The 64137-nt window shown below is 47.0% G+C and overlaps 1 protein-coding gene and 1 pseudogene across 1 annotated transcript; one reads left to right on the top strand and one right to left on the bottom strand.

The window, feature by feature from the left end:
* The first annotated feature begins 13447 nt into the window (after positions 1-13447).
* Positions 13448-14351, top strand: LOC112854292 (uncharacterized protein KIAA0825 pseudogene; annotated as a pseudogene).
* An 8445-nt stretch (positions 14352-22796) lies between these two features.
* DUSP5 (dual specificity phosphatase 5) lies at positions 22797-36214 on the bottom strand. The gene is made up of 4 exons (XM_086680840.1): positions 35623-36214; positions 30185-30333; positions 27091-27310; positions 22797-24308 (listed from the first exon to the last, which is right to left on the bottom strand). Exons 1-4 carry the CDS (start codon positions 35999-36001, stop codon positions 23908-23910), a joined length of 1149 nt encoding a protein of 382 aa, XP_086536966.1. The 5' UTR covers positions 36002-36214; the 3' UTR covers positions 22797-23907.
* Between the last annotated feature and the right edge of the window lie 27923 nt (positions 36215-64137).

Here is a 64137-nt window from a genome sequence, read left to right as displayed (position 1 = left end):
TTCTTAGAGAATCTTGGGGTAGAGCAATTCACTTCGCCTTGGGCCTCAGTTTCCTCCCGCACGAAATGAGAGTTGGTCAAGCTACCCGCCGAAGCCCCCTGCATCTTTGAGATTTGAATAGTGCTTTGGAAAGGCAAGAAGGGGAAAGACGAGTATTTCGTTCCCCTTTGCCCTTCTCAGGTAACCTTTCTGCTCCCTTCCCTCACACATGAGGCCTCAGCCTTACCTGGCAGCCCAGGGTAGGGCTCTGGGCAGGCCCAGGATGGATTCAGGAGCACGTGGGTGTCCCGGCCTAAGAGACTGGCCGGTAAAGGTAAGCGCTCCGCCCCTGCCCCTCTGGGCGAAGGGGAGCCCAGCTCCTCTCAGGCGCATCCTCTGCTCGCCCCACCCCGGGAGCCACCCTGGCTGGGTGCCCATTGCGCAACTGCGGCCCCGAGAATGCAGCCTGGCCAGTTCCCATGGGGCTCCCAGCTCAGGGTGGGACCCCCTCCTTGACAGGGCGATCAGAATCACACTGCAAAATATTAATTACTGCTGCTTCCAAAGCCACACCACTGGCGGGTGCCAGGCCCTGCCCAGGAAGTCCAAATAATCAGCATCATTGGCATTTTAGTCACCCCCGGTGGAGAGATGGGCCACATGACCCCCACCTGCTTCTTAGGTGAGAGCCACTTCCTGGAACCCAGCCTGAGACCCACAGTACAAGTGCCCTGGAAGTTGGCAGGAGGGGGGCGGTGAGTATGGGAGAGAGGGAGAATAGGAAACTCTGGAGGATGAAAGGAAGAAGAAAAACTTACTGTCCAAGCAAATTTATACGTGATTCTCCTCATTTTTCAGAAGAAGTTGAGAGATGTAAGCAAATTGCCCCAAGTCCCAAGGTGGCAAGAGGCAGAGCTTGGGCACTTTCCACTACACTAATGGCAGGTAATTTCACAGGCACGATTAACTACCTGGTCTAATCAGTGGTTGAGCATATCGGGAACGTGAGAAAGCAGTGGGCAGGCCAGCAGTGTCAAGGTGACAGTGGGACTGTGGGACTCATACTCTTGGTAGCAGTGAAAATGTCTGGTCAAAACACAATGAGGTGCCATGAACCCCCTGACCTGCATCAGAATGGTGGGGATTTTGAGAGACAGACTCCTAAGTTTCTTGGAGCAAATTGCTTAATTGATGTCAGTCAAGCATCAGTTAGTATTCCAGAGAAGCATCCCAGAATCAGAAGCGGTTTTTGAAAACACACTCATAATTTATAAATGCATGCCACTCCCTTCTTCTCCCCCTTCCCCAAGCAGTGGGAGCCACATTTGGGGAATAATTCTATCCACTCCGCAGGCTATTTTGCCATTCTTACGAACGATGATTACAGAAAGTCTTTAACAACATAAGGAAATACATACATTATGAGGGCGGAGGCACAACCGTGCACACGGGATGATCACAGCTGTTTGAAAGGGCAAAAGGGAAGAAAGAACGAAAGAACCCAAACCAATATATACAAAACAGATTGGGAGGAAACACCAAAATGTTGACAGCGGTTTTCTGTGGGTTGTAGGTGATTTCCTTTTCTTCCACTTTTCAGTAGTTTTCAACTTTTCTATCTACGGCCTATATTACTTTATAGTAGAAACTATCCGTACTTTAAAAGAGAGAAAGTGGATGCTGATGATGTTGAAGATGATAATAATTGCAACAACAACAATAATAGTAAACCAGCATTTCCTGGGTATCAGGCAGTGTCCTAAGCACTTTACTTGCTTTTTAAAAAAAATCCCCATAACAGGGGTGCCTGGGTGGCTCAGTCGGTTAAGTGTCTGACTTCGGCTCAGGTCATGATCTCATGGTTCATGAGTTCGAGCCCCACTCAGGGTCTCTGCTGTCAGCACAGAGCCTGCTTGGGATCCTCTATGGCCCTCTCTCTCTGCCTCTCACCCGCTCGTGCTCTCTCTCTCTGTCTCTCAAAAATAAATAAATGTTAAAAAAAAAAATCCTCATAGCAATCTTGTGAAGTGGACATTATTAATGTATCTATTTTACAAAGGCTCTGAGCTATTAGGGGGTGTCCTGGACATTGAGTTTTTGGCTGTCCTAGATCCAAAGGTCCCTGGCTAGCATACAAGACTTGCCCTTATGTGTTAGCTTGAAAGAAGGGAGCACCCCCCCCCCACCCCCCGCTTTTACCCCTGAGGTCCAGGAGCAAATCCTCCTACCTCAAGCTGGCAGTAGGTTTGGGTGCAGGACCAAGGGGGCAGCAAGTTGGATGCTCCTGCCTGAGGCCTGGGCCCTGGGCCTCTGAGTGCTGAAGGGTCAGAACTCCAATTGCTGTGATACCTGGTTGCAGTGGCCTCAACATCCTGATTAGACATTTCTTGGCCAATGGACCGTTTTGTGCTTCCTGCTCCTCTGTGCCTTGAGGTGGGGGGGGGGGGGCTTCATTTCTTTTCCGTCTTTTCCTAAGACGAGCCCCTCTTGAACTCCAGATGCAATTCTGTTGCATTTGATTCATTACTTCGTTTAAAATAATCAGGGTCTGCTTCTGTGGCTTGTTACCAAGAGCACTGACTGATTTTCAATGATTTTCCAGCAGTTCCAGAGCAAGTGGTGGAAGCAGGGCTCCCATCCGCATCTGTCCACCCAGAGCTCAAGCAGCTGAACCAATCCTTTTGTGCTACCCACTCTTCCCCGGAGTATGACAAACATTTCTTGAACTTCTGGAAAACAAACCAGAAACATCGTTTTGAAAATTTTCTCAGAAATTAGGGACCCACCACCCACTTTACTGCCATGGGAGCCTGGCAGGACATCCTTGAAGGGCCGGAAGCTCAAGGCAAAAGCCAGGTCAGGGAGGAGTCAACCCAGGGCTCCAGTGACCACAGCGCAATGGGATCTGGGGAGGAGAGGAAGCAGAGGCGTTTCGGGCCTCACCGGCACTTCCTGACTGATGCCAGAGAACTGACTCAGCATAGGGTCTCCTCCCCCAGAAACTTTTCAACTTTGGAATCTGGGAGAAGAACCCCAGGTTTGATCCCCAGGGGACCCATGGCAGGTCATGATTGTTTACACGTCCACAGTAAATTTCTAGAGGACAAGCACTGAATCTTTTCCCCCTGAGTCCCTCAAGTCTGGCACATCAGTATTATTGGAATGAATGAGAGAATGAATGAATGAAGGACTCTTCCCATCCCCATGCCATGCAGTGGGAAACCTTAAACCCTGGAACTTTTCCAAGGCATCTTGGCAAAATAGAACCACCACAGGCTTTGGAATTGACAAATCTTGTTTCAAACCGTGGCTCTCTTACTTACAAGCAAATTCTTCCTTAGCCTCTTTGAAACCTCCATTTCCTTATCTGCAGCATGGGGATAGTATCTAAACTCTCACTCCAAGTGACTGGGAAGACAGAAAAAGTGGTTGGCACACAGTAGAAACCTCAATCGATCCTAGCTTGCTTCCTCCTCCCGACAACCTATTCTGACTTACTTCCTTCTTCCTATCCCTCACCTGCATAAATATTCGACAGTAAGGGACAGGTTAAACAAACTGTGGCATCCCAATAAGAAAAAAATGTTAGGCAGTCAATACAAATGTTGTTTAATAAATAATTTTTAATGGAACAGAAGATGCCCAGGCATGCATGTGAAGTGAAGAAAAGGCTAAATTATTTCTACAGTATGACCTCAGCCATGTGAAAATGAGCATGTCTATGCATGCTTGTACATGAAAGAGGCAATTTCTGGAAGGAAGGATATGCAAGAACTCTTAACAGTAGTTTCCTCTTGGGTGGGAATAGAAAGTTGGGTTGGACTTTCACTTTTCACTTTATAACCTTCTGTCCTATCTTATACATATAAAAAAGAGAGAGAGAGAATATATAATCTTATGATATATATTAAGAATTTACCATGAGTATGTATTAGTCTGTAAACCAAAACCCAAAACACAGAAAAAATAAAAAAGGGAATATAACAAGATTTCAACAGTGGCTATTTGGGAAGCTGTGGAATTATGGAATTAATAAGACAATTTTCTCCTTTATATTTTTCTGTATTTTCCAAGTGTTGTACGATGAGCTTATAGCTCTTCTATAATCAGAATTAAGGCAAATGTCACTTTGATAACTCCTCTGGGATAGGAAGGAGGGGGAGGAGGAGCAGGTGACTGTGACCAAAGGGCCAAGGGAGCCCAACGTGGAACTGGGCAGAAGCAGTTGTATTTTTGGAGCCCTGTGGTTCCTGCTGAGTCAACTAACTAGTTGTTTGGCCCCAGCCTGCCAGTGGAAGCAGGAAATGCTCCCACTCCTGCCCTCGTTCACTCTTAGTCACCCTCTGGGAAAGCAGGGTAGAGGTGGGGGCAGGAGGGTGGTTGGGAGTCTCCATCTGCCCCTCTGCAGCCTTCTAGGCAGAGAAGTCATGGGAGGGAGTCTAAGAGCTAGGCACCCTATCCACCTGGCATGGTCACCTTGGGGGTAGACAGCAGCTGGGAGTGAGCAGTAAGGGGTGGCAGAGCGGTGCTGGGAAAATGCCCCTCCGGCCCTTGGCAGACAGCCCTGCATCCCCCTGTGGAGCTGCTGTGAAAATTAATTACCATTTGTCCAGGGCTTTGAGATTGCCCAGATGAAAGACACACAGAGGAGTGTCATGATGAATACGTGTTTACAGCACGGACTTTCATCCCAAACATCCATCCTGACAGTCACGTGTCCCACTCCTAACCTCCCCCTGCACCGACATCCTCAAAGCACCAGAAGTTGAACATCAATATCAAATGCTGCTGAAGGGGAAGAGGGAAGGGCGGGGGACCGCTGGCTCCCCATCATCCTGCTTTTTAGCCCCATCCCCGGTAGGTTAAAAGGAGGAAATTATGACAAAATTGAGGACAGTGAGGTGAGAAGACTTGGAGAGGGGTGGTGGATTACTTTATCCTAGAAACCAGGACTCTGCCGGTCTTATGGATGGAGGGATGGGAGGAATTCGAGATCTCTCTGGCTCAGGGCAGACAGTGCCAAGTAGGTTCATCCCTGGATGGCTTTCGTTCCGACTTCTAATTCCTCTAGCAAACTGAATGACTCCCTGTTGATTGATTCTGAACACTTGACCTCGGTGAATCCTGTCATCTCCTGGCTCTGGGAACTTGGGTGGGAAATTCTTTGGTTTTCTGGATTCTTCTTATTCTGTCTTTCCCTCTGCATGTTTATGCAAGATAATTGATCCGTAGAGCTACTTAATGTGTTTCTGGGCAGGTCTACCAGAGCAAATCCAATGGAGAAAGGATCATGCAAGGGCGAGCCCCTCCCTCAGGGAGACTGCGTTCTTATTGGAGAGTTGGACCCTCCCTTACTTATGAGACATTTATTTTTTTTTTTAATTTTTTTTTTCAACGTTTTTTTTTTTTTTTATTTTTGGGACAGAGAGAGACAGAGCATGAACGGGGGAGGGGCAGAGAGAGAGGGAGACACAGAATCGGAAGCAGGCTCCAGGCTCTGAGCCATCAGCCCAGAGCCCGACGCGGGGCTCGAACTCACGGACCGCGAGATAGTGACCTGGCTGAAGTCGGACGCTTAACCAACTGCGCCACCCAGGCGCCCCTCTTATGAGACATTTAAACAAAGTAGAAGATCAGACAGACAGAGAAAAGGGCTGAGCTCCAAGAAGAGTAGGACCATTATAGACTAGAGAATTTAGGAGAGGAGACTTTCTTAGGACTGAAGTAGGAGGATGTAAAGGCACATAGCCTCAATGGAGACAGTGAAGAGGTCGTTGAGGCCAGAATGGAAGGTTCACATGAGGACGGGGACAAGGGAGGGACAGGCAGATGGGCTGGCTGGGTGAGATTGTGAAGGCCCTTGAATGCCCAGCTAAAGAATGGGGATTCTGTCCAGAGGGCAATGAAAACCACTGAATGTTTCTGAGCCAGAGAATGATATGATGCAGAATTTGAGAAGAGGTTAAAATATTTTCGAGAGGCGAATTTTAACATCTCTGAGTCAGCAATGCTACCATGAAATTCACCATTTTCCTCCTCAGTCCAGCCCCTTACTTCTATTTCAGCTAATGACACGTAAGCCCAAATGTCACCTCCCTTGGTTGCTCTCTGATACACACCCAGTGTTATTTTCTTCATAGCACTTATCACCTTTGGAAATGATCTTGTTTATGTACTTGTTTACTTCCTTTTTCTCTAGTTGTCCATAGAATGTAAGCAGAATGGGGTAGGTGGGGCATTGTCACCTATTTTGTTTGCTGCTCCATCTTCAACACCTAGGACCGTACTGGGCTGGTGGCAGATGCTCAATGTGTATTTGTGGAATAAATGAACAATGTGTATTTGTGTATTTGTAGATTGATAAATGGACAAATGGTGCCACCATTTTCCCAGCCACCCTGGTCCCAAACCTCATGGTGATTCTTTTTTTTTTTTTTTTTTTTTTTTTTTTAATTTTTTTTTTTTTTTTCAACGTTTATTTTATTTTTGGGACAGAGAGAGACAGAGCATGAACGGGGGAGGGGCAGAGAGAGAGGGAGACACAGAATCGGAAACAGGCTCCAGGCTCTGAGCCATCAGCCCAGAGCCCGACGCGGGGCTCGAACTCCCGGACCGCGAGATCGTGACCTGGCTGAAGTTGGACGCTTAACCGACTGCGCCACCCAGGCGCCCCTCATGGTGATTCTTGACTCGTACTTCCTCCTCTGCAGAACCCAGCTGTTCGTTCTCATGTCTATGAATATTATCTCTGCATCTCTCCCTGTCCTCTTCTTCCCCCTTTGTATTTTAGACCTTGATCCTCTTAAACAATTTTAAGCTCCTTAAAGGCAGAGTCTCTTCATTATTATTTCCCCATGGTGCTCAGTACAGGACCGGGGCAATGACAGTTCCCACTGATCCAGACTTTATAGTTTTCCAAGGGCTTTTCACATGATCCTAGTATACCTAGGACTTGAACCCCAGTTCTTATCTCGACACTACACACTTACTCCATTATTATACTAATTATGCATAATTGTTGATGAATGAATGAGTGAATGAATGCTGGAAGTGCCCAAGATTGATCGTAGAAGGAGAAACTGGAAGTAGGAAGGCCTTTTGGGGAAAATGTTAGTCCATATGGACATGAGAGAAAAGGAGAGTGAATGAAGGAGGTGCGGTGGGGGGGGACAGCCAAAAAGCTGGGTCTAGAGAAGGCTGATTCCTTGATTACTCTGTGTATCAAGTACCTCATTCCCCTTGTCTTGTTACTTAAGACAGAAAGATATGTAATCAACACAGGAGAAGACACCAGAGGCAAAGTTAAAGGGACGAGAAGATTCTGAATCCAAAGGAAACATTATTCATTGGTTTGTGAGCTACTGTGTTTATAAGCAATAAGTATTAAAAGTATAAGCAATTCCACTGGACAGAAATTGCAAAGGACAAAAACATACAATGAAAAAATACAATGGAAATCACTGGTTTTTCCGCCATCCAGAAGAAGTCATTCTAACCTTTTGATGTACATCCTTTTGAACTATAAAATTTTAAACCTTAATATAAACATACATACATCTCTTTCTGCCCTTCCTCCCCTCAATAAATAAATATTTAAAAAAAAAAGATTTTGTCCCTCTTCCCTGCTCTCTCTCTCTCTCTCTCTCTCTCCCTCTCTCTCAAATAAAATTAAGGGGTGCCTGGGTGGCTCAGTCGGTTGGGCGGCTGACTTTGGCTCAGGTCATGATCTCGCAGCTCGTGGGTTTGAGCCGGGCTCTGTGCTGACAGCTCAGAGCCTGGAGCCTGCTTCGGATTCTCTGTCTCCCTCTCTCTCTGCACCCCCTTGCTCACACTCTGTCTCTGTCTCTGTCTCTCTCTCAAAAATAAACATTAAAATTTTTTTAATAAAATTAAAAATAAAACTAATTAATTAACGTGCATATGGGACACCTGGGTGGCTCAGTCAGTTAAGAGTCCGACTTCTGCTCAGGTCATGAACTCACAGTTTGTGGGTTTGAGCCCTGCATCGGGCTCTGTGCTGACAGCTCAGAGCCTGGAGCCTGCTTCGGAATCTGTGTCTCCCTTTCTCTCTGCCCCTCCTCTGCTCACGTTCTGTCTCTCTCTCAAAATAATAAACATTAAAATATATATATATATATATGTGTGCATACACTTATATTTATATATTTATGTAATATAAATCTATTGCATTATACATGTTTATGTATTTTATTGTATATATTGAATATACAGTATATGTATTCTATATATGTAAGTAGACACACACATTTGTTTTTGTAATAAAATGGGATACATACAGTTTTGTAACCTGCTTTTTGTTCACTTAATAATACGTAGTGAACACAAAGGAAATTTTATAAGCCCAAAGGGCAGTTTGAAAAGATAACCTCTGGGATAAACAGGAAGCCAGAGAAGAGATATGAGCATAAAGTGAGTGGCTAAGCTCTGTGGTTTTGATAAATATTACCAAAGCAAATAAATCTTAGATGTCTTGTCAAGTTAGGTAATTATTAGCTCTCTATCGGCAAGGTCACTAATTCAAAGACTCACAGGATGTTGGTCTTAAAGAAGCCTTTGAGATGATCTAATTCCATCCCCTTGACTTAGGTATTGAGAAACTACAAACCCAGAGACATTAACTAACATGTTATGACTGGTGAGCCATGGAGCTGGAATGAGAGCAGAGTGTGCTGGCTCCCAGTCCGGTGCTCTCTCCACTAACCCACACCGATCAACATGGTATGTGGTCTTCAGTCACAGGCCCTGATGTACAGAAAGGAACAGGGAGACACGGGGCCCCAAACCCAGAGGTTTTCCAAGTGTACAATATCAGGGGAACTGTGTGTGTTAAGAGGGTGGCAAAATGTCCCTGGGCAGGTCACTGGGGAAGCAGGGAACTCAGCACTTAAGAGTGGTTGGCTCTGATGTCCAACCACCAAGACACCAAACAAGTCTTGGTTCCCTTATAGATCTTGCTGTATGATTTTGGGCAATTTACTTAAACCTTCTTGCCTCCATTTTCTCATTTGTAAAAGGAGAGTCATGGGGCGCCTGGGTGGCTCAGCTGGTTAAGCATCCAACGCTTTACTTCGGCTCTGGTCATGATCTTACAGCTCGTGAGTTCAAGCCCTGTGTTGGGCTCTGTGCTGACAGCTCGGAGCCTGGAGCCTGTTTCAATTCTGTGTCTCCCTCTCACTCTGCCCCTCCCCTATTCATGCTCTGTCTCTCCTTCTCCTTCAAAAATAAGTAAACATTAAAAAAAAATTTTTAAGGGAATAATAGCAGTATCTACCTCATCAAATTGCAGTGAGAATGAAGAGGTAATGCACACAAAGGGTTTAGCAGGGTGTTTGTCATATAGAAAAAGCTCAATAAATGTGAGCCATCATGATTATGAATGCTCTGGCATTGAAGGTCAATGCCCCTGAAAACTTTAAATTTTTTTAAAAGTTTATTTATTTATTTATTTATTTATTTATTTAGAGAGCATGAGCAGGGGAGGGGCAGAGAGAGAGGGAGAGAGAGAATCCCAAGGAGGCTCTGTGCTGTCAGTGCAGAGCCTTAGGCGGGGCTTGATCCCAGGAACCATGCGATCACGACCTGAGCCAAAATCAACAAACACTCAAGTGACTGAGCCACCCAGGTGCCCCCCTGTAAACACAGCGTATCACAGCTGTCCTTGACTATTGACATCTGTAGGGAAAAGGGACTTAGAAGCTCAACTATGGAGCTATGTGAGCCCTGTCCACTATGAGGACAGTAACCAAGAGAGACCATCCACCAAAGGAGGCCATGTGGCCTGGAGTAGAGCTGTAGGCAGCTGGGGACTCTGGGCCTTTCTGGTATTCTCACTGGAAGTCACCCTCAAGATACAGCAGCGAGGCCACCCTCACACTTCCTGGGCTACCCAAGTATACAAATCAAGGATCTAAAATTTTTTTCCTCATTTCCTTATTTAAAAAAGAAGCAACTGTTTAAAGTGGAAAGAATCACAAGTTATTATAAGACTTATAACTTATGTAGAACTAAAATCACTACGTGAGTAGAAAGACTAGGGAGGGGGACATGTAAGTAAATTATTATAAGTTCTTTCACTACATGCAAAGCAATAGTACCTTTTGAAGGTAATGATACATTAAAGGTGTATCTTTTAAGCCTTAGCACAACCATTAACAACAACCAAGTAAGCATAATCCATAAGCCAACAGTAGAGACAATGTGAAGTTATAGAAAATACTCAATTTGTTGAAAAGAAGTCAGGAAAAGAGGAAAACAGGTACAAAGAACAGAGGGGACAAATAAAACGCTAATAGCAAAATGGTAGATTCAAGCTCAACATCTCAATAATTACCTTAAAGGTAATTTAAAAGAGATAGATTGGGTAAAGAAAGCAAGTCCCCACTCTATGCTGTGCACAAGAAAACAAATCTAAATATAAACACACAGGTTAAAGGTAAAATGAAAAGATGCACCATGGTAACACTAATCAAAAGAAAGCTGGAGTAGCGATATTAATATCAGGCAATATAGACTACAGAACAAAGAATATCACCAGGGATAAGGACACACCAGACCTGAGGGTTGCCACACCCTAACGGAGCTTCAGAAAACATTGAACAAAAACTGATGGAACCGAAAGGGGAAGCAGGTAAATTCCAACTGTAGGTGAGGACTTCACACTCTTTTTTCAGAAATTGATAAAAGAGTAGATAGACTGTTAGTAAGGAGCGAGAGGACTTGAACCGCATTATCAATCAACTCGGCCTGACCTTTCATAACACCACCCCCAAACAGCAGAACACACATTTGTTTTCCAAATGCATGTGAAACATTCACTGAGAGCGGACCATATCTGGGGCCCTAAAATCAGTCTTAATAAATTTAAAAGCTCAGGGGTGCCTGGGTGGCTCAGTTGGTAGAACACTCAACTCTTGATCTCAGGGTTGTGAGTTTAAGCCCCACATTGGGCATGGAGCCTACTTAAAAAAAAAAAAAAAATTAAGGAATCAAAATCATGCAAAGTATGTTCCATGACCACCACAGAATTAAACTAGAAATCAACAGGGGCACCTGGGTGGCCCAGTCAGTTGAGCATCCAACTCCTGATTTCAGCTCAGGTCATGATCTGGGGGTCATGGGATTGAGCCCCAAGTCGGGCTCTGAGGTGGGCATGGAGTCTGGCTGGGATTCTCTCTCTGCCCCTCTCCCCAGCTCATGCTCTCTCTCTTAAATAAAAACTAAATAAAATAAAACTAGAAATCAACAACGGAATGATATATAGAAAATCTTCCAAATTTTGGAAATTAACTAAATAGATAAAAAAGTAATTATAAGAGAAATTAGAATATGGTTTGAACTGAATGAGAATGGAACCACAAACTATCAAAATTTGTAGGGTGTTTACAGGAAAATCCATGGATTTAAATGCTTATATTAGTAAAGAAGAAAGTTCAGGGGCACCTGAATGGCTCAGTCAATTGAGCATCCAACTCTTTTAAAAAAATTTTTTTTAAGTTTATTTATTTATTCCGAGAGAGAGAGAGAGAGCACTAAGCAAGGGAGGGACAGAGAGAGGGAGAGAGAGAGAGACTCGCAAGCAGGCTCCACATTGGCAGCACAGAGTCAATGTGAACCTCAAACTCATGAATGGTGAGATCGTGACCTGAGTCAAAACCAAGAGTCGGATGCTTAACTGCCTGAGCCATCCAGGAGCCCCTAGCATCCAACTCTTGATTTCAGCTCAGATCATGATCCCAGAGTCATAAGATTGAGCCCCACATGGGGCTCCACCCTGGGCATGGGGCCTGCTTGGGATTCTCTCTCTCTTCCATCTGCCTGTCTCCTCTCCTAACTCTCTCTCTCTCTGTCTCTCTCTGTCTCTCTCTCAAAAAAATTTTTTTTTTTTAGAAAAGAAGAAAGTATAAAATCAATGAGAGATTATCACCTTAAGAAAGTAGAAAAGGAAAAGCAAATTGAACCCAAAGTAAATGAGAGGAGGGAAAAATAAATATAAGAGAGATAAACAATGAAATAGAAAATGGACAAATCATACATAAAAATCATTAACACCAAAAGCTAGTTATTTGGAAAATATGAATAACATTGATAAATTTCTAACCAGACTTGTCTGGAAAAACAAAAACAAGGAAAGACAAAAGAAAACCTCAGTCTCCAATGACTTCACTGGTAAGTTCCACCAAATATTTAAGGAAGAAATAATGCCAATTCTATACAACCTCTTACAGAAGTTGGAAGAGGAAGGAACTCTTCCTAAATCATTTTACAAGAGCAGAATTATCCTGATACAAAAACTAGACAAATATAAGACTATATACCTCCCTCATAAACATAGGTACAAAAATCTAAAATGAAATATAGCAACTCAAACCCAGCAATATATAAGAAAGATAACATGTCATGGTAAAGTGGGGTGTATCCCAGAAATGCAAGGTTTGATCAGCATTCAAAAATCTATCCATGTAGGGGAGCCTGGCTAGCTCAGTTGGTGGAGCATGTGAGTCCTGATCTTGGGGGTCTTGAGTTCAAGCCTCATGTTAGGTGTAGAGATTATTTAAATAAATAAAATCTTTTTTTTTAATTTAATAAAATCTTTATTCATATTTTAGAGAGAGAGAGAGACAGAGTTCAAGTGGGGGAGGAACAGAGAGAGAGGGAGATACAGAATCCAAAGCAGACTCCAGGCTCTGAGCTGTCAACACAGAGCCTAACACGGGACTCAAACCCACAAATTGCAAGTTCATGACCTGAGCTGAAGTCAGATGCTTAACCAACTGAGCCACCCAGGCGTCCTGTAAATAAAATCTTAAAAAAAATCAATCCACGAAATGAAATTAGGCTAAGAACTCCATTTACAATGGCATAAAAAACACTTATGGATACATTTAATGACAGAAGTGCAAGACTTACACTAAAAACTTACAAAACCGTTGAAATAAAAAAAAAGATCTAAAGAAATGGGAACATGCCCGACGTTTACGGACCAGAAGACTTAACATCGTTATGATGGCAATACTCCCCAAATTGACCTACACATTCAACACACACTCTATCAAAATCCTAGCTGATTTTTTGGTGGAGACTGACAAGCTACTACTAAAATTCATGTAAAAATTCAAAAGATCCAGAATAACTAAAACAATCTTGAAAAAGAAGAACAAAGAGTTGAAAGACTCACTCTTCTCAATTTCAAAATATACTTCAAAATGAAAGTCATCAAGAGAGTGTGGTACTGGTATAAGGATAGATATATAGGTCAGTGGAATATATAAGTAATTTTTAAACCTCAATAATGAAACATATAACTCATTTAAAGAAAATTTTCAATAGATACTTTACTAAAGCAGATCTATGAATGACCAGTAAATACATGAATTCTCAACATCATTAGTAATTATAGAAATACGAACTCTTCCTGGAGACTTGGAGTTTAAGCAGTGACATTTGTGAAATGTCAGTGACATTGTCACTCAGTGACATTGATGAAAAGATAGAACAAAACGCTACAAGCATAGAACATTGCATTAAGGAAATACAATCTGAAGTTAACAAGCAGTGTCCAGAGGTGCAGCTGCAAACGACAACTGACTGTTTTGAGTGGCTAGATAACTATAATTGTAATTCATCCAAGTCACCTTCCCTTCCCCATGGAGATTTGATGAAATTCCTCAAAACACCACAAGATTCGTTGAAGAGTGAACTGAATCAAGAAGAAGTGATCCTGGATTCACTTTGGGATCTCTCCTGCCAGAGCAGCACTTCATTCCCGGCAACTCTAAGTGGAGCATCTTTCCATTTCCTCTCTGGGACTTCTCTTCATTCTGTTGAAGATGATTCCTCCATGGATGCACAGTCCATCTGGGATAACATAAGACTGCATCTTTGACGCTTCTCAGTGAACAAATTACAAAGCCATAATGAAATCATCAATTCACAGCACAAAATTTGGTTGAAAAAGCAGTGCATACAACAACTGTTGTTTCTTTATCCAGAATCGGAAGTTATAATCAAGTACCAAAGCATACAGAATAAACTGTTGGCTGAGCTCCTACAGAACTGTTTTCCTGCTTATAGCAGAGAATCGAATTTAGACATAATGGCTCATGGATACCAAAGTACAATGCTTAAGTTATACTCAATGATAAAAGAGGATTTTAACACACTACATGAAGTTTTAGCTCCCACCTCAACGGTGAAATTCATTAAACAAACTTTCCTGGATACTGTTGCAGAAGAAATGGCAAAGTTTCTTGAAAATTTTTGTGAGCTGCAGTTCAAAGAAAGTGCTGTCCGTGTGATTAAAACAAATCAAGAACTCCAGCAGGCTTAGAGGAGCAGTGCATGCTCTGGGTTAGTGAGTTTTTAAATTTGTTCAGTTTGACTTAAGCCTTTTGATACCTTTAATTTTCTAACATTTTTCTATTTAAACTTATTGCAAACTCGAAACTAAATCAAAAAATAAATATTATGAAGTTTTACAGTGCACATTTCTCTTCTGCATTTCTTTTTCTGTAAGTACAGTTCTAGAAGTGCTTTTTTTTTCCTGTTCTTTAAATTATTAAAGATATTGAAAACGTAGTCAAAAATGTTGCCAATGAGTTTTGGTTTTTTTGATTGCATAAATTACTGGGTGAAACTGTATGTGTGTATATATATATATATATATATATATATATATACACACACACACGTATATATATGAGTCAATATTCATATGTATGTAACAAAAAAGTATAATTCTTAACCCATTGTATCTTCCAAAGCTGAAACGTTATTAGGTAAAAAGAATTGTTAAAAATTTGTTGAAATTTACATAAACTAAAATTGGACATTTAGAACTGTATTCTTTTAGTCAGTCAATTCCAATAAAGAGCTATTATGAAATGGTAACTATAAAACTCTATATTATAATTGGTCACAGAGGCATAGCATTTAGCTATGGCTAACTTAAAAGCTCCTCTAGTATTATTTCTATAAGAATATACATAGAGAAAAGGTAATTTGAAAATTGCTAATTTTATATAAAAGATAAAGGAAAAAAGAAAGAAATTATTGTGATATAATAAACTTCTCTGTCACCATTTTAATTTCCCACTAGTGGAGAAAAATCACGATAAAAATATTATTTTTGAAAATTATTAGTCATGCTTTTATGTGAAGACTCTGAGGTATATTTCTAAATAGGTACATAAACTGTATATTTTAAGTGTTTGAAAATTGTCATTTGGTGAATTGCTGTCTTTGAATTTATGATCACTTTATAAAAATTTCCATAGCTCACTATATTTTTACATACCTTCCTTAATAAAATGCCAGAATACCAAAAAAAAAAAAAAAAAAAGAAAAGAAAAGAAAAGAAAGAAAGAAAGAAAAGAAAAAGAAAGAAATATAAACTAAAAAAATCCAGTGAGGTACCACTACATACGACATACTACCAGAATGGCTAAACTCAACAAAACTGACAATACCAACTATAAGCTAGAATATAGAGCAACTGGAACTCTCATTCATTAATGGTAGGAATGCAACTTACCACATGACCAGAAACATGTCCACAAATGTCCATAGCAGCTTTATCCATAACAGCCCAAAGTAGGAAACAACACAAATGTCCATCAGTAGGTGAATTGATAAACAAATGTTGGCATATCTATACCATATAATACTATTAAAGCATAAAAAGAAATGAATTATTTTTTGATACTTATATATCTTTTTATTTTATTTATTTTTTTTATTTTAAAGAGCAAGAAAGTACACAAGCAGAGGCAGAAGGAGAGAGAGAGATTCCCAAGCAGGCTTCACACTCTGTGTGGAGCCCAATGCGGGGCTGGATCCCATGATCCTGGGATCATGATCTGAGCTGAAATCAAGAGTTGGACACTAAACTGACTGAGCCACCCAGGCACCCCAGGAAATGAATTATTAGTAGTCATGATAACATAGATGAACCTTAAATGCATTATGCTAAGTAACATAATGCAGACTCAAAAACCTGCATCCTATCTGATCCCATTTATATGAAATTCTATAAGAGGCACAGTTATAGTGAAGGAAAATATTAGTGATTGCTAGAGGCTGGGGTAGGGAAAAAGGAGTAAATACAAAGGGGCACAAGGACATTTTGGAGGTGAAGAAAATAGCCTATATCTTGATTGCAATGGTGTTAACATTGCTGTATATATACAGTTGTCAAGAGTCATTTAATTATAACATTTAAATGAGAGAATTTCATACTATGTAAATTATACCTTAATAAAGTTGATTTTTAAAAATAATGAACATCAAGGGTGCTTGGGTGGCTCAGGCGGTTAAGCATCTAACTCCTGATTTTGGCTCAGGTCACGGTTCATGGGTTCGAGTCCCACATTGGAGTCTCCTTGGGATTCTCTCTCTCCCTCTCCCTGCTCCCCCCACCCCCTGCTTGCACACATGCTCTCTTTCTCTCTCAAAATAAAATAAACTTAAAAAGAATGAACATCCTTATTTAATTCCCATTTTGCTAGCACTCCGAAGGGAAGGTATAGATACCAGGGGAACATTTAATACAGAATCCTGAAGTCTGGGTAGATTTCCCTGAAAAAATGAAATCATGCACTGCAGAGATTCATAAATGAGTAGGTGAAGAAGGAAAGGAAGGAAGCAGAGGAAGGAACAGGTGCAAAGGCCCTTCATAAATGAGTAGGTGAAGAAGGAAAGGAAGGAAGCAGAGGAAGGAACAGGTGCAAAGGCCCTGAGCCTTGAATCCTCTCATGGCAACCTTTCCAATAGAAATCCCACTTCTGCTTGCCCAGCCTTCACACCAGTGGGTAGTTCAATGCTGTAATTACTGTAATTAATAACCATGACCACTATTCATTGAGGATTTACTGTGTCTTTGCCTTCATAGTAGACAATTATTCCTCATCGCATTTACTCTTTCAAACTGTACCCACAAGGTAGACTCAATTAGTCCACCCCTTTTATGGATAAGAACTTCAAGACTTAGAGCCATGAGGTAACTTGTCCATGTCCACACATTTAGCAAATGCCAGAGCCGGAATTCACATTCAGGCTTATGACACTCCAGCCCCTGAGTTCCCAGACACCACTCTATACAGCTTCAGTGAGACAATTCATTGGCTCCCCTCTGCAGGTCACGCATCACTACCTTTCCTTACCCTTCTTAATATAACACAGTTTCCAATCCCTTCATTGTCCGTTATCTGTAAACACACCAGTTTGTCCACGTCCTTCCTGAAATCCAACTCCCAAATCTAACAATTCAGTGATGTTGAAAGAGAGGGCTGTCAAGTGAATGAGCTCTTACAATGAGGTCTCTAGAAACCCTGTGCTCAAGAACAAACGGATTTCATGACCACGTTTAAGGTACGTAGACATGGACACACAACTGAGATGCTTTTGAATTTCCTTTTCTGGAACACAGAGCAGTGCAGAGGAAAGAGTATGGCTTTGGGGGCCCATTGCGGGTTGGGTATCCTGGCTCTGACATCCACGGGCTCTAGCTACGTAACCTTAGGCTGGGTTTGTGATCTCTCAGTTTTATCATCTGTACACAGGGCTAACAAAGTCTACTCTGCTGGGGTCTTGTGGCCTTTTGGAGAGAGAAAGTACCCAAAATACCCAGCATGCAGCCTGCCAATTGTAAGTGCTTTTTCAAAAATATTTTTATTTATTTGTTCTGAAAGAGAGAAAGAGTGAGCAGGGGAGGGGCAGAGAGGAGAGAGAGATCGAGAGAGAGAGAGAGAGAGAGAAAATCTTAAGCAGGCTCCGAACTGCCAGTGTGAGGCCTGATGAGAACTCACGAACCCTGAGATGATGATCTGAGCCCAAGTTGGGTGCTTAAGCAACCGAGGCACCCAGGTGCCCTTCAAAGATCTTTTTTAAAGGTTCTGAGTAGTTAGGTTCCCTAGATCTGGCAGCTAGCTTCCTGATTCTAAGTCTACTGTCCTTTTACTCATAGGCTGGAAATACATTTTTTTCATCGTCCTATCATAGAGATATATTCGAGGCTTTGCTATCTTAGAGGTTTTTCCTCCCAAGCAGTACATTTTCTTTTGGCTGCTGGAAAAGCCCAGGATGAAAACTGTACAGATGCTTCAAGGGTCTATTTTGAACTCCCACCTAGTGGCTTGTCAGTTTCTGTTAACTTTATAAGTGAATGGTGGTAGGTATGTAGGTGGGAAGCGATTTGATTTACCATTATAAATAAATACTACCATAGTATAAAATTTAGGTATCATAATTGATCACCTTGGGGTGCTCACTGGCAGTCAGACAAGACCGGTAGGGTTGAGTTTCATTGTGCCCAAGCTATATGGCAGTCTTCTTATCCAATACTCAGTCTACTGGCATTAATTGAGTACTTTACATGGCAAGTTAGCCAAGTGCATGGCAGGATCCCTGCCCCTTCTAGCAGAAACTGCCCTACCTACAGCCCAACTCAGGGAGTCTGGTCTAGACAGGTTTCTGAACGTAGAGGAAACTGATTGGTCCCAGGATGGACACCTGAGCCTAGAGTAACTGAGCGGTGACCACTGGGGTGATGTGGTGACATAAACTCTGACCAATAGGGTAGCAGTCATTGAATCTAGGAAACTTGTTTCCTCTAGGTCTGGGGAGGATTTGGCAAATGGCATGGGGTCAAGGAGCTTATGTGTAGAGGATAGCACAGTCTTTGAGGGAAATGGAGAGCCCAGCTTCGGGTTCTAAGGGCTTTTCCTTCCCGGTTTGCTGTTTATTCACTGCTTCATTCAACCAGTACTTGCTGAATACCCACTATAAATCAGGCCCTTGCTGGGTCCCTCTTGAAATGAAAGATAATCTTTGCTCTCCCGGTGCTTCTAGTCTGGAGAAGAGAGCCATTAATAGAATAATCACAGATAAATGAATAATTTTTAAACTTTGGTGAAATATGAAGAAAAAATATAGATAGGGAGCCAGGAGACATGAACAGAGACATCTGACCTAGTCTGGGAGCCTGAGAGACCCTCCCTGGGAAGGAGAACATTGAGCTGAGACATGAAGACCAGTGGGAGTTATTTAGTTGAAGGGTGAATTTAGGGGAGAAATGTGTTCCAGGAAGGGCAAACAGCATGTGTAAAGGTCCTGAGGCAGGAGGGAATGTGGCATGTTTAGTGACCGTCAGAAAGCCAGTGTGTCAAGAGCAAGTAGATGCTATTTACCTCTATCCACAAACACTTTTCCTTAATGTGGCCCGAGGGGACCCTTCCTTGCAAACAAAAGCCCAATGGATAAAAGCATCTCCTGCATATTCCAGGTGCACAGAGGGGTACAAGAGCAGTGAAGTAACTTCATCTTCGCTCTACCTTTTATTAGCTGTGTGACCTAATACCTGAGGCTCAGTTTGTGCATCTGGAAATGGAGATAACAAAAAACATTTGTCCAGAGCTGCAGTGAGGATTAAATTTGATGATGCCTGTGTGCCCGCCTCGCTTGGTTTGTGGTGCATAGTAGGGGCTTACTACATACCTCTGCTATTAGCCAAATCACTGAGAAAGGACTAGGGCTCAATAGGAACTCTATTCTTCTTCTTCTTTTTTTTTTTTTTCCAAAGTTTATTTATTTATCTTGAGACAGACAGAGAGTGCAAGTGGGGGAGGAGCAGAGAAAGAGGGAGAATCTCAAGCAGGCTCTGTGATGTCAGTGCAGAGCCCACGCGGGGCTCAAACTCACGAAACCCTGAGATCATGACCTGAGCCATCTGAAGAGTCAGACGCTTAACCAACTAAGCCACCCAGGCACCCCCATATTTAAATATTTAAATATATGTTAATTTAAAAACTCTCTTCTTTTTTTTACTCCAGTGAGGGTGGAGGTGGGGCCAAGACGAATGCAGTGTTCAAAACAAGTTAAACAATACAAGAGAAACTATGGGATGCACCGAGGCAGGGCTCCGTTATTAGCACGGGTCAACACAGCCAGGTGTACAGGATGCCATATCCAGGGAGCTTGGGCATGGAGTATGCTGGGACCAGATGGGAGAAGATAAAGCTGGACCCCAGAAGAGGGGAGCTGGGCAAGGGGATCGTGTGGGGCCGGAGACATCGGTCCAACTTCAGAGGCCAGCTCCAGTCTGGGACAAAAAGTCCAGTGAAAGTCGTTAGTACTCGTGAACTCCATGAGGGTGGGGCCGCTCGGCTCTTGTTCCTCCGCTGAATCCCAGGTTCTAGCAGGTGCTCAGTGTTAAGTGGATGGAGCAATGATGGTTATCTAGGCTTGGAGTCACATCCCTCACCTCCGGTGTGAGGAGGTCAGGAGGGGCTGTATTGCGGCTTTGAGCAATCCCTCCATCTGTTCCAGGGTTCTTCCCATAAGAAGTTACCAGCAGCAGCATACAGGGCTAAAGTGGAGGGCAGTGCCAGAGAGGCAGAGACAAGGGATGAGGGGCCTAGCCATCGGGCTTGGGTTCTGGACAGGACTGATTCCAGAAAGAGTACAGAACTGGGCAGGGTTACTGAAAAGGCAAGGGATCCCAGTCCCGTGGATGAATCCTCAGAGGAGATGGTAGCAGAGCCCTGGAGATACACAGGCTTCTCTTCACACGTATCAACTGACCACCTCATTCTGTAAATGCATCGTGGGATGTTTAATCTTTCCTACCCAGCAGTTGTTTTTGTTTGCTTGTTAAGCCACTGTGGAAATGGAAGTAAAAGAAAAAGAAAGTTGGGAAATTTTTATTTCCAGAAAAGAGGGTGGAGGCAATACCCAAAAGGCATGCCATAAAGTTGTTGTAGACAATTGTATAATTGTCAAGAAGTGAGCTAAACATTTTGTTCTGAGCCGCCTAGTGGCCTAAGCAAGGAGGGAAACGGGGCGGTGATGGGCTCATTTACGGTGTTCCGAAGATAAACCACCGCAATTCAGAGAGATAAAGCCTTTGAGGGTATTGAAACCTGGGCAGCATGTTCCCCGGGGTCGCCACACAAAGGAGACCCGTGGGGACACGGGGCTTCTGCCAGCACACTGGTGTGCGACTGCTCACACGTTTTCTGCCCCCATCAGGCCCAGCTCAGGAGCCAGAGTGGACTCAGGAGGCTTACCCACAGACCCAGCTGGGGAACAGAATAGGGGAGAACTAACGTCTCTATCCTCCCAGACACATCTCTACCTGGACCATTGCTAGAGACCAAGAGGGGTGTTTCTTCAAACTCTGGGGATGAAGGAACCGGGCACCAGCAGCGTTAATTCCCCACCTGGCCCTGGAAACCAGTGTGAAGTTGGTTTTGACACAAATGGAGGTGTAATTAATGAGATTATTAAGGGAGTGAGAGTCCAAAGCCATCCCCAGCTGTGGGGCTTCACTTGGCTTACCCTCCGGTGACTCATTAGCTTAGGCACAATCCTCACATGCCTGATTTAGAGGACTTACTCACCCTTCAGAGAAAGACTTTAGTGCAATAAAGCAAATGTCAGCAAGTTCGATGCAGCTTAGCGCACCACCCTAGCCTGCACCCAGCTTCCCGGCCCCCTGCGCTCCCTGCCTGAGGCCCCTCAGCGACTCAGCACCTTGACAGGCTCGCACAATGGGCAGGCTTCTGGGTCACGTTCCAAGGCTGAGCAGAACGTCAGGGATTTGAAGCCTGGGAAGGAACTCAGGCATCAACTAGACCAAGCCCTGGACAAGTTTGGTCCAGCGAGATTGTTGGAGATTAGCTCCACAGCGCTGGAGTTAGGGGCGGGGTGAGAGCCAGGGCCCCCCCCTTCCCTGTCCAATGTTCTTCACTCTGCTTTCTTTGTGTGGAAGCCGTGCTTGGATTATGCAGATGAGGGGCATGGAGTGAAGGAAAGAAATGCAGTCTCTCTAGTCTGGGTGGCATTCCTACCTGAGGACTTTCCAAGGAATCTGTGGAGGGGGGAGTCTGGAAAAGGAAAGGCTTGTGGAGAGCAAGGCCTCAAGCAAAGCCTTTGAATTGAGATGTTTACAAAGAGCTGGGCTACCCCGGGCTAGGCTGCCATCTCGCTATTTGTTGACATGGTGCCTGAGGGGGGAGCTGGTGGCCTCTTTGGGCCCCTGAGGGCCCAAAGAACTCCCACTAGGTACCAGGGGAATTTCTATCTCAGGTGCTGGCTAGGAAACAGGCCCGAAAAGTTAGGCTGGGGCAGAAGCCTTCTCAGGTGTGGAGAGAAGTCACTATTGCTCCTTCCTTCCTCCACCGACAGAGGAAATAACTCAGCAGGCAAGGCAATCCAGCCTTGGCTGTAAACCTACTCATTGAAGGAATTATCTGGAAGATTTAGTTCTAAGAGTAAAAAAGGGGAGTAGGCACTTATGGTGAACAGTCACCTAATTCACTTGGCCATTATTTCAACCTTTTCTGAGTGTCTCCCATGTACCAGACACAAGGAAGCTGACCACAAGCTTGGCCCTCAGCTTGGCCTTGGTTTGCTGCAACCAAGGGCCCTTGAGCTTTAAGGGACCTTCAGGATCATCTAGCTCAGTTCGCTCATTTCATTGATGAAGCATCTGAGGTTCAAGGCGAAGTCTTTGCCTGGACTCAGGGGAGTGAAGAGCCCTGAGTGGATGAATGCTCTGACCTCCTCTCCATGTGGCTTTCACCTAAGGACTTGCAAGTGAGCTCAGGGAAGCTTCTCGGTCGGAAGGCAATATTCTGTATCGTTAAGATCACCAGCTCATGAGCGGACGCACAGCCTCACGCCTCCAGCAGCACATGCATCACCACTGCCCTGGTGCTCCTTTGGAAATCGCATTCGTTTGGATCCAGGGAGACAGGCTGGGTCCCCACCTAAATGTATTCCTACCTTACCCCAACTCACCAACGACGAACAAGTGTTTTTTTTTTTTTCTTTTTACTCTTTTTATTTTGCACTATAAAAAGACAATAACAACAACAACAACAACCAGTAACATACTGCTTTTCTTCACATTCACATGGATTTTAGGAAATTATTGCCTTTTCCCCTGGAGAAAGAACCTACGGACAAAAAAGAAGTACCACATTACAAAATCTGTAAACCCCAGAAGTCCACAGCTTGAAGACAACCCCCAGGGGCAGGGATGAAGACGTGTGTCACCGGAAACGAGACAAGCACACATGAAGGACGGCAAACTGGGGAAAACGACCATTTCAATGCCACTGACCCAGACAGCGGGTGCCCTATTTCCCTTGGCACCCACTGCTACCACCTCGAAGGGGTGATTTTTGGTCTAAGGTCTGAAGAAGAGTTGCTTTGAGGAGAGGTGCAATGAGAAAGGTTCAAGTATGAGTAAGAATCATGCGAAGTCCGAAGTCAGGGAAGAACCCACGGTGGAGAGGACACCCAGATAGGTCAGTGTCTCCCTACTTCAACCGCCTGTCTCTACTGACCCCAAGAGGGAGCCTCAAAAACATCTGAGGGTTTAAAGCAGCACACAGATCGTGTCCCTCCAAACCCTGCAGGGTTACTTTCCCGACTGGGTGGTGATCAGCTTATGCCCTGAAGCAACAGAGACAGATACTGAGACTGCCAAAGTTAAAAAAGTAAGGTGGAAATTGTGCTTCCTTCAAAACGAATTGGCTTCGTAACTGCCTTTTCTCCCGGTCTAGCAACTGCTTTCTCCCATGCTGCTGCAGGGATTTATTGCCTTACGCTTGAAATGAGAAGGCAAACTTGGAGGGGCAGGGACTGGGCGGTCCTGAGAGGACACGGGGTCTGGAAGTACAGTAGTTGGCACGCGCTGTGCTCTCATGATGGCTTGGCCTTCCTTCGGTCCCGAAAACCTATCCCCGATGTCAGTGTGAAGTTCCTTTGCAAGCCTGGTGCTCACTCTCCCAGTGGGGCAGTGGGACAGAGTGAGGTCTTCGGTATTGCACAGGTATGAAATGTCCACGAGTTTAGAAAGCAGAATCACAGTTGTTCTTGGGACTGGGCTGTTTCCCCATCCCGGTTTCAGCAGGATGTGGCCGTGGCCACAGGGCTCCTGCTGAGCTCTGAGACTGTCGAGTGGGTGGGCACTGGCACCAGCACCGAGGTAGGGAATGTGCAGTAGGAACCTTGCACGTCAGGGCTCAATGTCTGCAAATGGGCTATGAATGAAGAGCTGGCTGCCTCCCCTTGGCAGGAGGGAGCCTGTGGCGTGGAAGGCAGGATCTCAGACTCATACTGCAGGAGCTGGCCCATGAAGCCGAAGTTGGGCGAGACCACACTCCTCCGCTGCTTGATGTAATCGAAGGCATCCTTCAGGCGGAACTGCTTGGTTTTCATGAGGTAAGCCATGCAGATGGTGGGCGAACGGGAGATCCCAGCCTCACAGTGGACCAGGACCTTGCCTCCCTTTTCCCTGACACAGTCTGGAAGGAAGAAAAGACAGTGAGGATGAGTTGGGACTGGAACCCAAAAGGCAATGCCAAGATACAAGCATTAAACACAAAAGTGACCTGGTTATCAAAACATCACGTCTGTTCGACAGCTGAGGTTCCTACACAGTCTCTGATGCCCCTTGGCAAGGACGGAGCTTTTGGGGTCCCACCAAGGTCTATCCCCACTTAGGACCTTTCTATCCTTAGAGGTGCCTCCTTGTTCGCCAGGATACTTGCATAGATTCTGCCCCTGAGCAGGCCAGACCTGGAGTCCAGCAGTCTCACATCCCTTCCTGGAGATGCCATCTTAACTCAGGTCCCGTGGATGGGTTTCGAGAGGGCATTGGGAAATCCTTGACATTGCGTGCAAATTTATTGGGTAGGCACATTTCTCTGAGAGGGTCCCAGGTACAAAGACTGACTTGGAAAAGCAATTCCTGTCTCTCAGGATCTGAGTCTTATGGTGATGACCCAGTAGTCCTCTCCTGCTAGAGGCTTGTCAGCCTCGCTGGGCACCCTCTCTGGCTGTGCCAGGGGAGGGATGCTTGGCTCAGCTCCCAGGGTTCCCACCACCAAACATACAATAAGTAGTGCACAGCCACTAATTATAGCCCTGGCTAAGTGACGCTTACTAGACCGGAGGATATAAATGGCTTTCGCAAACTCCATCTTGCACAACAACGGGAGTCACTGCCATCAAGCTACCACCATCAGTCAGCATTCTTTTAGCTCAGTATGACTAGGGGGTGCCCTCCTTTCCTGTTCCACTCCTCTCCCCCAAAGAACTACAATAGTTAAAAATGAGGGGCAAAAGGTTACACACATACACACACCAATTAAAACCCACGAAAAACAGCCGTTCCAATTCCCTCTCTTGCTAATGAGGAAATGATTACATTACGACCCGGGAAGTTCGATGATGTACCTAGCACTATGTGAGGCCACAGTACACAAAAACACTGAAGGTTTCGAAGGGAAAATCAAGTCAGCTCCCTTACCCGCCTCCCTCCTCAAGTTGGAGACGTTTGTAAATGAATCCGCAAGATCTAAAACATCAAGTTCCTGAGGAGGCAGGGAGGAACCCTGGAGTTTCCCCAGCAGAACGGAAATCCCAAAGGACGCGCTCAGTGTAGCTCATTGGAGGTACCCCCAATTTAGTCTGACTCAAAAGAAATAAAGCCCCTGTAAGTTAGTTCAAAGGGGACCCCAACCCCTAGGATTGCAGGGTCATGGCTCCTGATTTTCTTTTGCTCCTTGTAGGCTAGCTTTTAGTTGACCAGTGCTGTATCCAAGAAAACAAAGGGCTTAGAGCGTGTTGCTTCCGCTCTACCCCTCAGGGCTGGTGTTCCATGTGACCTTCCCAGGGCCTTCCCCTGGGAAGGAGGTCAACACAGGGTATGGCCTCAGTCCCTCCTTTTACCAGGAGGGCAAGAAGTCTGGGGAAAAGCATCCTGTGCTTTCAAAATGTTGTCGGTTTGTGCGGTTATGTACACAACACACAGGATGGGGAAGGAGGGTTCTGAGAAATGGACGGGGGCGGGTTTCATGACCTCACCGAGGAGCTATCTAGGTAATTAAATAACTGGCAGAGAAGGGCAAGGCATTCCCAGGGTCAGGGAGACAAAGTCAAGGGTTTCCCACTCGCAACCCATCATTTGGGCTGCCTCTCAGAGAGCCAAAGGAATCATCTCAGGCCAGAGGCTCAGGGGACCAGGACATGGTCTTTTTGCCTCTGGTGAGTTTTCCAGTGGGTTTCCTGTAGAGGAGAAACCATGTGCGATGAGCACTGGGCCCACCAGGTGGCCAAAGCTAGGCGGAGTGGAGGGTGGGGGGGCTTCAATTGCTACCCGCACTAAGTAGTTATTGATGTGGCCAACATCTGCCTTTCCCCCTCCAAAAGCCCTCCAAACAAGATAAGGAAAATCACATCTCAGCTTCAACAGCTATGCATATTCAAGGGAAAGAAGGACTCTGGGAAAGAAGGCAAAACCACAAGGTTGGGGAGTGGTGTTTGCAAGTCTGAGACAGCAAAAAGTCAGCCTTGCAGCCAAGGAAGAGGGATGGGGGAAAGGGAAGATGTCAAATGAGAGAAAAATCAAGGTTATGCTGAAGAGGTGGGGACCCAGGGCCCAAAGCCCTCTCCGGGCAGAGGGGCCAGAGGCTTCCAGGCCTGCACAGGGGAGGAAATGATAACTGCCTAACACAACGTACAAAAGATGACAACTTTTCTGTGCGCAAAGCATGAAGCTTGATCAAATGCTATCTTTAATCCAAAATTAGCTGAAAATGCAAAACAAATTGCCCCTAAAGCAGTCTGCCAAAAACCATGAAAAGCTGCCAGGGCCCTCGGGGCTCAGCGTGTTAAGCAGTGCTCTCTCAATCCTTCTGTTTGCTTTTTAAAAATACCCCAACCTACGTAGGAGCACAGTTGGGATGGTTCTTTCCTTCCCTTGCTTCCCTGGCGTGGGGCATTACGCACGGACACACCGCATCCCACCCAGCTTGAAAAAATAACACGAGTGGCAGTGAGTACTGCCATAAAATGATATTAATTCATTTATCTTGCAAATTAAAGCTCCTATTAATAGCAACTCGAATCCTCCCCTCTGTGTCTTTGGTGGCTGCAAACCTTCCCGGCTCCAACTCCTGGTGGTTGCACAGACAAGACGCTTGTTTTTCTTCTTGGCAAAGGTAGCCTCCATCAGTACAACAGAACCAGAACAGGTGCCCTAGGCAGCTCCCCAAATAACGGAGGGCGAATGACTGAACCTACCAATGAAGTCTATTGCTTCTTGAAAGTGGGAGCTAATGTCAGCTGTGTGGCTGTCTTCCACGGGGATCCATTTGTAGTGTAGGTGGGTCGTGCAGGACTCGGAAATCCGCCGTGAGACATTCAGCAGGGCCGTGATGTGCAGGTTGGCGAGGAGCTCGCACTTGGATGCATGGTAGGCACTTCCAAGGTAGAGGAAAGGGAGGATTTCAACTGGGCCGCCCTGGAAGCAGGGGCAAAGGATAGCCAGGGAATATCGGATTAGCTTGCTCATTTAGGAGAGGAAACAAAACAAGTCTGACCTACTTGTTGGAGGGTGGGAGGTTCCCTTTCTGGTTTCCAGGTAGAGAGTTCAGAGCCAGGGTAGTTCAACCAGGAGTGTGGGTGGAGCCACCACCCTGGCCAACTCTCTACCCTACATTGCTACCTTGTGACTCAGTAACGGCAAAGCCCACACAGCGAAGATTTTCGTTTTCTTACACGTATTGATTGAGGAGGCAGGAAATGCTAGCAGCTTCCCTGTGCTGATGGGGACGAGAAGCTATGTGTAATGGGAAGAATCGAGAGGCTAATGTCCCAAGTTCTAGCTGCCCTGACAGAACCAGGGCAAGCCTTTTAACCTTGGGGCAAGCCCTGTTTTTTCTCTCAGGGAAGCAGATAAAACTCAACAAGATGAGAACCCTGCTTTACAGTCCTGATATTTTATAGTGTATCTTATCAAACCTAGGACACTGATCCTAAGGTGCATGTGGTTTTAGCGATGTTAAAATGTGCCCCCCAAAAGGATGCTTCTTAGAAGTGAAAACAACCACTGTTTACCCAGGATCCTTAAAGAAAAGCTGTTAAGCCATGTGCAGAGGGGCTTCTCCCACACCTGATCTTTGTCAGGTAGCGCCGAGGGTTCGTGAAAGATGCTTACATCAGCCTTTTGGAAGGCCACCCACACACCAGGATTCCCGTTAAGGAGGATCCCAGTTAGAACCAGAGACCATCTCCCCTGAGGCAAAGTTAAAAGGAACAGCTAGACTGTGGCAGTCTTAGCATCTCCAGGGTGGCAAGACAAGCCAGTCAAAACTGGAACAATGGGAGCCCCCCCTCCCCGATTTAGAGGGAAACACTGTGCTTGAGGGGGGACAGTGGCTACGTCTTTGGGAGCCTCTCCCATATCATCCATCTGCTTCCTGTGTTTCCACTTCCTGTCCTGGAATAAAGTCGAATGGAAACTCAGCCAGATCCACAGTAGGGAAAGAGGCATAGGATGAAGGACAGCAGCAGGCAATTCTCAAATTACCCATCATGCAGTGTGTGCTTTTTCTTTCCAGAGAAATCAAGTGTTTGGGCAAAGGTCAGTTTGGCTAATCAGAAGAAAGTTATGGACGATTTTACAAAGGATAGTAAAAGTAACAACTAGTTATTTTATTAGCACCTACAATAGCTGGCCCCGGACTTAATACTTTATACACACCTACATAGATCTCTCTCTCTCCTTTTAGTGCCTTGGAAAACACTGACAAACCGGGCCTGGGATCTCATCCAGTTACTTATATAGCCTAGATCAACACACTCCTGAAACCACGTTTCTTTGCTTTTCTGAATCCTGTTTAGACTCAAGAGGAAGAAACCCCAAAGGTTAACACGACCTTGGCTTGGCTTCTCTCAACGCAGAAGCGCTTCTAAGAAATAGCACGAGGGGGTTCCCCAGATGAACCCTGGAGACACATCAGGGCCTCCCCAGTCCTCTCGGCCAAAGGTCTGTTGTGCTTTCATGATATCCTGCCAATTCTTGTTTCTCTTTCACTTTCTGAGAAGTGAGGGGAAAACACCACCCAAACAAACAAAAATAGGAATCCAGCTAAGCCGCATGCCCATGGCTTGAAAGCTTGAGAGTTCATCATACGCTGTATTTTCAATAAAGAAAAACAAAATAATAACTGTGGCACCTTGCCAAGCTAATGGGCTCCCTGACCCAGGATCCCATTCAAGGGAAGTCACTTGGCTTTACTGGGAAGTTTATTCGCAGGGGCAAAGCTCTGCTCATGCTAGGCAGCTGGCACTTTAAACAACAGTCAGACGTCTTCCTTTTTATGATCTGGATATATTCTTATTTTGTGGGAAAGCCTTGAGAAGCTCCTCCTACCAGGTCAGGTGGCTAGGATGGCCCCTTTCTAAAAGAAGGCATGTAGAAAACAGAACAAGGTCTTGCAAAGAACCAGAGTTGAGAGAAGGGAGGAGGTCTGGGCCTACTGTTGCCAGGATTCTTTGCAGACAGATCATTTCACCAGCTGTGAGACAAGTTTTTTTCCCTCTGTAAAATGGGAAGGTGGGCTTTGATCTATGGTTTCTGCCAGATTTGGGACCTTGCCCACCTTTTGCCCATCCTCCAACATTGTAGGTAACCCCTGACTGAGCCTTCCACATTTTCATCCTTTAGTGAGTTGTCAGAAGGTATAAATTCTTTGAAGGAAACCGCCCCCCCCCCCCACATTTGTATGAGCATGAAATCCTCTATAATATCTCTTGATCTGCTCTGGTTTCTGAATTTATGGAATTGTAAGCACCAGAAACCCTTAGAGACTGCTTAGCCATCCCAAGGGTTGTTTCTCCACGACCCTCCCTCAACCTCCCCCCCAGCCCCATTTCAGTTAAAAATAACAAGACACACTTTGACAGGTACTAGGCTGGTTTGTAGAAACTGCAGAGCATGAACAATTCAGGAAAAGATCAGGAAAGATCAACACAGGAAGCCTGAAAGTCGGCTCTGAAACACCTTCAGGGAAACCTAAACCGATATTTTGAAGCTTCTCTGCACTTCCTAGGCCAGCTAATAATAATGTATCTTTCACTTCCCCTTTTCTCCAGAAGCTGTCAAGCATCCTGTGGCTCGTTTGCTCTTGTCAGCTTGTTTGCTGGAAAGAAGCCCATTTGGATGGGCTCTTGGATGGAAACTCAAGTTGGCAAGTAACAGCTCTCTGAAGCTCCAGGGCTCTGCCCAAAACCCTGATCCACAAAAGAACGAACCGGTGCTGCTGAGCGGGGAGAGGAAGAGCTGGGGTGCCGAGGAAGGAACAGAGTCAGCAGCCAAGACCACACCACGTACCTGGTCATAAGCCGGCCTGTAGCTGATGCTGAGCACTGGTTTCCCACACTGGTTCATGAGGGCTTTCTCGGTTTCAACCTTCTCTTGTGAAATGGGTTGTACATCCACGCAACACTCAGGATATTCTGAGTAGAAGTTGTCATATCCTCCTGCAAGGAAAACAAAAAAGGAAGAGAGATGTTAAGCATTGATTTCTCAGGCTTTCAGAAAATGCCCCCAATTAGTCAATACCCCAAGTGTGGAAGAGTCAAGAATATTATGCTAACACAGATTCCGGTCTTACAGAAAAATTGAACCAAGCCAACTAATAGCTTTGGAATAGAAATGGGCTACACCCCCCTCCTCCCGCCCCCCCCCCCCCGACACACACACACACACACACACACTTTTTTCCCCTCTCTTCTAACAAGCTACAGTTCAGAGAGGCAATGATTAACTTTTTGCGTCTATCAGAAGCAGCTTAAACTGTGAAAGGAAATGTATCCGACATCTGGCAAATATTAACCAAATCCCTCCAGAAAACAAAAGCTATTTTCACTTGTTTGTCTAAAATGCAGGTGTGATTATACAGAATTTCATTCATTTGCAAGAAGAGACTCCTAAATTGGTTTGCTTCATCCCTAGCCCATTAGCTCTGAACTGGATTATAGACGGAACCCTCTCTATTCATAAGGGAATGGGGGCCAATATGAGGTTTAAACTCAGTGCAATAAAACAACCCTGCCCTTTCGCACTCCCAAGGTGCTCAGAACACTGCTGACAATCCTCTCTATAGGTCTGATTTTGAGTAATCAATCTAGTTAATTAACTTCCAAACCAAACTGGAGACCCAAGGCCTTTGGAACTTAATTCTCAGTCCCAGTAAGTAAGAACTGTCTCTCTCCCCTTGAAGATCACCTCACCTCCCTGACCTTTCTCCACGACTACATATCCTCAAATGATAAACTTCTCCAGATGGGTCACTTAAGGTAAAACCTATCTGTGACCAAGTCATAGAAACTTGGGTATACAAAGAAGTCTCAGCTATTAAATACAGAGAACAAACTGAGGGTGGATGGGGGATTGGGGGAGAGGGGAAAATGGGTGATGGGCATTGAGGAGGGCACTTGTTGGGACGGGCCCTGGGTGTTGTATGTAAGCCAATTTGACAACAAACTATATTCATAAAAAAATTTTTTTAATGCAAAAAAAAAAAAAAAAAAGTCTAAGGCCCAGCACTCAGTGGGAAAGAACCAAATAAAAAACTGGCCTCAGAAGCCTCAATGAATAGGCCAGCTTTACTTGGGGACATCCTTGCTCCCAATCCAAGAGGACTTAAGGCCCTTCCAAGAGCCTCCAGAAAACCTGCTTCTAATTTTTTTCTGACCCAGAAAATTCACTTGGGGTCAAATCATCAATTAGATACACATTGTAGAGGCCATGTATTTTCTACAAAGTCCCCTCTTTCTTCTGTCTCTTGGTGTTATTACAGCCCCACAGTGAAGCATGTGGTGGTTCTAACCCCCTGCAGTAGACAAATGGTTAATGGATACCATGGCGGTCTCCAGCTCCCTCCCAGAAGCTGCAGCCAATTCCTAGAATGAGTCATCTTGCCATTACTGCTTCCTCCCAGCTTGCTGGAACTGCCCCCGCCCCCAGTGAGTACACTCAAATCTCCTCTGTGGTCACTTTAACAAAAAGCCCATTGGGCCTCCCCAGATGAGCTTCTGGACCTCTAGGTCAGTCAGGACAAAAGACCACGCCAGAGAGCAATGGAGGTGGAAGGTGGCAGTGTTTGTGGTTTAGTTTCCCCTTCCTCCCAACCGTAGCCCCTAGGCCCTTGCCCTCCTAGGAGGCAGAAAGAATGTCAGACTTACACGGACACACAGACACACAGCTTCGCTGGAAGAGGTGTCCCTAGCTAGTAAATCACTTCCTGTGCCTGGGCCTCCAACATTTTGGGTTCCAGGAGACAAACTGAGTGATACGGAACAGGAATCTGGAGTAAGAGTGGCCCAGGCGTTCCCAAGCTTTCCCAAGAATGAGGCTTGGGAAAGAGAAGCAAGCCTTCAGGCTACCCCATCTCTTGTCTGTAAATAGCGCACTTAAGAGTCGGCTGTTAGGAGGACAGACAGGAGGTGCGGGTGTGGGTTGGGTCCTGCCTGCCCACTGACAAAATAAGGCAAGCAACACAGATTCTCAGCGTAGCTCTGAGGGCCAGATAAACAGCGTCCTGTCTCTTCAAGCTGGGGTCAGGAGTCCTTCAGATTAGAGGGTCTCTGTCTTTCACCCACTCCTTTCAGAGGCATGGAGAGACAGAACATTCTTCTCTGGTGCCTCACTTGAGTTGCAAGAGCCGAGACAATTCTTTTGGCTGCCTCAACCCTCTTCAGAGTGATTCTGCTTTTGATCACCACTGCATTACCAGGGGAGCAGAGAAGGTGCATGCACACTGCTTATAAATACACACTGACAATGCCATTAGGTCATCACCTCATTTTAGCGGGGTTTTTTTTGGGGGGGGGGATGAGAGGAGGATTAAGGGAAGCGTAAAAGGCATTGCTCCCAAGATCTGAAACGCCACTAGATTAAAACCTGAATTCAGGCATGCCTGGGTGGCTCAGTCAGTTAAGTGTCCAGCTCCTGAGTTTGGTTCAGGTCATGATCTCACAGTTTGTGAGCTGGAGCCCCACATCCAACTCTGCACTGACAGCATGGAGCCTGTTTGGGATTCTCTCTCTCCCCCTCTCTCTCTGCCATTCCCCCATTTGTGTGCACTCTCTCTCAAGATAAATAAGCTTAGGGGCGCCTGGGTGGCTCAGTCGGTTAAGCGTCCGACTTCAGCTCAGGTCACGATCTCGCGGTCCGCGAGTTCAAGCCCCGCGTTGGGCTCTGGGCAGATGGCTCAGAGCCTGGAGCCTGCTTCCGATTCTGTGTCTCCCTCTCTCTCTGCCCCTCCCCCATTCATGCTGTGTCTCTCTCTGTCTCAAAAATAAATAAATGTTAAAAAAAAAAAATTTTTTTTAAATTAAAAAAAAAAAAAAAAGATAAATAAGCTTAAAAAAATAAATAAATAAAACCTGAACTCACATCTGGACATGAGTTAGATAAGGAAAAAACATTTTCTTTGGCAACAACTTAAGATTTTAGTAATGTTATAACGGTAAGTATCAAGCAACTTACACTGAAAATTAAAACACACACAATATCAACCCGGCAATTTTACTGAAAGATAGTGCACATGCAAAGCATCTGGACAAAGATCTATTTTACCACACTGCCTCAAATAGTGAGGCTGAAAAGTAATCAGCCAGCTGCCACCAGGGGATTTGTTTAAAAAGTAAAATTGGGGCTCCTGGGTGGCTCAGTTGGTTAAATGTCCAACTTTGGCTCAGGTCATGATCTCATGGTTCGTAGGTTTGGGCCCCAAATCGGACTCTGTGCTGACAGCTCAGAGCCTGAAGCCTGCTTCAGATCCTGTGTCTCCCTCTCTCTCTGCCCCTCCCCCACTTGTGCTCTGTCTCTCAAAATAAAAACATTAAAAAAAATTTTTTAAAAAGTAAAGTGGACATGTATGCTCTGATATGGACAAATATCCCAAGATCGAGTTAAGTGAAAGAGGCATGAATAGAAACTATACAAAACCATTCTATGTTTTAAAGATACTCATGGCAAATTAACTTGTCTAAAGACGAACAAGAGAAATAGTGGGTGGCTGTCTCCGGAGAGTGGAAGTAGGTTCTAGGGGGTGCAGAAAACCCACTTTTCATTGTAGAGCCTTTGTGCTTTAAAAATTTTTACTTGTGTATGTTACCCTCATTAAAAAAAAAAAAAATTTTTTTAAACATGAATTTTCCGGAGATGTGAGCTGCTTACTTCCTGTGGCAGTAACTTCTAAACCGTCAGCATGACCCCCCTCCTCCCACCCAGTGCTGAAGAGGGGTGGGGAGCCGAGGTAGTACCAGGAGGAGTTTCCTGGAACATATCTTTCATGATACTTGGGGAGGCGGTAGCTTTTCCTGTATTCATTGCTAAGAACAGGAGACAAAAACCACATCAGGAAGAGAAAAAAAATCCGGGGCTAAGTGTGAAACTTCTGCAGAGCTTGGAGGGCATCCCTCCATCCCCTGAGGGCTGAGGATGATGGACAAGGAAGAGCATCTTCTGCCTGTCTCCTCCCTAAGAGGAATCAACCAGGGACAGTCTACAAGAGGTGCTAATATGGGGGCGGGGGCGGGGGCGGGGGGGGGGGGGCTGCCCATGTGATCTCCTGGCCTGGACTGTGTGAAATTCCCCAAATTGCATGGTTTTAAAACAAGGCCCTCACTCTCCATTCACTGCCCCCGAGTTCTGAACCACATCACTGTTGTATCTCAAGGCATCTGCAACAGGGTTGGCAGGGCCTTGGGGCACAGCTTGGGCTGAAGCCTCATCTCTGCACTGTGGGCTAGGTCTTTCATACATTCGAGGTTACAAAGGATTCAAATACAAGGCGGGAAAAGTCATAGGAGTTGGCCCAAGAATCATTGCTCTGTAGTTTGTCAGTCACCCACCACACCACCAGGAAGTCCAAGTCCTTTCTCCAGCAGGTGTAATGGGCTGACTGGTGGGGCAGCTTCTGGGGCATCTCAAACCAAAGGCGACGGAATCCCCTCCACCACTAAGGTCCTGAGTCCTGGCTGCACCTCTCAGGAGTCCTGGCACGACGGCCAGCCGCCCCTCACCCCGGGGAGACAGCAGGAGGCCAGCCCTGCGGGGGTTTTCTCCGGGCGGTAGAGCGAAGGGGTGAAAAGGGTGGGAAGGCTGTCAGCTCCAAATTGAGCTAGAGAAAGGTCTGGGAGGGGAGAAAGGAAGGCCGGAGGAAAACAATAAAAAGCAGTAAAATAAAATAAAATGGAAAGGAAGGGGAGGGACTCGCCAGGGTCAAAAAGGCAAGAGGGGTCGGTGAAGACAACCTAACGTACGCTTATTTTCCAGGCGGGAGGAAAGGGGACACCGCGGCGCCACGCTCCGGGGGGTGGCGACCTGCTGATCCCGCCAGATCTGTCTATCAGAAAGACTCAGAGCCCAGGCCCCAGAGAGGGCGGCTAAGCCGGCGCGGGGAAGCGGAGACCCGCGCCAGTCCTGGCCGACGGCCCCTGCCGCCGAGAAGGGGCGCCCCCGGCAGCGTAGCCAACCGCACCCACCCCGGCGGACCTGCCGCCGGGAGCTTTCGAGGAACTCGAGTGGGGAGGGGGAAGCTCTGAGCGCTGACAGTGGCGGTGCCCTCCCCAGCGCACGTCAAGCCCCAGCGTGCAGGCTCCGGCAAGTGGAGACTACCGGGTCCGGGGTCGAAGACGACGCCCCGCACAAGGAGGGGGCGCCCCGCACAAGGAGGGGACCCCCAGAGCCCCGGACTCTCCGGCGCGGTGGCAGATTGGTGGTTGGTGACAGGGAATCGGCGGCCCCGATGCGCTCACCTTTGAGGAAGTAGACCCGCGGGCCGGCGGGCAGGCAAGCGAGCAGCGAGGTGAGCACGACCCGCGCGGCGCTCTCCTCGCGCAGCTTCTGCCAGTGGCGGCTGCCCTGGTCGAGCACGACCACGGCCGCCACGCCGCCGCCGCCCTCCTGCAGCAGCCGCGCGCGCGCCGCCTCGTCGGGCAGCACGTAGCGCGCAGACACGGCGCCGCCGCGGGCCCGCCGCAGCACCACCGAGTTGAGGTTGACGTTGAGCGAGCCGCGCACGCTCGAGGCGGCGAAGGCCAGGTAGGGCCGGCAGTCGAGCACCACGCAGCGCGCCGCCGCCTCCTTGCGGAGCATCTTGCGCAGCTGGCGCCCGTCGAGCGACGTGACCTTCATGCCGCCGCCGCCCAGCGGTCGCGCGCCGCGCGCCCCGCAGGTGCCCACGGCCAGGGTGCCCGCTGGCGAGGCACGCGAGGGCGGCCCGCGAGGCTGCGGCCGGCCGACCGAGCCCGGCGCCGGAGCGGCCGCTCAACTCTTCTTTCCCGCCCCGAACGCTCGGCACCCGGCCGGGCCACTCGCCGCCCCAGAAGCCGGGGATTCCGCCGGCAGCGCGGCGTTTTATGTGAATGAGTGTGCGGCCTGTGACGTGGCTGCCCATATAAGGCCAAATATGGGTATTTCCCCGCCCCCTTCGGGCTGTGGCCACACCCCCGGGGAGCCGGAGGCGCGGGGCGGGCGCCCGGCGTTAGTCAGCCGGAGAAAGAGGAAGTGACAGGCGCCTCCCTCTGCTTTCTGTGGCATTGCGCGGAGACACTCACTCGCGCATCACCGGGGGCTGCCGGTGGGGTGTCAGGAGCGTTACGAGGCCGAGGTGACCCACGCTGTGCGGGAAGAGGAGGAAGCGGAGGAGGCAGGGCCCGGCGCCGCATAATCAGTCCGGCTTCGAGTTTCAGAGACGTAGGTTCAGAACCTGCTGGGGGCTGTGCCAGACACCGAGCCAGGCAGGGCTACGGGAGCCCGCGGCCGGTGCCCCCACCTGAATCGGAAATGAGCATTGGTCTTCACCCAAGCCTTGACGGCGGCACACGAGATGATAGCTGGGATTTGCTTCACAAGGGGTGGACTATACCGATGACTCGGGATTGGGTTTGTGTTGGTAATCGTTAAAATTCAGGGATGGGTGGGTACGGGGGGGGGGGGGGTCCCTTATACTGTGTTCTCCACTCTTCTGTTTGCTTGAAAATTTCCGTAATAAAAGTGCTGAAAAATAAAAATGGAGAGAGGAGAGCCAGCTGTTAATCTCCCCATATGGATTCTGCCCTTAAAGGATTGACAGGCCTTTTCTCTGTCGCACTCCAATAATAATTAGAATAGTTGTTTTCTGAGGAGCCGTTTTCTGGCCCCTGGAAAATCCTGTCACGGAATCAGCTGCGGCATCAACATGCATCCGTTGATGGAGCTCAGTCCCAGGCTGCTGTCCAGGTGGCTTCTGGATTTGGGGGATTATCTGTGGATCAAGTCTAATCCCAGGCTGTCTGCCCCCACCGGTCCCCAGCAGCTTCAGGCTTCCCGTCCCCAATCTTGGTGAACTGGACGCATTCACTCATTCAGCAAGTATTCTGGAGGGCCAGCTTCGCGCCAGGGGCTCTGCAAGCTGCAGGGGCAGGTGTGGGGGAAACACGTCTCTACCCTCCAGCTCATGACCAACCATTTTGTTGTTGCCCTGAGGAGGCAGGTGGGGGCTGCTCCGTGGAGAACAGCCTGCCTCCACTAGAGAGATTCTTGGTTACCACAGACATAGGAGAATGAGGTTTTTAGAAGGAAGCAGAAATCAAATTCTGAAATCAAATGCAATCAAACCAGACGCCAGATAGTTGGTTATCGGGTCACAGCTGCATTCAGTCAGAGGCGCCGTCCTGGCCCTGCCAGGGACAACAAGGAAAATGTGATGTGGGGGTTTTCCCTGGGGTTATTCATGCCAGCCTTCCCGGTAATTTGCTCCTCCTCCAGGGTCACCACCAGACATTTCAGCCCAGAGCCACACGTGCATGGAGCACCCACATGGCCGGGCTCTGTATTGGGGGCTGGACACCAAAGTGACGTGACTTCCTCTCCCTGGTTTTCCCCAGCCCAGAGAGAAGGCTCGGCCAAGCCACAGGCCTCTTTAACGTCCTGTAGTCAGTATGGAAGAGCATCCACGGTGTGGGGAATGGGGACTTGGAGAGGACCTCCCAGGGCAGAGGAGAGTCAAAGGGAGTTTCAAAGGATGAACTGAAGTTAGCCAGGCCACGGAAAGGGAGGGTGGAAGGCATTCCAGGCAGAGGGATCTGCTAGAGGTAAAGAAAAAACAAAACAAAACAAAATGCTGGCATGGTATGTGCTGGAGACTAAGGCACTTCTGGCATTTACTAGAAAATCAAACAGGGTCAGGTGACAGAGGGTCTTGTGTGCCATTTAAGGCATTTGGATCTTATCCTTTGGCTGGAGCAGCCCTGGATGAAGGGTCTTACTCCGTGACCTGGTCAGGTGACCTTTGGGAACTTCACGCGGCAGCACGGTGGAGGATGGATGTTTTATTTGAGAGTGGGGGTAGGGGTCCAGACTGGAGTCAGGGAGATAAATAGGAGGCTTTTGTGGGTAATCCAGGCCTGAGCTGATAAGGGCCTGCCGGAACTTGGCAGTGATAGCGGCGATTGAAGAGGCCACACAGATGGGAGAAACATTTAGGAAGTAAATGGCCGGAAGGGATGGGATGGGGAGACAGTAGAGGGTGATGCCAAGGTTTTTAACTGGGGTGGTTGGGTGAATGGTGACGCCTTTAGATAGGGAACCTACAGGAACAGGTCTGGGTGAGCAGCAGCAGAAGAAGGAGGGGATGAAGTTCAGAGGGATTAATAGGTTAGAGGTGATCATGGACTGCTCAAGGGGGTACCCAGTAAGCAGTGGGGTGGCCTGGCAATCAGTGCAGGAAAGTCTCCCACCCTCACTTTCCAGGTCCAACAGATGACCAAGTCCCAGGACTCTCTCCGCCTTCCAGATTTCTCTTCTGACCTTTCTGGTCCTGGGGCCAGGCTGGCTTCATGGGTGTCTCCCTTGTACAGCTACACAGGGCCCCATGCTTGGTTTAATGCTCTGCTGTCACTCTCTTGAAATTCTGAATAATTTTCGGACAGGGAATTCTGCATTTTATTTTTGCACCGGGTCCCATACATTATGCAGCTGGTCCTGCCCATCGCTGTAGTTAAAGGGCCCTGTTATCCCCCATAGTGGGCCTTTTAACAGTATCCTGTTTCCCAATCTCCAAGCCCTCTCCTTACTCTCTCATCCTCTGCAATGTGATCTCTTTAAGCCTAGATCTGAGCACAGAGCCCACCTGCTCTGCTCAAAAACCCTCGGTGACACCTACACACTGATAAAGTCCAAATTCCTTAGTGGAACACCGAGATCCTCCTCGTTTCTGGCCAATTGGCCATAACCCACCTCTAACCTTGTTTCTCTCCTTCCTTTCCACTCCCTCCCCCCACCCAGGCTCTAGTTGCTGCCTGTTTCCTAAACTTGCCCAGCATTTTACTGCCTCCACCCTTTCTACAGGACTGCGATGCCTCCGTTCCTTTGTATAGGAATCTTTCACCTTCATGCACGGCTCCAGAGCTATGGTTGCACCTCTAAGAAACTGCCCCTTAATCCCTAGCCTGTTAATCAGTTGCCCTCCTGGGGGTTCTCACCTTTGTGTGGTTTCTCCCTCCCCTAACCTGATATGTGAGTGTTTTTTGTCCCGCCATTAACCTGCAGCCTCCCAGGCCACACTCAGGATTTATCCCACCATCTATGACTCCATCATAACATCTAGCACATGGAGGAGCTCGATCAATGTGGCAGAATGGAATTTAGTGCTTGCTGAAACTTGCAGGTAGCTTTTTAGGAGGCACCTGGGAAGAAAGTTGGCCACAGTATATACATCACAGCTTTAGACTCTAGGTAAGGAGGTGAGGTAGGAAGCTGTGGACACACAGTCACTAGGATCAGGAACTGGATTCCATCGGCCACAGGCCTAGGAGGAAGAAGAGGGTGTCTGAAATCGGAATTGTTTTTTTTTTTTTTTTTTAAGTTTATTTATTTATTTTGAGAGAGACAGAGACAGCAGGAGTGGGGGAGGGGCAGAGAGAGGGAGAGGGAGAATCCCATCCAGGCTCTGCACTGTCAGAGCATAGCCTGACACAGGGCTCGAACTCACAAAACTGTAAGATCATGACCTGAGCCAAAACCAAGAGTCAGACGCTTAACCAACTAAGCCAGCCAGGTGCCACTGAGATTGGAATTGTGCAAATAATCATGCCTGTCCCCCTGCTGCTTTGAATGGGGGTGATGGGTTCAGGGAAAAAAAGCAAAATTTAAATTAACATTGTGAATCCGTGAGTTGGGACCTTATTCCATTCCTAATTCTCTTCCCCCTGCCAGTTATACTCAGAGGAAGACAAAGTTTTTTAGGTTTCTTGATGCTCGTTTGACCAGTCACTCATCCTAACCCTCAGGCCCTGGTTTGTCATTGTGATCTGGGATTCTTACCCTTTGGAAGGTCCTGGGTGCCCCTTTTAAAAAAGTTGTGGGCCTACAGCATTCAGCTTCCAACGTCAGGGAGTTTCATGGACCTGGGAACTCCTGTGTCTGTCTCTGCTCACCACAGCCTCAGTGGGGGCTTCTGGGATTCCTCCCCAGCCCTGCTTCCCCATCGTAAGGTGGGGCCAGATGGCCTCTAGGGATGGATCAGAGAATGCCCAAAAATGCCAGGGAGGGGCCCAGGGCAACCCTAAGGCCAGCCCAAGGGACCTCTCGGAAGGATGAATTTTGCCCCCCTTTTCATTTATTTGTTTCTGATTATGCAGGTAGCAAGCACATGCTCATTGTGGAAAATTGATGTGCTTTTTTTCCTTCTTTTTTTTTAATGTTTATTCATTTGTAGAGAGAGTGTGTGTGTAGGGGCAGAGAGAGAGAAAATCTCAAGCAGGCTTCGTGCCCTATGTGGATGCTCCATGCAGAGCTTGATTCGAGGCTTGATCCCACGACCAGGAGGTCATGACCAGAGCTGAAATCAAGAGTCTGATGCTTAACTGACTGAGCCACCCAGGCACCCCTTTTTTTCCTTCTTAATAAGAACACTGCTTTCTCAGGCTTATGATCCCAAATCAAGGCTGCTAGCCAGGTCTGGACCTTAGACTTGCTTCCCACCATCTTGGATAAAGGAAAGAGCACTGGACTAGGAGTCAAAGATCTGGATTCCCATCCAATCTCTTTTGTGACCAGCTTTTATTCTTGAGTTAATATTTGTCGAATGCCTTTCGTGTGTACAGGTGTTTTTCTCCCCCATGGCCCTCTACCGCCCTTGCCCCCAGGGTCTTGGAATGGAGTAAATATGATGCTTCCTCATGGGTACAGACAGCATTGCTGTGTGACTGTTGAGAATCACTCACCCTTAGAGCCGTGGTTTCCTCTTCTATAAAATAGGGACATAGAGACATTAGTGTCTATTTGCTAATGGTGACTGATGATGATACAATGTACATAAAGCTGTATTGCATGATGCAAGCATAAGATATTTGTACGGCTGTTGTTGCTAATAATATCCATCAACAAAGCATTTGCTCAATTACTTGGTCAAATTCTGATGCACTGGTACCTTCAGTTTCCTCTTCCATAAAATGGGAGTGAAGATGGGACTTAGGTCATAGGTTACTGTCAGGATTCAGTGAGTTAATGCATGTAAAGTATTTAGAACAGTTCCTGGTACCTGTTGAGAACTCCACAAATAGTAGCTAGTTGAACAGACTGTAGTATTTGTTCCAGCCAAGAAAAGACTTTTCTAACGGCACAGGAAAAAAAGACGGGGGTAAGCATGGCAGGGAAGAGGTAGTGACTTGCTATCTGATTCAGCTGGCAAAGAAACCTATGAACTTGTTCTTCTGAAAGTCTACTGAGTCCAGGGATATATTTAAGACTAAAAATCCCCAGGCCAACTTACAGTAAGGTAGGAGAGACCAGAAGCTGTCCACATAATAATAAGTGTGAAATTGGGTGGTTCCTGGTTTTTTTTTTTTTAAAGCTTATTTATTTTGAGAGAGGAGAGAGAGAGAGAGAGAATGAGTGCACAGGAAGGGCAGAGAATGAGAGGGAGAGAGAGAGAATCCCAAGCAGGCTCTGCACTGTCAGTGTGGAGCCCAACGTGGGGCTCGAATCCATGAACTGTAAGGTCATGACCTGAGCTGAAACCAAGAGTTGGATGCTTAACCCACCGAACCACCCAGGCACCCCTGGGTGGTTTTGATGCTGAGAGATGAAGACATTTTACAGAAAGAGGTCACTAAAGCCTGGAGTATTAGAGCAGGTGAGCCTAGGAGAGTTTAGATTTGATAAAATAACCCCTCCAGTTCTAAGAGCAAGGACTTTGGAGTGACACCCTGAAGTTCAAGTCCCAGTCTGCCTCTTACTGGTTGTGTGACTTTGGGCAAGTTACTTCACCTCTCTAGGCCACAATTCTCTTATTCAGGAAAAAAAAAAAAAAAAAAAAAGCGGGGTGTGGGGGGGTAATAATAGTACCTACCTCATAGGGCTGATGAGAAGATTAAATAAAGTATCCACAAAAAGCCCATCTCGGCCTGCCTGGAGCATGGTGAGGGCTCCATGTGAGCCATTATTTTTCTTTATGAAAAGTGAGGAGCAGCACGGAGGCACAGAATCTTGGCAGTAAGGAATTATTCTACCTTGAAATTTTCCAGAAAAGGAGCTTACTGCCTCAGGAGATATTTTTGAATGAGGCTAAAAAAGGAAATAAGCATATTCTGGGATCTTATGAGATGCCAGGGATGTCCTGAGCACTTCACTTATTCTTACAACCACGCTATGATGTAAGCTCCATTGCCTCCATTTTACAGTTGACCCAGGTCACATAGCTGAAGCCGACTTCCCCGTATCTTCCGTCCTTTGCTTCTGGAGAAGTACACGGTATAAGTTTGAAATATTTGAAGACAATCATCTTGTCCTTTCCTCACCGTCTCTTTTCTAAGACAACAGTCCTCATTCCTCACAATAACTGTTTTCCAGACTCCTAGAAGACTTTTTGTTTATTTGCCAAAACTCTTTACTTGTGATCCCTGAATGACACCAGGATTCAGCAGAGAACATCCATTTACTCAAAGTTCCTGGGTTCTTAAAAAAAAAAAAAAAAATCCCTGGACATAATTAGAGAAGGGAAGAGGTGATGTGAGAGCAAACACCTAAAAGCAAAGAGAAGAAGTTGTTCCCCCTCCACTGAGGAGACATAGGCTATGCCTGAGGGGTGGGAGAGGGATTTTATCCCCCAGGTCCAGCCTTACCCCACTTCCTAATCTGCTGTTCATGTCTGGTCTTGATAATGTGGGGGCATTTTTGAATGCTATAGGAAGTGGGATGGGGTGGGAAGAGGTTAGAAGTAACAAGTTTATGGTCTCCCCAGCTTCACTCTAGAGATTCTAGACAGAAAGATAAATGGCTGCTGCAAACTGGTTTTTGGTTTTGGAATTTTTTTTTTTTTCTAGTGGTGAGTGTGTGCCCAAGAGTGAGGCTTATATTAGCTCCACAGTAAGACCCTGGGGGCAAGCAGGATGGGAGAAACCACCCTTACTTGAAATGTTAACAGCTTCTGTGTAGAGTTCTGCTTGGCTCCTGGTTCCCCCTCCTCTCTCTCCCTCCCTCTCCCTTTCCCCCCTCCCTGTGTTTGTGTGGTGAGGTGTTTAAAGATGTTTCCCAGACTCCAGTCTTTTTCCACCTTCATGGATTTTGTAATATCTGAATACTACCTCCTCTGTCGTTCCTGAAATTGACTTTACAGAGACTCATTAAAAACTGAACCAAAACAAAACGAAACAAAAACCACCTTATTCTGTCTTAAGAGGATCTGGAGTTTAATAATCTAATTCTATTTTTGTAGTAGAAATAAAAATATATAACAATTCAAAAATTTTTTAACGTTTATTCATTTTTGAGAGACAGAGACAGAGCATGAGTGGGGGGAGGGGCAGAGAGAGAGAGAGAGAGAGAGAGAGAGAGAGAGAGAGAGAATCTGAAGCAGGCTCCAGGCTCTGAGCTGTCAGCACAGAACCTGACGCAGGTCTCGAACCCAAGAACTGTGAGATCATGACCTGAGCCAAAGTCAGACACTTCACTGACTGAGCCACCCAGGTGCCCCCAAATATATGACGATTCAAATGGGAGGTTCTCATCTGTGTGCTGTCTACAGTCATTCACCTCTCTTGCCCGGTGCTTGGGGAAACAGTGATTGGGTTCTCAACCAGCATCAGGCCTAGGCTCTGGAAATGGCCACCATGGAGCCTTGAACACATGGTGGGAAATTCTTCTGAGCTACAGTATCTTCTTGAGTCAAGTTGGGATAATTAATAAGTTGCAAAGTAGAAACAAAATAATAGACATGAAAGTACCTTGTAAAGGGCTTCGGATGTTCCTTTTCATCAGTAATTTCCTTGCTCTTGGGAGAGGTGGGGTCAGGAATCCTATCTCCCCTGGCCCAGAACTAGTGGAAAACATTCCCATACCTTAAGCATTCAGAGCAAGGCCTTTATCCAAGGTTGTACCTGAGCTCTGCCACCTGACCTACTGTGGGACACTGAGAGAGCCACTTTCCCTCTCTGTGCATTTGTTTCCTGGCCTCCAAAGTGGGATTAGTTTTGGCAGCTCTTCTCAAACCTAAAGTGCATAAAATCACAAGAGTCTGTTGAAATGCAAATTATCATTGTAGGGCCTGAGATTCTGCATTTCCAACCAGCTCCCAGGGGATGCTGGTGCTACTGGTCCACAGACCACACTTTGAGTAGTAAAGCGCTATAGTACTTACCCCTTAGAGGTGTTGAACGGCTTAAATTAGACAATACATCCTAACCATTTAGCCTGGTGCTTGCTTCAGGAACTTCTCCAATAGCTATTGTCAATATTATAGTGATTAGTGTATATGGGGGGTGGGTTGGGTTGAGAGGCAACCCCAGATAGAGCAGAGAATGATGAGACTTCTTGCATCTGTGGGGTTTGGAAAGAGCAAGGTACCAGGAGTCAGGAGACCCAGGTTCGAGTCCTAGCTTATAACTCCTGCTATTGCTGTGTGAGTTTTGGCAAATCTCTTGACGTTTCTGAGCCTTGGTTTTCCCCTCCACAAAAGGGAAGGGGAGTTGAATTAGATGGTGTCTAAGGATTCTCTTAGATTTCAATCAAAATGTGAGACCAGTAATCCCTGCTCTACCCCACCACCAAAAGACACTGCTAACAGGCCTGACCTTGGCCATAACCTTGAGCTGCCTGTGTGGCAGGGATGGGCCTGCTCTGAGCTTGCCTTGATTACAAGGAAGATGAACAACTAAAGAGCTAAGCCTGGTGCCCTTGGCGTTCCTCGAGCCTTGGGTGACATCACCCCCCGGAAACCTCCATTCCTCAGCTGGCTCGTCTGAAGTTCTATTAGGGCGGAATGATTTGCAGCCTAAGTGGGAGCGAGTTTGCTGTGTGCCCAGAAAAAGGATGTAAAAGGAGGCATTTTTGACATTTTATCCCACTGCTTCACCGCACTAGAGGCAAAGATGATTCACGGCCAAACTCCTTGTAAACATATATCACACCTGGCAGATGCCAGCCCTTACAAATGTCCCTCCAGACTCTGGACTTGAGACCCAGGCAGCTAGACCCTGCAAGAAACTTGCTTCTTGGTGGAAGAAATGGGCACCCAGCAACCTAGTCCCCTAGTGAGAATAGGCCAGCCAACATGCATGAGTCCATGGCCTCAAGCACCTTGCCAGTGCTGCTCCAGACAGCCCACAATCTGTGCTGAGACCTCGCTCTGAGAAAACATCTATTGAGCATCTGCTGCATGCCTCTGGCTAGGCAAGTTCACCAGAATAACTTATTTAACCTGTGCATTACATCCTAGTGAAGGAGAGTACAGATAGGAGCACCCTGGTTCAGAGAGGGTAAATCACTTGTTTAAGGTTACCCAGCAAGACATTCAAGTATCATCCCCTGAGCAAAGCCCATCAGGTTGAGCTGACCCCTCCCTTCTCTTTCCTCTGTTACAAACTTGCATCAGAGCCCCTGTCCTTCATGGTTACACTTGATTATTTAGGTCTCGCTCTCCCTCTGACCAAGAAGGAGTCAGCCCCTAAGGCCCTTGCGGCCATAGTCCCTAGCCTGTTCCTCAGCCAACCCTAGCAGGACACTTTGCCCAATGAATACGTGAAATGAGGTATGGTCCTAGCACCCTACTGCTGAGTGGGGAAGGTAGGAGAAGCTCAAGACTTCATTCCTGAAGTTAGGAGCTTACTGACGTCAGTCGTTATGGACCTGACCCATGAAAGAGAAGACAGTCCACAAGTCAGGCTGAGCTTGGTTATAGATTCAAGGGGCCGGTGAAATCAGAGGGAGGGGAGATGGTCGAGGGCCCAAGCAGTCAGAGCAGGCCAAGGAAAGGTGTAAGAAGGGAAAACCGGGGAGGATTTACTCAGGCAGAGGGAGACAGAATGGGAGGCAGCACAGGAGTGGGATAAGGAGGCAGAGATCTCCAGAGAGATCACCCCCATGGGGGGCAGGGAGGTTCTGGGTGAGACCCGAGAGAAGGTGGGGGAGGTCAGGTCTAGGAAATAACACCTGCTTCGAGCAATCGGGCATTATGTATGTAGAGTCTGAAATGTTTATTACCCTTTGACCTAGTAATGCCTCTTCTGGGAAATGATCTTAAGGAAAATCTCCAAAATCCGGGGGAGGTAAAGCTATATTCACAACAGTGTTCATCGCGGAGCTATTTATAAGAAGGTAAAAATGGAAGCAGCCAAAACATCTCTCATGAGAATGGCGAAGAAATTGGTATATCCAGCAGCCATTAAATGTGATGTTTTCAAAGCCTCTGAATAACATTCAGAATCAATTATGTTTAAATGTTAAGGGAAATGGCAGGTGACACATAATAACAATAGCTGCCTTTATTGAGTGCTATTTCCTAAAGCTAGTTCCTAGGTGCTTTCCTATTCAGCCTCATTTAATCAGTACAACAACCCTGAGTGGCTGGGGTTACTCCCTTGGAATAGATTTGGAGACTGAGGCTCACCCAGGTAGGGGGTGGAAGCGCCGGGATCCGAGCCCTGGTCCCACTCCAGTGTCTGCTGACCACCACCTTATATGATGCAACCACATCTGGCAAGGAGACCGGGGAGAAATTTATCAAACGTTACAACTGTTCTTTTTCAGGGTGAGAGGCAGGGGAGGGGTGATTGCCCCTACTTTTGCGTTTTCCAAATTTTTCCTTGCGACGTTGTGATACTTTTTGTATCTCTTCCTAATTTTCAGATATTTATTCTGCTCATGATTCTGCAACTCATTTTTCCCCCCATTTGCCAGTCATTCCCCCCATTTTACAAGTCATGATCTTGTCATTTTGTCCTTTACTCTTTGGCGGGGGCGAGGGGTGGGCTCAGATGATTTCACGGTACAGATTTAGCATGGTTTATTTACCTGGGTCTCCTAGTGAAGGACATCTTTCCCTGCAGCCCTTTGTATGGAGGGTTGCATTTGTTTGTAACAGAGAAGAATGGGTTGAAAAAAAGAAGTATGTCCAAGTGGCTACATGTTTGGTTTTGGCAGATTGGCATTACTGATCCAGATTCAAGGACTGTCCTTGTTGGTAAGTGGCCTGCTGGAGTGAGTGGGTATATTTGAAGGATCAGTTTCTCTGGAGTCTTAAGTTTCCGGAAATAATATCCCTACACCCCACGCTCCCGCAGGGGCAGCTCTATCAGCTGACCCTCCTTGGCAGGTGCAGGGCTTTTCTCTTTGGGGGAAGTTACAGATTAGGATCCCCACCCCCACCCCCCACCCTTGATTCATATTGACAGGAAGGGAATTCTGTTTAGCTTTGGGCAAATCCTCTTTAGGAAGTCAGTTATTCCAGTGCCTGTGGGCCACCAGGATGCAGAACTGATTCTTTCATTCAATTCCACCAACTTCCCTGGAGGGTTTTTACAGCAAATGTAGTTTGAAAAACGGAAACCTTAGCCAATTCCTTATACTGGCTGTGGAGCCTGCAGCCGGCTTTGTCAGGGCCCCGGGCTGTGTGCTTCATTCCTTCATTAAGGAACTGGGGGCTGGAGTTCGGAGATTTCAAACAACTCCAGCGTTCTGCTGTGATTCTTTGAGGCCTGTGTCTGCAGTACAGACACAGTACTGCATCCTACTAGTTGTGTGTTCCTGGGTGAATTATTAGCTTCTCTGAGCGTTAGTTTCTCATCTTTAAGATGGCGGTGGCGAGACCTACCCAATAGGATCGTGCAGATTAAATGAACTAACTGCCATGTGTTTGGCACCTAGCAAGCACAGTAGCTATGCCTGGCAGCGGAGCAGTGAGTCATGCTTCTAATCCTTAAGGGTCCGGAGGATGGAAGAAACCCTTGGCACCCTTTAGCCCCGACCCCAGGGAGTTACCTGGGGCTGCTTAGGAGAGCTGGTCTTTGAGAACCTCTGGTCCAGGCAGGGAAGCCTCGTCATTCCTTGGCGAATGTGGTGGTACCCTGAGCCACTTAAGCTGAGAGCAACAGCAATAACAACCAAACTGTTTCTAAAGGCATCTCTGAAACTAGTTAAGAGTCCAAGCCCCTATAGATGCTGTCCGGCGAGCACTTATTAATATACCACCTCTTCCTTCGTCTTTGAGTTGGCTTCACTACATCACTTCATCCTTAGCCTAGCAGCTAGCACATCAACCTAAAGCTCATAAGAGGAGAGGCTTAAAGATCTGGTCCCAAGTGCCTGGGTGGCTCGGTCGATTAAGCATCCGACTTCGGCTCAGGTCACGATCTCACGGTCCGTGAGTTGGAGCCCTGTGTCGGGCTCTGTGTGACAGCTCAGGGCCTGGAGCCTGCTTCGGATTCTGTGTCTCCTTCTCTCTCTGCCCTCCCCCCGCTGTGGTCTCCCTCTCTCTCTCTCCCCCTCATAAATAAATAACTGAAAAAAAAATAAAGGTCTGGTCTGAAATGTTTTATTAGAGAGTAAAAAAACTAAGTGGAACAAAAAGTCTGGCACTAATACTGTAGGAAAAGGAAAAACCCACTTACCGAGACTGGTGTGTGTGTTTATATACTATAGACCTTTTTATATACTTCTGTACATTGTCCTGGTACAAAAGATTATCAGCTAACAGAAGTTATCAGCTAAGAGCAGTTCCTTCTGGGGAACACAGCGGGCTCTCCCTGCTTACTGTTTGCCTTTCTGACAATGAGCGCATCTCTTGAGAGAGGCAGTTGTTGTAGCGGTTAGAAATGAGGGGACACTGGAGTCAGACCGTCTTGTTTGGCTTCATACTCAGTTCGGTTCATCTGTAAAAGCAGGATGACAAGAATCACAAAACCAACTCACAGAGATGTTTAGAGGGTTAAACAAGGAGATGCAGATGCCTGGCATGATGCCTGGCATTCAGGAAGCACTCAGGAAAGGTTGGCTGTTATTATTACTTGGATAACGTGTGTGTATGTGTATCCTATGTATGTACCGTAAATATTTATCTATATATGGTATGGCTTGGGCCCAAGGGCAGGGGTACTGTGAGGCTGCACATGCATTCCTGTGACATATACAGCCATAAAAACGGAAGTGAGAAAAGAAAAGGGAATGTCTGCTTGTTAACAGCCAGCTCTGAAAGCCCTTGTCCCATGTGATCTTCTGTATCTTCAAAAGTAGGGCAGTTAAAGGAAATGCTGATGTGGGAGAAGGTAAAATGTTAACAGGCCCAGCACAGAGCCCACCCCCATCCTAACATTGGCCCGGGGGTTAGATGGTGAGAGAGCTGGACAAGTGACCCGGGTTTGTCCTGTCTCTTGACCTAGGAGCTTCTGGGACAGTAAGGAATCAGAGCTGTCCAATTCATTCATTCATGCAATGGCTATTTTAATTTTTTTTTTTCAACGTTTATTTATTTTTGGGACAGAGAGAGACAGAGCATGAACGGGGGAGGGGCAGAGAGAGAGGGAGACACAGAATCGGAAACAGGCTCCAGGCTCCGAGCCATCAGCCCAGAGCCCGACGCGGGGCTCGAACCCATGGACCGCAAGATCGTGACCTGGCTGAAGTCGGACGCTTAACCGACTGCGCCACCCAGGCGCCCCTGCAATGGCTATTTTAGTGGGTGCTTGCTATGTGACAGTCACAGCCCTAACACCAAGGATACAACAGTGGCCAGAGAAGACCCAAACACAACAGCAAACAAAGGAAATCTCATAATCTGAGGGTTGCATTCTCCTGGAGGTCGGTGGTAGATAACTAAGCAAAATAAGTAAGACCTGTGGTATGTGGGATAGTGATAAATGCCATGGAAAAAATTTAGCAAAGAAGGGCTTTAGGGTTTATTGGGATGGTTGCAATTTTAGATAGAGAAGATCTCAGATGAGCAGATAAATTTTGAGTCAAGATCGGGAAGTGCAAGAGAGAGCCCTGAAACTATCCAGGCAGAGAAGAGCAAATTCAAAGACCTTGAGCTGGGACCCAGGAGAACAGCAAGGAGGGTTATGGGGCTGGAATGCAATAGTTGAGACCAGTGGGCTTCAAGGGGGTGGGGGATTTTTGCCCCCCCAAGTTGCCCCCAGGGGACAATTGTCAGTTCTGAAGATGTTATTTATTGTCACAGCTTGTGTTTGGGCACTACTAGTGTCCCCGGATGCTGTCCGGCATCCTACAATGCAGGCGACAGCCTCCCCTGCCGCCCCCCCCCACCCCGCCAAGAATTATCCAACCCTAACATCGCTAGTGCCAACTATGAGAAATGCTGGTCTAGACAAGTTGCAGGAGATCCTGTCCGAGAAATAAGAAGCAAAGGATCAGAGGATGGTGGTGGGGACGGAGATCACCTAGAGCCCTACAGGCATATAAAGACTTGACTAAGCCAGATGGGAAGCCATTGGTTGTAGCTTAAACATAAAGACAACGTGATCTTGGTTCCAGGTGCCTGTTCCCTTTGGCTTCCTCCGTGTGGCCACACCTCAGGGGCTAGAAAGGGGAAGACAGGTAATCTCCTGTCATTAAGCGAGACTTGATCAGCATGTAAAAACCTGGTTTTGCTAGGAAGTTGTTAATCTTGATTATAAGAGAATAGCCCAGCCTTAGTTGCTAGGAACCCTGAGAAGGAAGTGAGCCTTCCTGTGGCTAGTGTGCAAGGCCGCTGTTGGGATGTAAACCTACCTTCTAAAATTTTTCATGTGCTGAGGTATGGGGGGAAGGGAGAAAGATTAACCCCGCGGTTGACACCTGGAAGATTCATGAAGGCCCTGCTGAGTGCTCACCGCTTGCAGGGAGCAGAAATGAGGGGGGTGAAGGAGCCCATGTGGGGGGGGAGGGAGTTTGGGCCAGGGGATGATGTACCCACACCCTGCAACAGTCACAGGTGAGCGTGGGCACTGGCCGAAGGACTGGGCTCAACCTTGGATGTGTGTGAGTGGCACAGGACAGGTGGCGTTTAGGCCTTGGAAGACCAAGGAGCCCAGGAGGAGGAATTATGGGGGACAGGCGCCCCAAGCAGAGGGCAGGGTGAGCCAGTGTTTTCAGGAACCCAGTTCTGTGCAGATTTCTGGGGCTCATCCTTAAAGATTCTTATTCGGGTCTCCTGAGGCTCAGATCCCACAGCGTGCGTTTTACACAGCGCCTAGGGAGCTGTGAATCAGGTGTTTCTCCCATGACTGCACTTTGAAAGGCAGAGTTAAGGTATCCGACCTCCAAGAAAAAGGCATCCAATTGCTGCTGCTTTGAAGGGCAAAACCAGAAGCGTCTGGCCTGCTGAGCACGGCCACATTGAGGGCAAGGGTCCCCAGCCGCAAGCAGCCTAAATGTCAATGATGGGTGGGGGGGCACGGGGTTCTGGATCCTGTCACAGACCCTTTGCCTCAGTCTCTTAGAGCGGTCCCCACCTCGAGATACGAAGGCCAGCACAGTATCTGAAACCCAGACATTCATCTCTCGGCTGCCCTAGCCCTCCTCTCTTACCCCTGAATCTCAAAAACATGAAGAGAGTCCCACACAGTGTCCCATGTACTTTTAATAACAGTGATTGCCTTTTATTGAGTACCTTTGAAGTGCAGGGCTCTGTGCTGGGCACTTTACATTTATTATCTTCCTCCAAGTCTTACAAGAACCCAGTGAAGGAGGTGAAATTCTCATAAGAAACAGAGGCACAGCAGTCAGAGACGAAGTGGGAGAGGATGTCACGTAGACACGCCCGAGCCCAAACCCGAGCTCTCAAGTCCCCTGCACCTCCTCCCTCCCTATGCTCTGCTGGGATGCTTCTGTTGCCCTGACTCCACAGCTAGGTTGCAAACTACTTAGGGCAAAAGTTGGATCTTAGGCTGCTTGTATTCCTCAGAATTCCTCAGAAATTACCAAGGATTTTGGAAGGAACTAAGAGATTTCTCTGGACCTTCCTCCCAGCCCACGGGCCTCAAGCCTCCTCAAATAGCATCTCCTCCTTTCTCTTCCCAGGCGGAGTCAGCCCTCTCTGGGCTCCCAGGGCCTGAGCTCCTCTGCTCTGCAGCACTTGCCAGAAGGGTCTTGGATCTGAGTTCTCAGTCTTCCTTTCCTTGTGACGTGTTCCTCCTGGGCTGTGAGCTCCTGGAAGTAGCGAGGCCGGCTTCTGCCCATCTTTCCCAGAAACAGCAGCACAGAGAAGGCTCAGGGAATTCAAGGGGAGCTGATTGAAAGCATTCAGATTCTAGATTTCTGGAGACATAAACCAAGGACTGTCTTTCCTACTCCTCCTCCTCTTCTCCCCCTTCCCCTTCTCCCCTTCCTCCCCCCTCTCCCTCTTCTCCTCTACCTCCTCCTTCTTCATTTTTATTTTTTTTAAAGATTTTATTTATACATAATCTCTACACCCAACGTGGGACTCAAACTCACAATCCCAAGGTTAAGAGTTACATGTTCTACCTACTGAACCAGCCAGGTGCCCCTTCTTCTTCTTTAAATCACTTTTTTTTTTTTTTAAGTTTATCTATTTATTTTGAGAGAGAGAGGGAGGAGAGAGGTAGAGACAGAGAGGGCTCCACACGGTCACCGCAGAGCCCAATGCAGGGCTCGATGTCATGAACTGCGAGATCATGACCTGAGCTGAAATCAAGAGTCAGATGCTTAACTGACTGAGCCACGCAGGTGCCACTAAATCACATTTGTTTCTGCTTAATTTATTGAGCACCTACCATATTCTAGGCACTGGCTCAGGTACTAGGAATTCATTAGTAAACAAGATAAATGAGTTCCCTGCTGTCATGGACCTTCCTGTAGTAGGGAATACAGGTGATACACAAACTCAGCAGAGCCAGCCTCTGTGGCAGGGGTTAGGGAGAAGGGAGAGCAATCAAAGCAGAAGCCAAACGGGCCTTTCTGAGGAGCCATCATTTGAGCTGATGATGGAATGATCGAATGAGCCGGCCATGCGTGAATCAGGGCGTGAACACTCCAGGTCTGAAGGCCAGGACCGATGCGGCCTGTTTGAGTGAGTATTCACTTGCTGCTATGGCTGGAGATCCGTGGGCAAGAGAGAGAGGCAGAACAGAACTTGTCTGGAAGTTCAAAATGGGTTTTGTCTTACTGGGCTAAAAGTAAATTGTCAGCAGGACTGTGTTCCTTCTGGAAGCTCTAGGGGAGAAGCCATTTCCTCACCTTCTCCAGCTCCTAGAGTCTGTCTGCCTTCCTTGATTCATGGCTTCCTTCCTCCATCTTCAAAGCCAGCAATGGGGGGCTGAGTCCTTCTTCCACTGAATAGCTCTGACTCTGGCCTCCCTCTTTCACTTATAAGGCTCCTTGTGTTGGCATTGGATTTAGGATAATCTCCTCATATCAAAATTCTTGACTTAATCATATCTGCAAAATTCCTTTTGCCATTAATTCCATGTTTCCAGGCTCCATCTTTAGAGGGGCATTATTCAGCTTACCACCACCCATGTGAGCACAACGGGACTCTTGATTTTGTCCCCTAAACCCGCTCTTCCTCTATCTTCCCTATCTCAGAACATGGCACCTGCCTTTATCTACCCAAACCCGAGGGACTTCCTTGATTCCTCCTTCCCTTGTGTCCCACCCCTGACATATGCAGTGCATCCAAAAGTCGTGTCTGTCCGTGTCTCTCAGCTTCCTCTCCTGCTGTTGGTCCAAGCTACCACCGTACCCCATCTGGACCTGACCTTCTAACTGATCTCTGCTTCTGCTCTATCCTCCCTACAGTCCATTCTCACAGCAGCTAGTGATCTTTCACCGTCACCCTGCTTCAAACCCTCCAATGCTTTCCATCTCACAATTAAATCCAGTCTTCTCACTATGTGGTTTGCAAGGTCCCGCATAATCCGGGAGGCTCCCAGATTATCTCCTACCTCTCTCTCGACTACTAAGGTAAGAGATGACCTGAGACTATTAGAGACTAGTTTCTACCCAAGACAGCAACAATATGCTTTCCATTAATTGACTCTCCTCCTTTGCCTGAGTTAGGCATTTAATCCTAAAACAACCCAAGAGGAGCAGGTCAGGTTTGGATTCCAAAAATGATTTAACTTGAAGTAACATTATCACTGACAACTGTCCCTCTGCCCCTCTACCCGTGTATGCTACACCTTTCCTGCAGACCCTGGGCAAGGTGCTGTGAACTATAGGAACAGTGCCTGATATACCTGGGCCTTAGCATTGGCTCCTGGGTGGGAGTGAGGGTCTAGGGAGAAAACCGAAGTCTTCAAGAGAGCTTGTCTTAGGTGATTTCAACAGCAAGGAAAGTGGTGCCAGTGAAGCCTCTTGCAAGAAGTCCTCCTGGATTTCTTCAGCCCACAGAGCTCTACCTTTCTCTCCACACTTACAGTTCATTAAAAAAAAAATTTTTTTTTTAACGTTTATTCATTTTTGAGAGAGAGAGGGAGAGACACAGAGCTTGAGTGGAGGAGGGGCAGAGAGAGAGGGAGACACAGAATCCAACGCAGGCTCCAGGCTCTGAGCTGTCAGCACAGAGCCCAACGTGAGGCTCAAACTCACTGACCATGAGATCATGACCTGAGCTGAAGTTGGACACTTAATTTACTAAGCCACCCAGGCGCCCCTACAGTTCATTTCGTTTACTTCTCAGCAGGCTTTGCAGAAGCCAGTGTCATTTCCCAGGTACATTTCACCCATAGCATGTAAGCTCCTTGAGGGAAAGAGAGTTGTATTTGGTTTTATACTGCTGAATCCTAAGCGCCTAAAAAGGGCCTGGCACATGGTAGACAGAAGAATACTGGTTGGGTGACTATATCCTTCTAGCCACCCACAGACCCCGGAGTTGGTCCGGACCAGGCCCTGTCCTGGCTTCCAGGGACGCAGAAGTGACCCATAGTGCCCTCTGAGTCTACAGGGGAAACAGACAGACCCACAGACTCCCAATAGGTTTCACTGCATGCAACCAGAGAGGGAAGGTGGCCATGAGCAGGGGGACTGGACCTGCTTGTTGGAAGGGGAAGGGTGCGGGTGAAAGTTAGGGACACACTTGTTGTAGAGTCCCTGGTGGGGCAGGTGGCTGCAGGGAGTGGAGAACCACCACTGGGCAGAAGTTAGGAGCACGGGCTCTAGAGTGTTTGAGTGTGAATCCTCCTCTACCACTCGCCAGTTGCGTGATCTTGCCCAGTTATTTAATCTTGAGAAAAATGCAGCTTTTAAAACCCACTGCAGAGATTCTGATCTAGCAGGTCCAGACTGGTCAAGAATCTGTGTGTTTTGTTTTGTTTTGTTTTGTTTTGTTTTGTTTTGTTTTGTTTTGTTTTCTACAAACATCTCAGGATTTATTGTAGATGGCCCATGGACTATGCCTTAAAGAGCAGTGGCTTTGGGGTGCCTGGTAGGTTGAGTGTCTGACTCTTGATTTTGGCTCAGGTCATGATCTCCGGGTCATGAGATCAAGCCCCGCTGCCAGCACAGAGCCTTCTTGGGACTCTCTCTCTCTCTCCCTCTCTTTCTGCCCCTCTCGTGTTCATGCTCTCTTTCTCTTTCTCCCTCAAAATAAATAAATAAACTTAAACGACAACAACAACAGTGGCTTGCAGGGAAATAAGGTCAAGCCGATTAGCAAACTGGAGTGTCAGGTCTGCACCACAGTGACATTTATCAGTGTCAAACCGTAAATTGTCATTCAGAGTTAGACACTTAGACATAATACCACCCCGTAGGTGCTACGCAGACAGCTTCAGGACAGTGGCCAAGGAGGATATCCAACAGGCCTTGTCTCCCCAGATCAGCCTAGGACACTCCCCAAGGGCAGATACTGAGGCACTTTGCAAAATGTGCATGAATGGATTTTCCAGCTAAGCCCCAGCTGGCTAGCCTAAACCCCACACAGAGGTTCTGGATGTACCACATGAACTCCAGGGAGGGCCAGGTTGGTATGGGGGTCCAGGAGGTAGGAGCCCAGCTCTGGTGTCTCCATTGCTTGACTTGAACCAGGACCTCACAGCCGGGAACCTTGGGAAGCCAGATGCAAATAAGTCCATGGAGATGTGTGTGAACCTCTCTGAGCCTCGGTTGAAATGCAGGGTCTGAGTGTTACCAGGGGATTCTTCATTTATTCATTTTGTAAATATTTACGCCCCTGTCATCTGCCATGCTAGGCTAGAGACATGGGGTGAAACAAGTGTCTGTCCTTGGTGAAGTTATATTCTGGAGGGGAATTAGATAATAAGCAAGTAAAATATATAAATTAAAATCAGAGGGTAATAATGGTAGGAAGACCATAAAAGAGAGTAAGAGCACAGAGGGCTTTTTTAGATAGGGCGATCAGAGAAGGCTTCTCTGAAGAGGTGACATTTATCCTAAGCCTAGGTGATGAGGAGCCAGCCATGCAGAGTCCAAGGGAAGCATATTCAAGTGTAGGATACAGCAAGTGCAAAGGCCCTGAGCTGGGAAAGTACTTCAAATGTAACACACAGTGTCCTCTACAGTGTCCTCAACAAGGGGTCATTTGGCCTCTGAATGGCTGTCTGTACTGTCCAAGGGCTCACAACTCTCATCTCTTAAGTTATTAAGTCATGGCCGTACCTATGGCAAACACTGATGGAGACCCTCATGCCAGGCATAAACCCCTCATGCCAGGGGTTTCTCATCTGAGCCTCACAATCTCCTCAGGGAGGTATAAACAACTACTGTATTTTGGGCATTTTACCTATTTGAGACTCAGACTCCAAAGCAAGTTGTTCAGGTCACCTCCTTGTCAAGTGGAAGAATGGGGATTCGAATCCCAGACAAACTCTATAGCCCTGGACTCATAATGGACGTGTGGCGTTGTTGATTTGATGTAATTTGGTACCTCACTCCACCCCCTCTCTAAAGCAGGAACTCTTGGGTCTAGTGGTCCCTGCCTCTCCTTAGGCCATTAAAATGGTCCCCAGGGCCTTCTGGGCACTGGTCCCCATATTGAGAGCTGCCCCTCTGGCACATAACTAGCTGCGGGCTATGGTCTAGGGGTGGTAAGCCAGATCAGCTGGCTGGAAACGGTCCTTCTAGGCAACTCCTTCTAGAAGGAAGAGTTCCTGGCCCAGAGCTGTGTTCTCTTCCCAGCCTGCCCCCTCCACGGCCCCAGACGTCCGCTTGAGTCAGCCTGAGGCCTGTGTGGGGGCGTCCGCTGGGCTTCCGCAACATCCTGTGTTCTGCTTTCTGCGTACCTATTTTCCATTTCCAGGGAATCCCTCCTGTTAGGGTTTGTTTTTACACCCTGGGGCTGACCAGTCACAGAACAATTAAAATGGCTCCCCCAGGGTGACCTGGAGCCATTCCTTCGTTACACAATCTGTCTCCTGGGTCTGGCAGGAGCTTCCTTGCCTCCCGACCCAAGGTCTCCGTTCTCCTCCTTCTTCAGCCTCCACCATTAGGACCTTCTCTTCCAAAGAGCCTCACTGCTGTCTCTACTTCCTGAGCTCCTATTCTCCTTGCTGTCCGAGCCCTGGGACTGGACATCTGTGGTGTTTGTCTGTCTGTCATCTTTTCTGCTCCTTCCTCTGATGACAGCACTCCCTCTTCTCTAGGGAGCCACCCCTCCACCACTCCCTGAGATTAGATGTGTAGGCCTCTACACACATAATGGCCTTTCTCCTGGCCATGGAGATTGGCCCAGGGATGGGCATGTGACCCAAACCAGGCCAATCAGAATCCTTGCCTGGGATTTTTGTACAAGGAACATGGGGAGAAAAACGTCTCTCTTTCCTCTGGGTTTGCTAAACTGGCATGATGCAAGCCACGCTGGTATTATCTACGTGCCTCCCTTCTCCCCTTACAAGATGGAAGCTACCTGTCTGTAGTGGGAGAAAACGAGGCCAACGCACAGAGAGAAGCAGAGAGAGTGAAGATATGAGTTGCTCATTATTTTTAGAGTTCCTGGAACTGGCCCCACCTCATTTAATGAGCTGGATTTACTTATTTGCTTATTATTTACTTACTACTTACTTTTGCTTGAACTGGGTTGAATTTGGTTTCTGGCACTTGCAACCAAAAGTCCAAACAAGTACAGTCATTCATAAGGCCTGATACTATCACATACAAAATGCCTTTTTTGGGGTCTATGCTTCTGTCTTCTCATGTAGATGGTAATCTCCTTCAGAGCAGGTGTTATTTCTTTCTTTAAAAATGTTTATTGTGTATTTTTGATAAAAAAGGACTATGCGGGGTGCCTGGATGGCGCAGTTGGTCGAGAGTCCAACTCTTGGTTTCGGCTCAGGTCATGACCCCTGGGTTGTGGGACGGAGCCCCAGGTAGGGCTCTGTGCTGAGTGTGGAGTCTGCTTAAGATTCTCTTTCTCTCTCCCTCTGCCCCTCTCCTCCCATCACATGCACAATCTCTCTTTCAAATAAAAAAAATTTTTTTTAAAAGAACATATGTAACAAATAAAACATGATAATAAAATGAGCACTTGCAACCTGCTATGTGGTCTAAGAACTAGAACATGACTGAGATGTGACCCTGGCTGTGGGCTGCTCCCCATCTGTAACCTGTCTGCCCCCAGGGGTAACAACTATCCTAAATTTTATGCTTAGTATTCTCTTGCTCTAAAAACAATTTTAAGACACATTTGTATGATCTCCTTAGAAAAGTTATTTAGCTTTGATTAATTTTCTACTTTAGAAGAAACGGTTTAGTGTACGTAGTCTTCTGCAACTCGCTTTTTTTACACACCATTTCTTTCTAAGATTCATCCATCTTCTTGCATGTAACTATAGCTCATTTCTTTTCACTGCTGTGTAATAGTACATTGTGGGAGTGGACCATAATTCACAAATTTTTTCCTTCTCCTGGAAATGGATATCTGGCTTTTTCATAAGTTTACTATTAAAACAATGCCTCTTTTTTTTTTTTTTTAACTTTTTTAACGTTTATTTATTTTTGAGAGACAGAGAGAGACAAAGCACAAGTCGGGGAGGGGCAGAGAGAGAGAGAGGGAGACACAGAATCTGAAGCAGGCTCCAGGCTCTGAGCTGTCAACACGGAGCCCAACACGGGGCTCGAACCCACAAACTGTGAGTTCATGACCTGAGCCACGGTCGGACCCTTAACCGTCTGAGCCACCCAGGCGCCCCTAAACAATGCCTCTTTGAACATCTTTGCACATGTCTTTCACACAGGTGCAAGAGTTCTCAGGGTATATACCTAGGAGAGGAATTCATCGCTAGGTTATTGGTGTGTGCAAGTTCAACCATACAAGGTAGTTCCAAATTATTTTCTAAAGTAACTGTACCTACTTTTCCTCCCCAACACCTGTGTAAGAGGCCCCACTGCCGACACCCCACCACCTTGGTGCCCTACTTCTGTATCCCCCACGGTACCTACAAGGGTTTCAGATTTGTAGGATCAAAAATGGTTCATTTGCTTGTTGCCTGAGACAGTAGAGTGGATGGGTAGGTGACCTGAAAGACGGACTATCAGAAGGTTGGAGACGTAGAGACCATCTTCATCCAGAAAGGTGAAAAACTGGCAACCCCGGTATCTCAGATGGTCAGTGCTGAGCACAGATTGCACTCTGGGCTTCTCCGGGCCCTGGGACCTTCTCAGAGGCCTTCATGATTGTCTGATTCTGACCATCAGTGCTCAAGCTCTTTCTAGACACAAACTTCTAGTATGGGCCTGCTCTGGGGAAACTCATGCCTGGCATAAGCACCTTGGAGCATTCCGGAGGGAGCTTTTCATATGCCTGTGCAGGCATGTGCCATGAGCCTGGGAGAGGACTTTGAAAACCCACCCCCTTGGGGAGTCTATCTATGAATAATAAATACCCCCTACATCCAGATGGGCCCTAATGTCCATTTCACAGCAGTCAGTTTTCCTTGCCCTCCTTACTCTTTTTTCTTAAAAACTTTTTTTTTTCATAGGCAAGTGTTAGGAATATGGTAGAACTTTCTCCTCGTTTTCAACCACACCTGAAATGCTTAATCTTCACACACACACGTGTGAGCGTGTACACACACATGCCCTCTCCAAACATCCATTCCTCATTTCAAGTCTAAGACCTGCCAAAAGAGTTATCTGTTGAAGGTCAGCAGCTCTGATTGCATTTCTTTATTTAGCGCATTGTTTTTGCTGAAGCTGGTTCCATTACCTTTGAGTTCACGGAAGTGAAGCCCATTAGAAGAGTTGGCAGTCAAGAGGCTCCTAAACAGGCTGAGAGATGCTAAACTTAGGTTCATTTGGCTACTGCGGTTTATTGACAAAGAGCACTCTCTCTCTCTCTCTTTCTCTCTCTCTCTCTTTTTCTCTCTCTCTCTCTCAATTTTAATGGAGCCTGCATTTTCCTGCTTTACAGCCACCAATCTGTTCATAGTGGGAACAAAGGAAACTTGGCACTTTAGTCCCACATGTCAACATCCACTCTTATCTCTGCCCCTAAATTCCCTACTCCTCCAGCAAGTGACCTACTTCCCATGGCCCTAATATGGCTCAGTGACACCCACATCCGGGCCTCAGGCTGGCCCAGGCAGGAGTGCAGAAGAAGCCGTGGGTTTATAGACCTGACCATTGACTGGTCTCTTGGCTTCTGACTTGTGTGTTTCCTTCCCCGATCTTGATTGCCAGAGCCTGAGTGTCTGTGGAGGCAACAACAGCTTTACCTGGCCCCTGCTTCCTTGCTGCTGGCTCTGCCTATACTATTCCTGGCTACGGTCTCTGGCCTCTCTGTGGTTCAAAGCAGTACAGGAACACTGGCTTTGTCCTGAGGCCAGTGAACTGAGCTCTCTGATCGACAGAATGCAAGTGAAAACATCCATTACGCCAGTGAAGGTGGGCTTACACTTAACGCGTACAAATTGTCAGGTGTCATGAAATTGGTGAAGAATCATTTGGACAATGCCTTGTGTTGACATTGTGAAGAGGGTGCTATCAGGGTCAGCTAGGGCTGTGACTGGGGAGTGAATTGGTCCCACTGCTCCAAAAAGCAACTTGTCAATATTATTCTAAACAGAAAAAAAAAAATCTAAAAAAAAAAAAAATGTATCTGTCTTTTGAGCTAGAAATTTCACTTCTAGGATTTTATCTGATGGAAATACCAAAGACCTATATATGAAAGCGTTTGTTGTGACATGTTTATATTAGCCCAAACCTGGAGATAATCTAAACACCTATTTTTCTTTCTTTTTGTAAATGTTTATTTGTTTTCGAGAGAGAGAGAGGGAGAGAGAGTGCACCAGCAGGGGAGAGGCAGAGGGGGAACAGAGGATCTGAAGCAGGCTCTGTGCTGACAGACAGCCCGATGTGGGGCTCAAAACTCATGAACTGTGAGATCATGACCTGAGCCAAATTCAGACACTCAATTGACTGAGCCACCCAGGTGCCCCTGAATACTTATTTTTCTATAGGATCTAGCTGTGCAATGCTATACGATGCAGCCAGTAAGAAAGCATGAAACAGTATTCATGGATGGACTTCTATTAAATGATCTTTGTGAAATATTGTTTGATGAAAAGGTACAAAATTGTATGCCATCCGATTTCCATGTTTAAAAATAGGATATGGAATATATATGTCTGTATATGCTGACAACATTTCTAGACAAATTAAAAATGAACAGATAACAGAATATATTTTCTAGGGATGGAATGGGATGGAGGAGGAGTTATTCCTTGCTGTGTGCTCTTGTGCTCTGAAATTTTTGTCATGTGCATGTGTAAGTGAAACAAAATTTTGAAATATAAAAATGAATATAAGGTATTTTTGTTCTAAATTAAAAAAAAATTTTTTTTAACATTTATTTATTATTAAGAGACAGAGAGAGACGGAGCATGAGCATGGGAGGGGCAGAGAGAGGAGGAGACACAGAATCTGAAGCGGGCTCTAGGCTCTGAGCTGTCAGCACAGAGCCTGACGCAGGGCTCGAACTCACGGACCGCGAGATCATGACCCGAGTGGAAGTCAGATGCTGAACCGACTGAGCCACCCAGGTGCCCCTAAGCTATTTTTACTCTAATTAGTCTCAGGTTTTTATTTCTGGAACACTTACATGGCACAGATAGTGGTTCTGCTAACGATCTTTTGAGAATAGAAGGACATTATACACGTGAGGGAACCGAAAGAAGGATGTGGGATCCCCAAAGTTTGCCCTTGGCCACTGCCACCCCATGGCTACTGGTCTCCTGTGGCATTGAGCCCACCTTGTCTCCTGACCCTGGCCACTCACCTGGCCGCCAGCACCCACTTCTCAGGCTCCCAACCCTATGTTGACTGTCACGTGGTGGATGCCAGGCCTTGAGCTCAGTGCTTCCTACAGGTTAGTATCAAGGCATTTGTCTTCTACTTGCCCCCATCCCCACAGCTGGCGTGGTGATCCAGGCTTCCGCAGCTTCCTCAGCTGCTCACACTGCTTCCATCCGTCCTTCACACAGCTGCCTGAGTGATCTTTCTAAACAATGTCGTAACAGTTTTTGCTGTGCTTAAAAACCTTCCTGTGGCTTCCTCTTGCCATTAGAATACAGTCCAGACATGTTACCATGGCCATGAGGCCCAGCATGACCTGGCCTTGCCTCTCTCTTTTCCTTGCCTCTCCCACTGCCCCTCACTCTCCCTGCTCCAGCCACACTGGCCTTCTTCCTGTTCCTTGAAGACCCCAAGGATATTTTCTGCCCCCGGGCCTTTGCATATACTGTTCTCGCTAACTGGACACCCTTTAGCTCTTTGCATACTCGTGTCTTAAAGTTTAGTTCTCTGCCTGGTGTCACTTTTCTGCTATTCTAGGTAAAGAGGCACCCTCTCCCCTAAATCCACACACCGCTCCATCCCATACCCAGATTTATTTTCGCGTAGTATCTATCAGTGTCTGGAGTGATCTTTTGACTTGTTTGGGGCCTGATCTTTCTCCACAGAATTTCAATGCCATTTCCTGCCTGTACGTCCCCAGTGCTCCAACCAGTGCCTGGAGCACCGTGGGGCTGCCCTGAGTGTTTACTAAGTGGATGGATGCAGTACCTGGCACACTGCAGGTGCTCAGTGTCGATGGAATCTCTCTGCTCACTTGCTGTGTGGCCTCGGGAAAATCACAGCCTCTGCAGCTGTGAAATGAGGCAGGCTGGGATTACCCAGGCAAACAGAGAACCCCTCTGAATGGAGCTTTCTGGTTTTGTCTCCGAGTCTATTATTCTAAAGAAGTTGCACAGAAACACAGCCTCTGATTTTCCAGCTGGGGCCATTTTCTGCCCACCTTCCTGCTCTGGGAAGCAGCACATGGGCCTGCAAGACTGTCCCGAGGGGGAGGGAGGGTTGGCCTGGAAAATATCCCAATGCCCAGGGGAAGGGGAGAGGCATCTCTGGGGGTGCTGAACTGTCTCTTGGAAAAGAGTGTGGGAAGAAAGACTGGGGTAAAGGAACTCAGACGTAAGGGAGGTGGTGTGGGCTGAACCCGCAGACGGTGTCTGATACACCCTGTGTCGACGCAGAAAGAAGAGGAACGTGACTATTATACATTATTACTGTTACGAGGCCGCGAGCACTTCCACGAAGGAAGGAAGCAGACGGACCGCGTTTGCACACTTCTCTGCCTCATCTCACCTTCTCAACAGCCTTTGGGGCAGGTACTCTTGTTAGGCCTGCTTGGAGTCGAGGAAACTGACGCAGAGAAGGAGTCTTGCTGCAGAGCCAGGATCAAACCCATGCAGACTCTTCCTGCTACAATCTTGAAGTTTCTTGGAACTTTCCAGCCTTCTCTGCTTTTGCCGGGATGATCTGTTTCCTTGCAGTTACCAGCAGGAGAACTGCCACTCTGAAATGAAGGGGGCTGTCGGCTTGTTTCAGAGGGAACGGGGCTTGGAAGAAGAGGGAGCCCCAGTGCCTGGCTCTGCAGAACGATCCCGAGGTGGACCCCAGGAGCCGCTAGGTGAGGGAGAGAACCGGGGCCAAACCCCGAGGACCTCCCTTCAAGCTTTGAGGTGAGGCGGCAAATCTCCACGCGGCTTACAAGGGCCTTGGAGGAAGCCGGACCCTGGGAAGGGGCTCGGCCGAGTGAGCAGAGCAGT

The sequence above is a fragment of the Puma concolor genome, chromosome D2 (genome assembly GCF_028749965.1).
Source record: "Puma concolor isolate L17-30 chromosome D2, mPumCon1.1.hap2, whole genome shotgun sequence".
Classification (NCBI taxonomy): Eukaryota; Metazoa; Chordata; class Mammalia; order Carnivora; family Felidae; genus Puma; species Puma concolor.
Note: the sequence above shows the minus strand (reverse complement) of the source record. Positions and strands in the feature narration are given on the sequence as shown.

Bases quoted from the DNA above. Each gene is read 5' to 3' on its own strand.
- DUSP5 (XM_086680840.1), bottom strand. From the start codon at position 36,001: ATGAAGGTCACGTCGCTCGACGGGCGCCAGCTGCGCAAGATGCTCCGC. The intron at 27,311-30,184 runs GTACGTGGTGTG...CCCTGCTTCCAG, and splicing joins ACAGGCCGGCTTATGACCAG to GGCGGCCCAGTTGAAATCCT. The intron at 24,309-27,090 runs GTAGGTTCAGTC...TCTTCCTTCCAG, and splicing joins AGAAGCAATAGACTTCATTG to ACTGTGTCAGGGAAAAGGGA.